The 61,443-nt window shown below is 46.5% G+C and overlaps 1 protein-coding gene across 1 annotated transcript; it reads left to right on the top strand.

Moving 5' to 3' along the window:
- Nucleotides 1–913: 913 nt before the first annotated feature.
- LOC144695993 (amine sulfotransferase-like) lies at nt 914–54,937 on the top strand. The gene is made up of 7 exons (XM_078567148.1): nt 914–972; nt 14,217–14,387; nt 32,495–32,694; nt 39,343–39,469; nt 43,334–43,428; nt 53,891–54,068; nt 54,780–54,937. The coding sequence occupies exons 2-7, from the start codon at nt 14,231–14,233 to the stop codon at nt 54,881–54,883; spliced, it is 861 nt and encodes a 286-aa protein (XP_078423274.1). The 5' UTR covers nt 914–972; nt 14,217–14,230; the 3' UTR covers nt 54,884–54,937.
- The last annotated feature ends 6,506 nt before the right edge of the window (nt 54,938–61,443 follow it).

The raw sequence follows: 61,443 nt of genomic DNA, 5'->3' as shown, positions 1-61,443 counted from the left end.
CCACTCGCCCGACAGGCAGAAAATTCTGCCCCGTGTCTACCATCCAGCTAATAAATGCCATAATCAAAAATCTCCTCCAGTGGAACAATCAAAACCTAAAACAATACAATAAACTACAATAAATCAAAGGTTAAATCCTGACATTCAATTCTATTTAGAGAATGCTGCTGGATAAGACTTCTAATAGATTTCTGTGAATTAATTCATTACTGATATGCTTTCTTTCTCAATGTTGTTGCTTAATGCTATATATATAAGATTACCATCTATGGTCAAAATTCTCCTCCAACTTAATAAATAAACTGCTGGATAGTTTCTCCACATTTTAAAATGCTAATGATCGAACCAATTTGCAGGCTTCTCTTTCTCTTCCTACTAAACTGTTGCAGTAAGATTAGTTATGGCAAAACCCTCAACAATTGCCGTTCCAGCTGCTTTCAAAATCACGTAGGCTATAGCTTGATGCCAGTTTTGGGAACGTTCTTAAATTCAACTCTCAATTACCGATATTCCATCAACTCTCAGGTTGTAAATGCATGTTCCTGCCAATTAAGGCTGTTAATTGCTTTCAATCTGTGCAGATTAAGAATATTGTCAGTGTTGTTCATAAAGTCTATTCAAATTAATCCATCCAGAAATTTGGAAAATAAACCTTGCAGCCCCACCCCACATTTGTCCTTAATGTGACATGAATGAAACTCAGCGCGGCATTCATTTGTTGTTAAAAGGATGAATTGAAAATAATGCGGGAATCAGATTAGAAGAACATACTTGGAGCCCAATCTCTCCCTGCAACTATTTTGATGGGCACAAAGTTCGTATTAAATAAGTCACATGATCTTTCACTTACAGGAAGTGAAACGATACATTTCACGTTCATCGCGAGTTGAAGCAAGGGAAGAGAAACAACGTGTTCCACAGTGATCACGAATTTAAGCAATCAGCAAATGAGAAGTGGAGACACTGTTTAAGGTAATGTTGTATATCATTTTTATAAGTGGCCTGGGTGGATTTTGAACTCATGGTTGTTGATTTACGCTTGCTGGTAAATTAGATGTTAAGAGATCCAAATTTTGCCTGGAGATATCTTGCAACTGACGGCCACTGAAAGTGCTCAAAATCATTTTCAGTCAGGTGTGCTTTGGTCATCTAGTGTGCCTGTGCAAAATTGTGAGCAGCTAATAAATGATTGCAAATGAGAGTACGTGACTACTTAAGGAACTTCCTGCTATTTTCAAATTCCTAGGTAACTCTTTTCGAGTCAAAACAATTAACTAAATTAACAATAACAAGGGAGAAATTAAGCACAGCCCCTAAGTCAGGTCAGCTGTAAAATCAAGGAAAAAAAACTTTAAAGACAGCTTACAAACATCAAACCAAGATGTGATTAAAGGGGTCAACAAAACAGCCCAGTCCCTGCGGTGCCCACCGGGCACGTAAGGCCAAATTCCTAGGTACAGGTACTGGATTCGCCCACTCTAAAACAAGATTACAGCTCCTGGGTGAGAGCAATTGGGAGAGTCCCTGCCCCAGCATTATTTAAATTGCTTCTCAATTGTAGATAGGTATTTTCACTGGTTAGTTGTTTTAGACTGCTAGTGGGCTTTTAAACATTTCTGGTTGTGTTATCTGCTGTAGTTTGGGCTAATTTTGGCATTGGGCAATAGTGTAAAACTGGCAATGTTGGAGCAGCCACCCATTGTTCATCTCTCTTGATTTTTAAATTCATGAAAAGGGACTGTAGTGGTTATGTTACTGGACTAGTGAGTGGAAGGTACCACTTGTGTTGCTGCTGCATAACCGCAGTCTGAAACGGCTAGCTTCACTTGTTGCCCAAATTTTTGAGATACCTTTATTTATTTAGATTGGTGCTGGGACCACTGCTCTTCACTATTTACATAAATATCTAGAAAGATTGAACAGGCTGGGGTCCTTTTCTAAAGAGAAGGCTGAAGGGTGACCTAATAGAGGTATCTTGTGGAGGAGTCCAAAACCAGGGGCTACAAATATAAGAGGATCACGAATAAATTCAAGAAGGAATCCAGGAGGAACTTCTTTACTCAGAGGCAAAGGAGTAGCAGAATATATAGGCTGGGTTAGATGGAGTAAGGTGGGAGGAGACTCAGGTGGAGAATGAACATCAGCATAGACCAGTTGGGCCGAAAGGTTTATTTCTGTGCTGTGAATTCTATGAAAATGATGCATATACACCTTATCCTTCCAGGATAACATGAGGTAGACGGGTACTTTTCAGGTCTGAAAGTGGCGGCATTACGTCCATTTGTGAGTATGGGGATACAGCAAGCAATAATCTGGATGGTTAGCCATTATCCAGCCTTGATGTGCCCCATTTTGGCATGAAGCTCGCATGGTGATTAAATGGCTCAGGCTGTATTTACACGATTTCTGATAAGGCCAATCTCTAGGGCATGGAGCCGCAAGAAACCCAATACATATACTGAACAGTAAAGGTAGGCTTGTGGTAGACAGTAGTAGAAAGGAAAGGGAGTTTGTTAGGCCGCTCCATTTCAAAGATGGATAACTTTTTGGATAACTTGTCCACTGACAGGAAGCTGCTGTCAAGCCAAACAAATGTTCTGCTTTATGAATTTCAGTGCTGGCATGATGCCAGGTATGTAGGCTGTCAAACAGCACATCCCTTCAGCTCTTCGCAATAGGCAAAGTATTGAACTGGTTAAGAGTGTAGTCAACAAGTCTGAATTTGCAAAACTTAGAACTGGAAAGTCAGAAAATACTGGTTGGGCAGAGTCAACATAGATTTATGAAATGGAAATCATGTTTGACAAACATGTTAGGAATTTTCTAAGGATGAAACTACAAGGACAGATAATGTGGAACCAGTGGCTGTTTGGATTTTCAGAAGACTTTTGATGAGGTCCCACACAGGAGGTTAGCAAGCAAAATTAGAGCACGTGCGATGGGCGTAATATACCAGCATGGATTGAGGATTGGTTAACAGACAGAAAACAGAGGGCAGAATTTTCTGGCTGACGTGTGGGTGGCGGAGCCCGCATGTCAGCACTTAAAATGTCGCGCGAGCATCCTGATGTCAGCGCACGGTATCGCGATATTTCGGTCGGCGGGCACGCTATGCAGCGTGTCGCGCACCGGCCATGAATTAAAGGCATCGTTGAGGCTCTTAACTTGCCAATTGTCGATGGTTTTGAGGGGCCCATACGAACTTCGGCTCGGCGCATGAGCCCAACGGGCAGGTGGGTAGGAGATTTTTTATTAAAACTCATGCACTGACGCGATATGTGGACTCAGAGGGGTTGTTCATGTTTTTCATGAAGTATTTAAAGCAGTAAGTTTTGTGAAGTTCCCTGTGTGATTGTTAGCAGTTCAGATCGATTTATAATAGCTTTCTCTGTACTTTTATCGTTACAGTTACCTTTATCGGGCCTGTAGCTTTCCGGAGGCCTTCATTTAACCTGGGTATGGGTTCTGACGTCTCCACTGGAGGCAGCTCCTCTGAGGAGGAAGGGAGGGATAGAATAAGGAGGAGGCCAGGAGTGGACAATCAGCCTCCAGGGGAGCCACCTTTGGGAGGCCAGGCGCAGGCACAAGGGGCGCAGGGCCAAGAGGTTGTCCAAGGGGAAGGGGCCACAGAAGACGCCACTATCCTGCTGCCAGGGTATACAGGCGGCGAAGCAGCTACCACAATATGACTGAGGTCCAGTGCCGAAGGAGGCTTTGTCTCTCAAGGGAAATAGTCAACTAGATCTGTTAAAAACAAAAAGCTAAAAGCTACTGCGGATGCTGGAAATCCAAAACAAAAACAGAATTACCTGGAAAAACTCAGCAGCTCTGGCAGCATCGGTGGAGAAGAAAACAGTTGACGTTTCGAGTCCTCATGACCCTTCGGCAGAACTGAAGTATAGTTAGGAGAGAGGTGAAATATAAGCTGGTCTAAGGTGGGGGGCGGGGGGAGAGAGAAGTTGAGGGTGGGGTGGTTGTAGGGATAAGCAAGCAGTGATAGGAGCAGATAATCAAAAGATGTCACAGACAAAAGGATCAAAGAGGTGTTGAAGGTGGTGATATTATCTAAGAACAGTGCTAATTAAGAATGGATGGCAGGATACTCAAGGTACAGCTCCAGTGGGGGTGGGGTGGAAAGACTAACAAAGTTTTAGTTTTACATTTAAAAATAATGGAAATAGGTGGGAAAAGAAGAATCTTTCTAAATTATTGGAAAAAAAAAGGGGAGGGGGAAGAAACGGGGTGGGGATGGGGGGAGGGGGAGTTTAAGATCTAAAGTTGTTGAATTCAATATTCAGCCCAGAAGGCTGTAAAGTGCCTAGTCGGAAGATGAGGTGCTGTTCCTCCAGTTTGCGTTGGGCTTCACTGGAACAATGCAGCAAGCCAAGGACAGACATGTGGGCAAGAGAACAGGGTGGAGTGTTAAAATGGCAAGCGACAGGGAGGTTTGGGTCTTTCTTGCGAACAGACCGCAGGTGTTCTGCAAAGCGGTCGCCCAGTTTGCGTTTGGTCTCTCCAATGTAGAGGAGACCGCATTGGGAGCAACGAATGCAGTAGACTAAGTTAGGGGAAATGCAAGTGAAATGCTGTTTCACTTGAAAGGAGTGTTTGGGCCCTTGGACGTTGAGGAGAGAGGAAGTGAAGGGGCAGGTGTTGCATCTTCTGTGTGGGCATGGGGAGGTGCCATAGGTGGGGGTTGAGGAGTAGGGGGTGATGGAGGAGTGGACCAGGGTGTCCCGGAGGGAACGATCCCTACGGAATGCCGCCGGGGGGGTGAAGGGAAGATGTGTTTGGTGGTGGCATCATGCTGGAGTTGGCGGAAATGGCGGAGGATGATCCTTTGAATGCGGAGGCTGGTGGGGTAATACGTGAGGACAAGGGGTACCCTATCATGTTTCTGGGAGGGAGGAGAAGGCGTGAGGGCGGATGTGTGGGATATGGGCCGGACACGGTTGAGGGCCCTGTCAACGAACGTGGGTGGAAAACCTCGGTTAAGGAAGAAGGAGGACATGTCAGAGGAGCTGTTTTTGAAGGTAGCGTCATCAGAACAGATGCGACGGAGGCGAAGGAACTGAGAGAATGAGATGGAGTCCTTACAGGAAGCGGGGTGTGAGAGCTGTAGTCGAGGTAGCTGTGGGAGTCGGTAGGCTTGTAATGGATATTGGTGGACAGTCTATCATCAGAAATTGAGACAGAGAGGTCAATGAAGGGAAGAGAAGTGTCAGAGATGGACCATATGAAAATGATGGAGGGGTGGAGATTGGAAGCAAAAGTAATAAATTTTTCCAGGTCCCGACGAGAGCATGAAGCAGCACCGAAGTAATCATCGATGTACCGGAGAAAGAGTTGTGGGAGGGGACCGGAGTAGGACTGGAACAAGGAATGTTCCACATACCCCATAAAGAGACAGGCATAGCTGGGGCCCATGCGGGTACCCATAGCCACACCTTTTATTTGGAGGAAGTGAGAGGAGTTAAAGGAGAAATTGTTCAGTGTGAGAACAAGTTCAGCCAGACGGAGGAGAGTAGTGGTGGATGGGGATTGTTCGGGCCTCTGTTCAAGGAAGAAGCTAAGGGCCCTCAGACCATCCTGGTGGGGGATGAAGGTTTAGAGGGATTGGACATCCATGGTGAAGAAGAAGCGGTTGGGGCCAGGGAACTGGAAATTGTTGATGTGACGTAAGGTGTCAGAGGAATCACGGATGTAGGTGGGAAGGGACTGGACAAGCGGAGAGAGAAGGGAGTCCAGATAATGAGAAATGAGTTCCGTGGGGCAGGAACAGGCTGACACGATCGGTCTGCCAGGACAGTTCTGTTTGTGGATTTTGGGTAGGAGGTAGAAGCGGGCCGTCCGAGGTTGGGCGACTATCAGGTTGGAAGCTGTGGGAGGAAGATCTCCAGAGGAGATGAGGTCAGAGACTGTCCACCAATATCGATTACAAGCCTACCGACTCCCACAGCTACCTCGACTACAGCTCCTCACACCCCGCTTCCTGTAAGGACTCCATCCCATTCTCTCAGTTCCTTCGCCTCCGTCGCATCTGTTCTGATAACGCTACCTTCAAAAACAGCTCCTCTGACATGTCCTCCTTCTTCCTTAACCGAGGTTTTCCACCCACGGTCGTTGACAGGGCCCTCAACCGTGTCCGGCCCATATCCCGCGCATCCGCCCTCACGCCTTCTTCTCCCTCCAAGAAACATGATAGGGTCCCCCTTGTCCTCACTTATCACCCCACCAGCCTCCGGATTCAAAGGATCATCCTCCGCCATTTCCACCAACTCCAGCATGATGCCACCACCAAACACATCTTCTCTTCATCCCCCTGGCGGCATTCCGTAGGGATCGTTCCCTCCGGGACACCCTGGTCCACTCCTCCATCACCCCCTACTCCTCAACCCCCACCTATGGCACCTCCCCATGCCCACACAGAAGATGCAACACCTGCCCCTTCACTTCCTCTCTCCTCACCGTCCAAGGGCCCAAACACTCCTTTCAAGTGAAGCAGCATTTCACTTGCATTTCCCCTAACTTAGTCTACTGCATTCGTTGCTCCTGATGCGGTCTCCTCTACATTGGAGAGACCAAACGCAAACTGGGCGACCGCTTTGCAGAACACCTGCGGTCTGTTCGCAAGAAAGACCCAAACCTCCCTGTCGGTTGCCATTTTAACACTCCACCCTGTTCTCTTGCCATGTCTGTCCTTGGCTTGCTGCATTGTTCCAGTGAAGCCCAACGCAAACTGGAGGAACAGCACCTCATCTTCCAACTAGGCACTTTACAGCCTTCTGGGCTGAATATTGAATTCAACAACTTTAGATCTTAAACTCCCCCTCCCCCCATCCCCACCCCGTTTCTACCCCCTCCCCTTTTTTTTTTCAATAATTTATATAGATTCTTCTTTTCCCACCTATTTCCATTATTTTTAAATGTAAAACTAAAACTTTGTTAGTCTTTCCGCCCCACCCCCACTAGAGCTGTACCTTGAGTATCCTGCCATCCATTCTTAATTAGCACTTTTCTTAGATAATATCACCACCTTCAACACCTCTTTGATCCTTTTGTCTGTGACATCTTTTGATTATCTGCTCCTATCACCGTTTGCTTATCCCTACAACCACCCCACCCTCAACTTCTCTCTCCCCCCGCCCCCCACCTTAGACCAGCTTATATTTCACCTCTCTCCTAACTATACTTCAGTTCTGCCGAAGGGACATGAGGACTCGAAACGCCAACTGTTTTCTTCTCCACCGATGCTGCCAGACCTGCTGAGTTTTTCCAGGTAATTATGTTTTTGTTTTGAACTATATCTGTTAAATGATTGGCCCTGAGATCTCCCCTAACTGTGTGGGTGGACACCCCATGCCAGCAGCTCTGAAGCTCACAGTTGCCCTCCACTTCTATGCCTCTGGCTCCTTCCAGGGCTTGGTGGGTGATCTGTGCGGTGTCTCCCTATCAGCTGTCCACACTTGTGTTAAGGAGGTTACAGATGCTCTGTTCAGACGGGCACTGACCTTCATCCACTTCCGCTGCGACCAGGCAAGTCAGCCACAGCGAGCCAGAGGCTTTGTGGCCATTGCTGGCTTCCCCTGCGTCCAGGGTGCTATAGACTGTACACATGTGGCCATCAAGGTGCCAGCAAGTGAGCCTGGTGCTGCCTTCAACAGGAAGGGCTTCCACTCCATGAATGTGCAGATAGTGTGTGATCACAGGATGCAGATTCTGCAAGTCTGTGCAAGGTATCCAGGTAGCTCCCACGACGCCTACATCTTCAGACACTTTCAGGTGCTGGGTCTTTTCAGTGCTCCAGCTCGGCTGGATGGATGGCTGCTGCGTGACAAGGGCTATCCCCTCAGAAGGTGGCTCATGACGCCACTCCGCCGTCCAAGAACAGAAGCTGAGGAGTGCTACAATAGGAGCCACGCCTCCACAGGGGCTGTGGTGTAGAGAGCCATCTATCTTCTCAAGATGCGCTTCCGTTGCCTGGACCGCTCAGGGGGCGCACTCCAGTACCCCCCAGATCGCGTCTCTGTGATAGTGGTAGCATGCTGCGCTCTGCACAATCTTGCACTGGAAAGGGGGGATGCAGTTGATGATGAAGACCTTGACGCAGTGGATGAGGCTGCACATGATGAATCCAGCAGTGGCTCAGAGGATGAGGAAGCACAGGGCGATGATGAGGGGCAGCATGCCCACCCGCTGCTACACAAAGGAGGCAGGGACACCCGGGACAATTTAATCCAACAAACCTTCAGCTAGCTCCACACACATGGATCAGCAGGACCAGCATTGTCTGACACTTCCGCACGTGACACTTAGGTGCTACATCTTCCACCTCATCAGCTGCAACAAAGGGCTTAGTACAGAAACATCAATGTCCACTCAAACACTCATGAGATGTCTGTGAAAAATACAACTGCAGCACAAATGAAACACCCTCAGCCATGGTCAGAAAAGTGGACTTTATTCTGTCCAACATAAAACAGAAACGTCTCTATGACAAACCTAAGTATTTGTTCCCCAATCTAAGGCCAACACAAAATCACCAGTGACATACCCATGGAGTGCCTAACGTGCCTTATGCTTTCGTTTGCAGGTGCTACATCTAGGTGCCGCCCCATTGCTCGGAGTGAGACAGTCTGCTGATTCTGCTGTCCTGTTGGCGTCGATGACGACCTTGGGCGTCCTCTGGCCCGTGGAGCCTGTGATGGCCCCGCCTAGGAGGGAGTGGCCGGTTCCAGAACTGGCACCTCCCCAGTTGTTGCAGCCTCAATGGATGCAACCTTGACTGGCAGAGGGTCGGAGGAGCTGCTGCCCTCATCCGAAGTGCCCTGAGAGGAGCTCGCAGCGACGACAGGCAGCTGCTGCGCCGACGTGAGGTCACATTGGACCTCCCTGCTCACCGCAGATGCATGGGCACCGATTGCCGACCCTTGGTGCCCAGAACATCTCCCACATTGGGAATGACCACCCATTGCCATTACCGCTGTGAGGGCTTTCAGGTCAGAGCGTAACCTAATCAGAAGAGTCTCTATCTGATCGAAGCCCCTCTCCATGGGAGTCGCCAATCTCTCAGTGGAGGAAGTATGAAGATCTGTCCTGAGGTTCATGCCTTCACTTGCACTCTGCCTGGACTTCCTCCATCGCAGAGACCAACTGAAGCATACCCTCATGCAACCCTGCCAGATGCAAACGCGATTCCTGCCGCTTGTCCTGCAGCATTGGTGACAGCTCCAGAGTCACATCAGTGCCGTACTCAGCATATGCCTGGTTCCCTGCAGTCCTGTGGCTGCTGGCGCCATCGGCACTCTCTATCCCTGCCATCTCCTCCAGCGATTGTGAAGTGCCCTCTCCACGGTGACCGGGGACACTAGCCGATGTTAAATTCCCCACCGGAGTGTTTGTGTCTGTGCTGGTGCCTGGCTGGCTGAACTAATGTGCCGCAAGTTGCTTGTCTTGGCCCTCAGGTGTGGAGGGGGGCTCTGGTGTCGTTGGGCGAGACCATGCGGTGGTGATGCTGAAATTAGCAACAAGGACAGTGCATCAGTTAGCGTACAGTCAGTTAAACTTTTCACCCTCTTCCCCCCCACCCCCCGCCTCCCCATCATCATAAGTCGCTCACCCTAAGGAGACAAATATTGGTGAGGTGGAAAAGAGTCAAGAGGAGGCCCAAACATTAGACGCGCATACAGGCATGTTATATGCCACTGGAGTGGGGAGAGTGCAGAGGTACCTGACCTGGATGCATGCTGGCCTGGATAGTTGCGGTGCTGAGGAAACATTGCAAACACTTGCGACATTTGCCGTGGATCGCAGGAGATTGACAGGTCACATTATTGACCTTCATAACATTTTGAGGGGCATAGAACAGGTGGGCAGAAGGCAACATTTCCCCTTGGTGCACGGATGAGTAACGTGGTGGCATTTATTTAAGTTGAGTGCCATGAGGTTCACAGGTGAGGTGCTGAGGACCTTTTGGACAGAGTAATGTGGGGTGCACTGGCTATAAGGGTGGTGGAGGTTCCAACTCCCCTAAGATGCAAAACCTCTTTGGCTGTGCAGCAGCCATGGCCTAACATGCCATGGCATGGGGATAGTAGTCACAAATGGGATAAGGCGACTTTGGAAGGTGCTGGAGATGCACATCCTCGGGGGGACGATGAACCTTTGTGTATGACCCACATGTCAGAGTGTCTCAGTCTGTAAATGAGCTGTGTTGCAGCATTAATGATTCTAGCAACCATCAGTGGTTTGGATGGTGGGCAGACAGAGTGGATGGGACTGTAGACCTCAAATACCTGGCCGCTGGACCCCAGCCTCACTGTCACCTGCCACCCTGGCTGCCTGCCTCCTCCCCAGCTCCATGGCCTGCTCCTTGAAGGTGATGAGGCACTGGAGCAGGGCGTGCCCACCACCAGTCCTCTGGCATTCCCTTTGTGCTCAGTTTTTGCCTGCAGAAGAGAGAAGAGGATTTATTGGGGCTGATTGTTCATGCACTCTGCACGCGCATGCCACACCCCAACCACAGTGGCCCATCAGAGGCCTCCAGCGGCTCCTGTCCACACTACTGGTGATCAGTCCCCAGAACATAGTACGGCTGGTCCCAACGGACACCTTGGACACATTCGGCGTCCATCACCTTCAATATCACACGGGTCTTAGCGCCCATGGCAAGGAGGTGCAACTAGATGTGGCGCCGAAGCCAGCAGATGATTCTTGGCCATGACACTTTAAGGCTCCCCTTCCACCATCTCATCACCATCAATAAGACATGTGTTGGAGTTCTGAGTATGTGTCTAGTTGCCTCCCCTGCAGGTTGCCCCCAAACTACTCAAATGCAAGTAACACCAACATATGCTGCGGGGAGAACCCATCTTCTCATCAACCACTAAGGCTGATGTAAGCATGGTCACTATCTGTTTACCCACCCAGCGTGCGCCAAATGCCCAATGCAGTAACGACAGTAAGACGTGAGGGGACTCAAAGGCTAAGGCTTCCTGCTGAGTCAAATGACCAAGACCGACATGGTACTCACCCTTCCAGAGCGCAGCAAATCATTGAATCGTTTGCAGCACTGCGTTCCTGTGCGCCGCACATCATCATGGGCGCTTACTGTGTCACCTACCTCCTCCCACGCCTGCCTGGTGACATGGGGGGCCCTCCTCCTCCCATCCTCCAGATACAAAATATCCTGATGGCTGGACACCTCTTGGAGGAGGACAGCAAGGCAGGCATCAGAGAAGCGAGGGGCACACTGGCCCCCCCCACTGGCCTCTCCTGCAGCCTGCCCCCCTCCTCCTGCTCCTGTCCTCTGAGAGCAGCCTCTCTCCCTCTTCGAGTGGCCATGGTGCACTGCCTCAAGGAGGCTGCCTGGCCACTCTTTATACCGACTGCCAGCTCCCCATTGGAACCGGCATCCTGGGCATGCCCGCCTCCGCGACGATTTTCCCGTTCTATATGGGAGTCGCTAACCCGCTGGGTGGGCCTTAACTGGCCCGCCTGCGCAAAATAGCAGCGCTCACCCGTTTCAGCGGCGGCAATCGGGTGCCCGCCCGCTGCCAATTTGGTCGGGCCCGCCCGCCCATCAAGGGCAAAATTCTGCCGAGAGAGAGTAAGAATAAACAGGTAATTCTTGGGTTGGCAGGCTGTGACTAGTAGCGTACCTCAAGGAACTGTGGTTTAAATGTGGGGACCAAATGAAATATTTCCAAGTTTGTTGATGACACAAAACTAGGTGGGAATGTGAGTTTTCAGCAGGATGGAAAAAGATTTCAAGGGGATTTAGACAGGCTAAGTGAGTGGGTAAGGACATGGCAGATGTAATATAATGTGAAGAGTATTTCTTAAATGGTGAGAAGTGTTCTTGTTCATAAGTCACTGAAAGCTAACATGCAGGTGCAACAAACAATTAGGAAGTCAGATGGTATGTTGGCCTTTATTGCAAGAGGATCTGAGTACAGGAGTAACAAAGCCTTGCTGCAATTTTGTAGAGTCTTGGTGAGACCGCGCCTCGAGAATTGTCTAGTTTTGGTCTCACCTAAGGAATGATATACCCCCATAGAGGGGGGTGAAACAAAAGTTTACCAGACTGATCCCTGGGATGGCGGGATTGAGGAAAGATTGAGGAGACTGGGCTGTACTCTCCAGCTAGCAGACCGTGGGACAGATTGTGCCCTGAAGCCACTGTTCACAATGCTGGTAAGACAGGTAAGTGAAGTTGGAGATTCTGCAAGGGGCTGCTCCTCTAACCATAGGCCGTTCTTCTGCCACATTTCCTGCTGATTGTCACCACTAGTGGTGACAAGAGTCCGCTGGTGCCATGCAGAAGGTGAGGGAGTCTTTTGGGGCTATGGGGAAAGGTAAGAGTGTCTGCTGGGGCCAGGCAGGAGGTGAGAGAGTCTGCCAGGGCCATAGGGAGGAGAGACTGGGCAGGTCAGACGGTGAGATGCTGTGGAACCTAGGGTTGAGGGCTGGGGGAAGAGACAAATTGGTGTGCGTGAGAGGAAAAGCGTGGGCATGCCCACATGAGCGGGGGAGAGAGGACGAGTGCCCGTGTATGTGTATGTGAGAGAGTCTGGCTCACTCAGTCTCTGGATGCTCACTCACCCTCATCCCCATACACCAACAGATATTCACATCCACTCACACATTGGGTGAGGCTGTGAGTGGGCAGCCTAGACTGGCAGTGAGTCGGACACACAACTCTGACCCTCATACTCTAAGGGTCATCTTCTTTATAATTATTAGTTTTAAAATATTATTACTCTGTTGCTTTGACACTGCTTTATTTTTGCTCAGCAAGTTTTCTTTTCTACACACTTTTTTAAAATTCATGTATCTTTCCTAAATTTGTTCATTGGCTTCTTGAGTGACAAAACAAATGGAAATGTGGCCACCACACAAAAAGTTTGAACATGTCTGGTTTAGAAGAATGAGAGGTGATGTCATTGAAGCATACAAAATTCTTCCAGGGCTCAACGGGGTAAACCACAGGAAGGATATTTTTCCTGGCTAGTTGGTGGCATGGCTTGGTTGGGGGGTGGATGTGGTGGTGGTGGGGGCGGTTGCCAGCCTACAACCATGGAACAAAGTCTCAGAATAAGAGGTAGGCCATTTGAGACGAGGAAGAATTTCTTCACTCAGTGGGTGGTAAATCTTTGGAATTCTGTACCCCAGAGGGCTGTGGAGGCTTAGTCATCGAGTATCTTCAACACAGAGCCTGAGTCTAGATAGTAAAGATATCAAAAGATATGGGGATAGTGCAGGAAAGCAGTGTTGAGGTAGAAGAACAGCCATGATCCAGTTGAATGGTGGAGCAGGCTTGAGGGGCTGAATGGCCTACTCCTATTTCCTATAATGTCTAATGTTAGATGCGATTCCCTGATGGGATTGTTCAGCAAGTGCTGTCCAAAGTGTGCTAAGAAGTTAAGAATTGCACTAACAGCCAATTTAAGATCATCAGGTGGGCTCACAATATAGCTCACTTACGCTTAAGCTAGATATTTTCAGATCCAGGAACTTGTCCTCTGCAGGCAAAAGAAACATGTCCAGGCATTGCACCTTTTTTGAATTAAACAAAAGCATGGGGGACAATAGTTCCCTGGTCCATCCTCCTTGGCAAAGCCTCGACCAATCAGAGTTCGCTTGCCAATCAATCAGCACCCTTTTCTCAAGCAGTATAATTTGTTGCTCCCTTTGATAATTGGCATTCTTGGGTCTATCCTGATAAGTGTAAACTAATAAGTTTTGGCTGCATGTCTCGTTTTTTAGCAATTCTCAAATTCTGTGCTACCAAGCAACTACATGTGAACTAGCTTTTATCATCTATCTGCCCTCAGAACTCTCAGACCTCAGATCAGCTGTGATTATGGAGCATACACAGCAGAATATTTCCTGTGCTTGTGCAATAGGGTGTCTAGCAACCATTCTCAATGGGAAATTAAGCAAGAGATTGGGAAGGACCCATTTTGGTTTATTTCAACAGCCCCATCAGGCCTTCAGATAAACTATGGAAATTTCCCAGATTATGTTCGAAAGGGCAGAGATCTGGATCTCCAATTTTTTCTTCACCTTTGCAACAAGGGGAGTCTCAGTTTGTTGGGGCAAAGGCCTGGAAAATTGACCCTGTAATATTTTGCGGCACTCTGGATTGATTTTATAATTGCCTGCTAAAAATGTGTGCAAAAAAATAATCCTGGATTAAATCTTTTCTTTTTTAGATAACAAATCCACAATGGATAACAACAAAGAAACCAAGCAATCGTTTGAGTATTTTCAACACAATGGCATCTCATTCATTTCACCGATTCACTCAATTGAACAACTTGAATTGGTGAAAAATTTCGAAATGGATCCAGATCTTCCACTCGTCGTGACTTATCCCAAATCTGGTCAGAATATGTCATAATGGTGTAAGGTTGTGCCCACAGTTGCTGCATCATTAATTTTTGAAAACCATTTTAATATACACTTTCCCCTTTTAATTTTCGATCCTCTATTTGGAACCACAATCCTTTTGCTGTGTGCTTTTATTGATGAGCACGGGGTTCTGTCGAGTATGTGATAAAGATACATATAACACACAGGCTCTCAATATATTGATATCTTAAAACTGAATTATATTTTCCCCTATGATTTGCTTTGTATGCACTTTGCCTAGTTTTAAATGGAGCCGTATAAACCTGCAGAAAACACTGATTTGATCCATGGTCTATGCTAAGTTAGCTGATCGCAATTGGAGTAATTGTAGCACTGCCCAGGTGTTGATTTTTTTATTTGACAGCTTAGACAGCATGTGTCAGTCAGTGATAGCATCACACAAGTGCCACACAATTACCTTTTCTAACAAGAGAAAGAAACTAACAATAGCACTGGCAGCCATTCAACCCATCATGCCTGTTCCAGCTCTCTGCAACAGCAACTCATCTAGTCCCATTCCCCTTTTTTCTGTAGCCCTGCAAATCTTTTCTCTTCAGATAAGGATCCAATTTTCTTTTGAAGCCCTCAGCTGAATCTACTTCCAGTCCACTCTTAGGAAGCACAGTCCAAATCCTAACCACTTGCTGTGTAAAGAGTTCTTTCCATGTCGTCATTGCTTCTTTTGCCAATCATCTTAAATCGGTGTCCGCTGGCGCTTGATCCTTTCGCTGATGTGAAGTTTCTCCCTATCCACTCTTTCCAGACCCATCAGGCTTCTGAACACCTCTATCAAACAGCAGGGATCAATTTTCTTTTCGAGGGCTACTTTTTGATTTTAAGGGCTCCTTTTTCAATATCACTAACTCTTTTATTGGGTGATGCAGTCACATAGTGACATTAATTTTTGTATTTGTGGTGTTTTTTTATGGATTTCCTTCTTCAGATAGATTAATTAGTCATTTGTCTTGCAGCCTTTGGTATTTGTGCTACCGTATCTATTTATGTCATATTGATTGAGGGATAAGTATTATGCTGGACACTGAGAGAAGTTCCTTAGTCTTTCTTGAAAACTGCTGTGGTGTCAGTTAGGTCCACTTGAGCAAATAGCTGAGGTTTCGGTTCAACATCTTATCTGAAAAAAAGTTCCTGGAATGTTAAAATCACTCAGCATGGCACTGAATGCCAGCCAGAATTATGCAAAGTGCTACCAGAAGAGTTGAGTGTGTCTTCCTGAGAACATAGGGTGGAATTTTACGACAGCAGGATTTTACGGTCCCGCCGAAGTCAATGGCTCGCTGCATTTTACGGCCCCATCCCCGCCGCGACAGGCCCGTAAAATTCCAGCTCATGGTTTGTAATGAAAGCAAAAGTAAACACATGACATTTGTTGACAACATTGAAATATGAAATAGTTGTAGAGAAACATTATACAGTAAAGATTTGGAACAGAATCGTTCCAGGTTTGCATAAATTAAGTGGTGGATGGGTAAAATGACGATTTACCTGCTGGCTGTAATGGCGGGTTTTCACGCCGTATTCTCCCAAATCCGCCACATTAGTTATCCATTCCCGGGAAACACTCCGTTTTGATGGCAGGTGGGCTCAGATTCGCCCACCATGCCATCACCTCGCCGGGTGCCATATTTAAAGTCCAGGTGTGCGCACGCATCTCAGTGCTTCCAGTCCAGGACTACTGCAGGTAAGATGTCCACAAAAGGCAAAAAGACTGCAGCCCCCAGGTTTAGTGATGAGCCACTGGAACACCTTTTCGACGCTGTGGAAATCTGCCGTGATGTCCTTTACCCCCTCTTTGGCTGCAGGATGGGCAGCGGTGTGACCAACCAGGATTTTGTAGGTGATGGCAGTGGTGATCAGTGCCAATGTTGCACATTGGCCTCCAATGCAGATAGAGGATGAATGATCTCATCCGTGCAGGGTATGGCAACCATCTCATCACTCTAAACTCATACATTCACTGGCATCTCACTCACTTCCAGCTCAAGGGACATCACCACCCATTCTCACACATATACTCTCACATGTCCGCCTGGCCACATCTTCTCTGGAGACTGCCTCCTCAGCCCTCACCATCTGGAGGCCACTTGCACAAATCAACATGTGCCCCCACACACACCCTAAGTTACCCTCTTTCCCCAGTACAGCCCTCACCCTGCAGCCTCTTCCCTTGCCTGAGGCCATTCTCCCCCTTCAGCAAGCAAGCCCTAGCCCTGCCGTTGTTGAAAAGCTACCCATGTATGGCTGATCTGTTAGAGACCTAGCTGTGAGCCCCCCTAAAAGTGACGTGCTGCTGACAACTGCGAATGCTGACCGACGCAATGTAGGCAAACAAGCTTTGAAGTCCTGAGTGAAGTGCAGCCTGCCAGGTACGCGTCACTTTTGTGCTTTTGTGAAACACGTTGGTGTATTTTCCCGCCGACGTGGGCAGACGATCCAGTGGGAGGGGACGATTCCAGTGGCCTGGCCAAACAATGATATGCAGATGTATTACAATGAGTTTCCTGATGTCCGATGGCAGGAAACATGGCCGGTCATTGGCAGGCTGAGCAGATAATCGCAAACTGGTTTCACACCGTCGTAAAACCGATCACGCCATATTGTCTGCTCACGCCACCGAACACGCCCGACGCTGGCAGGCACGGAAAATCCCGGCCTTAGACGTGCTTGGGCACATTTTGAAAATGGGTGCAGTTAAAGTCAACACTGCAAGTTTAAAGCTCAATATAAAAGAACAATACATTTCACCCTGGTCCACTCCTCCATCACCCCCTACTCCTCAACCCCCACCTATGGCACCTCCCCATGCCCACACAGAAGATGCAACACCTGCCCCTTCACTTCCTCTCTCCTCAACGTCCAAGGGCCCAAACACTCCTTTCAAGTGAAACAGCATTTCACTTGCATTTCCCCTAACTTAGTCTACTGCATTCGTTGCTCCCAATGCGGTCTCCTCTACATTGGAGAGACCAAACGCGAACTGGGCGACCGCTTTGCAGAACACCTGCGGTCTGTCCGCAAGAAAGACCCAAACCTCCCTGTTGCTTGCCGTTTTAACACTCCACCCTGTTCTCTTGCCCACATGTCTGTCCTTGGCTTGCTGCATTGTTCCAGTGAAGCCCAACGCAAACTGGAGGAACAGCACCTCATCTTCCAACTAGGCACTTTACAGCCTTCCGGGCTGAATATTGAATTCAACAACTTTAGATCTTAAACTCCCCCTCCCCCCATCCCCACCCCGTTTCTACCCTCTCCCCTTTTTTTTTCAATAATTTATATAGATTCTTCTTTTCCCACCTATTTCCATTAGTTTTAAATGTAAAACTAAAACTTTGTTAGTCTTTCCGCCCCACCCCCACTAGAGCTGTACCTTGAGTATCCTGCCATCCATTCTTAATTAGCACTTTTCTTAGATAATATCACCACCTTCAACACCTCTTTGATCCTTTTGTCTGTGACATCTTTTGATTATCTGCTCCTATCACTGCTTGCTTATCCCTACAACTACTCCACCCTCAACTTCTCTCTCCCCCACCCCCCACCTTAGACCAGCTTATATTTCACCTCTCTCCTAACTATACTTCAGTTCTGCCGAAGGGTCATGAGGACTCGAAACGTCAACTGTTTTCTTCTCCACCGATGCTGCCAGACCTGCTGAGTTTTTCCAGGTAATTCTGTTTTTGTAATACATTTCATCTCTCCGCCTGGCACCCTGCAACCTTTTAGTCTAATATCAACATCCACTGTCAACATCTTAGGGATTACCATTGACCAGAATCTGAACTTGACTAGCTCTATAAATGCTGTGACTACAAGAGCAGGTCAGAGGCTGGGAATTATGCAGGGGGCAACTTACCTCCTGTCTCACCAAAGCCTGTCCACCATCTACAAGGCACAAATCAGGAGTGTGGTGGAGTATTTTCCACTTGCCTGGATGAGTACTGCTCCAACAACAGAAGAAGCTAGATGCCATCCAAGACAAAACATCTCCCTTGATTGGCACCACTTCCACCACCTTCAACATCCACTCCATCCACTACTGCACAGTGTCAGCAGTGTATACCAAGCATGGCTCCTTTGTCAGCACCTTTTAAATCCACGGGCTCTACCACCTATAAGGACAAGGGCAGTAGATGCCATGGGAACACTACCACCTGCAATTTCCCCTCCAAAAGACACACGCTATCCTGACTTGAAACTATATTACTGCTCCTTCACTGTGGCTGGATCAAAATCCTGGAATTCCCTTAACGACACTGGGTGTACTCCTACGCCACATGGACTGCAGGAGTTCAAGAAGGCAGCTCACCACCACCTTCTCAAGGGCACTTAGGAATGGGCAATAAATGCTGGACTAGCCAGAGATGCCCACATCCCGTGAAAGAATTTTTAAAAAGCTGCACACATTTGCACTTCAACTCACGTCTAATCCCCAGGTTATGAAACTTTAAATATATTAATATTTCTGTTCATTATTTGACTGAGGTTATCTATTACATCATTCCATTCATAATCCCCTCTGATTTTGTCTTTTTTGTACATTGCTTCTTTGCTCATTTGTCTGCATGTTTCTCTCTCCCCTGCCCCCAACTTCCCTTCCGCTCTGATTCTGTTAATATGCTTGTTTGTCACTTATTTCTCTGTTGCTAGGAAGACCCAACCTGAAAAATTAATTTATTCGTTCTCTTCACATATCCTGACTGACCTGTTGTATGCTTCCAGTCTTTTATTGGTTTTGGTTCTGTTCTCCCATGGTGACGTTCATGCTAAGTTGAAGAATTGCTGCTTTAAAGAAATAAGGTTATTATCAAGATAATACAATGGAAGCTCCTTCTTGGACATAGTGGCAGCAGCTTGAGCTTGTTTTTGCAGGCTGCCAGTGCCATGACATCGCCACCAGGAGCTGGACCTCACACTTGTGCTGTCCTTGTTCTGTCTCTCCTACATACTCTCGTTTGTCAGCCCCGTCATTGAATTTTCATTGGCTTTTTGGGGTCTTTCGAGGGCGAATGCACCTGCTGCCCTGTGTATTATGAACTCTAATATCAAATCTTCTCTTAATTTTCTCTTCTCCAAGAAGAATGGCCCGAGCTTCTCCAATATATCATGAAACCAAAAATCCTCATCCCTGGAATCATTCTCGTGAATCTTTTCTGCAAACTCTCTAACGCCTTCGCAGCTTTCCTAAAGTTCGGTGTCCAGCTGAGGCCAAACCAGTTTTCTCTACAGGTTTATCATAACTTCATTAATATATATCAAGGAAAGCAGTGCTCTTAATCCTGATCCCTGGGGAATCCTACTATATATCTCACTTCAGTCCAAAGAACAACCATTCACTATTACTCTGTTTTCTGTCACTTAGCCAACTTCATGTCCATGATTCCTCTCCTTGACATTCAACAGCTTTATCGTCACTGAATTCTCCAGCATCCACAGCCTGGGGGGGGGGGTTACCATTCACCAAAAATTAAACTAAACCGCAGCCACATTGTCACAACTCACTGAGATTAGTGCACTGCAAATTAAGCCCCACTGCTCCCCGGGCCACCACAAATGTGAAAAGTTTGATTGAACCACCTAATTGTTTAATTTAGGCTAATGGAGTACAAGCATCAGGTTTGTACACTTAATAAGTAAATAGCTGTTTATTGAACAAATTGTCTTCAACCAGTGGCAAAGAAATATGAACTGCTAATTTCTACCTGTATAACCTAAACTCTAACCCTTCTTAAATCCCTATTCTCACACATACAAGACACATAAAACACACAAAAACATGGATTTGAAGGATGGGATGAAATGGTTCAATAGCACCAATTCCGGAGTACAGAATTCGATGGGCTGATTTTGATCAATGTCTTCCAAATTCCTTTCAGTTCTTTGTTGATGACACGAGGTGATCTTCTAGCACTTTCAGTCTTTAGTTCACTGGTTGAGCACTTGCTTTTCAATGTCTCTAATGGTGATTTTCCCCTTTTCCTCTTGACAGGGGTTTTCAGAGAGAGAGCAGAGTATAGAGATATGAGGGAAAAAAGCTAGCCAGCTATTATTGTAGAATTACTGGAATCTCACACACAGGAGAGAGAGGTTTTAGGTTTTTTTTCTCTTCTCAGGCTAAGAGCTATTCTGCTGCGCTGCTTTCACACAAATCCTGGTCACCTGGTCAGGAGCCAATTAAAACGTTGTTGCCAGGCAGTTCCCCATTAGACCAGACTCCTCCTCGGTAGTATCTTGTCTTTCATGGCACACTGTTCCAGCACAGCAACATTGTATATATCCCTCACGCTGTTCCAGCAGATGTGTCCTTCACACTGCAGCCATTGTAATTTTCATCCACAGTCCAACAGAAATAAAAAGATATGTTCTTTACAACATAAATACTTTGGCCTTAAGAGCAGATCAGAGGCTGTGTCAAGTAACTCACCTTCGCACTCCCCAAAGCCTGTCCACCATCTACAAAGCACAAGTCATCAGTGTGAGGGAACACTCTCCACTTGACTGGATTAGTGCAGCTCCAACAACACTCAAGAAGCTCATCACTATTCAGGACAAAGCAGCCCATTTTCACTCCCTCTACCATTGGCACACAGTAGCAGCAGTGTGTACCATATAAAAGTTGCACTTCAACTTGCCAAGACTCCTTCAACAGCACATTCCAAACCTGTGCCCTGTAGCACCTAGGAGGATAAGGGCAGCAGACCCATGGAAACACAGTTTCCCTCCATGCCACACACTGTCCTGACTTGGAATGATAGTGCCATTCTTTTACTGACACGAGATCAAAATCCTGACCTACCTCCCTAAATACACTGTCAGTTTGCCGACACAATATAGACGACAGCAATTCAACATGGCAGCACATCCCCACCTTCTCAAGGGCATTTACGAATGGGCGATGAACAAATAGGTAAAAAAAAATCACGTCTAAGCCTCAAACCGTTCTTGCCCAATGTCAATAGAATCTCCTACTCAGTGAATACTGGTTAAGAGCGAAAATTTTTTCAGGAATTTTTCATCCTCTGCCTTGGGATCGTGAAGACAATTATAAAAACACTCCTGTCGCTCCATGCAATTGTGATCAGCTGACTCAGCACAGGCTGTGGATTATAATTGGGTTTATTTCAGGTTTATATAACTCCACTCAAAACTAGGCAGGGCACGTACAGTGCACGTTCCACCCCAGGGGGAAACATGATTCATTTTTTTATGATTAAGTCTGAATTAAAATGTATTTCTATAACATCGTTGATTCTGAAGATATTCAATGCACAAAGAGATTTAAAACGAGTTGTAGGATACACGTAACCTGGAACTTCATGCTATCCTTTAATATCTAAATATGTTGCTATGATGGACATGTAGCTCATGGCTAATAACAGAGGTGGGCATTGTAAGAAACGAAGACACAAGGCACTAAAACTGTCTTCCATTGAATGTCCTTATAATGAATACAATTAGAAAGAAAAACAAAAATACCTGGAAAAACTAAGCAGGTCTGACAGCATCTGCGGAGAGGAATACAGTTAACGTTTAGAGTTCGAATGACTCTTCATCAGAACGAAGGAAAAATAGAAAAGAGGTAAAATATAAGCTGGTTTAAGGGGGCGGTGGGAGAGGTAGAGCTGGATAGAGGGCCAGTGATAGGTGGAGATTGCCAAAAGAGGTCATAGACAAAAGGACAAAGAGGTGTTGACAGTGGTGATATTAGCTACGATATGTGCTAATGGTGACATTAAGGGTAGAAAGCAGGACGAGCAAGGTACAGATAGCCCTAATGGGGGTGGGGGGAAGGGATCGAAATAGGCTAAAAGGTAGAGATAAAACAATGGATGGAAAAACATTTAAAAATAATGGAAATAGGTGGGCAAAGAAAAATATATATAAATTATTGGAAAAAGAAGGATCTGAAAGGGGGTGGGGATGGAGGAGAGAGTTCATGATCTGAAGTTGTTTAACTCATTATTCAGTCTGGAAGGCTGTAAAGTGCCTAGTCGGAAGATGAGGTGCTGTTCCTCCAGTTTGGATTGAGCTTCACTGGAACATTGCAGCAGGCCAAGGATGGACATGTGGGCATGAGAGCAGGGTGGTGTGTTGAAATGGCAAGCGACAGGGAGGTCTGGGTCATGCTTGCGGACAGACCTAAGATGTTCCGCAAAGCGGGCACCCAGTCTGCGTTTGGTCTCTCCAATGTAGAGGAAACCGCATTGGGAGCAGCGAATACAGTAGATTAAATTGAGGAAAGTGCAAGTGAAATGCTGCTTCACTTGAAAGGAGTGTTTGGGCCCTTGGATGGTGAGGAGTGGGGGAAGTAAAGGGGCAGGTGTTGCACTTTCTGCGATTGCATGGGAAGGTGCCGTGGGAGGGGGTTGAGGTATAGAGGGTGTCCCGGAGGGAACGATCCCTGCGGCATGCCGCCATGGGGAGGGGAAGGGAAGATGTGACCTCAACCCCCTCCCACGGCACCTTCCCATGCAACCGTGGAAGGTGTAACACCTGCCCCTTTACTCCACTCCCCCACCTCCTCACCATCCAAGGGCCCAAACACTCCTTTCAAGTGAAGCAGCATTTCACTTGCACTTCCCTCAATTTAGTCTACTGCATTCGCTGCTCGCAATGCGGCTTCCTCTACATTGGAGAGACCAAACGCAGACTGGGTGACTGCTTTGCGGAACATCTTCGGTCCGTCCGCAAGCATGACCCAGGCCTCCCTGTCGCTTGCCATTTGAACGCACCACCCTGCTCTCATGCCCACATGTCCATCCTTGGCCTGCTGCAATGTTCCAGTGAAGCTCAACGCAAACTGGAGGAACAGCACCTCATCTTCCGACTAGGCACTTTACAGACTTCCGGACTGAATATTGAGTTCAACAACTTTAGATCATGAACTCTCTCCTCCATCCCCACCCCCTTTCCGATTCCCCTTTTTCCAATAATTTATATATATTTTTCTTTTCCCACCTATTTCCATTATTTTTAAATGTATTTCCATCCATTGTTTTATCTCCACCTTTTAGCCTATTTCGATCCCTTCCCTCCACCCCACCCCCACTAGGGCTATCTGTACCTTGCTCATCCTGCTTTCTACCCTTAACGTCACCATTAGCGCATATCTTAGCTAATATCACAACAATCAACACCTCTTTGTCCTTTTGTCTATGACATCTTTTGGCAATCTCCACCTATCACTGGCCGTCTATCCAGCTCTACCTGCCCCCCCCCCCCCCCCCCCACTTAAAGCAGCTTATATTTGACCTCTTTTCTATTTTTCCTTCGTTCTGATGAAGAGTCATTCAGACTCGAAATGTTAACTGTATTCCTCTCTGCAGATGCTGTCAGGCCTGCTGAGTTTTTCCAGGTATTTTTGCTTTGGATTTCCAGCATCCGCAGTTTTTTGCTTTTACAATTAGAAAGAATCTGTTTAACGGCAGTATGTTACCGTACAGATCATAAAGTTAATCGTGCAATGATTATGGGCGACTGCAATCTTAGTTTCTCAGTTTGGTACTTTGGAAAGTAAGAGAGTAACATTTTGCATTTTTACTGCACCTTTCCTTCCCTCAGGACATACCAAAGCACTCCAAGGTCACTGAAGTGCCTTTGAAGAGCAATCACGACTTCTTATTTCGGCAATGTGGCACCAGTTTTCACATCAATTGGATAAAACACAAGTTAATCTTTTTTTGGTGATGTTAGTTAAGGGATAAACGTTTGCTTGGAGACTCAGAAGTCCTTCACACTTTTTCAAAAATTGTCATGGTTTTTTTATATCCAACTGAGCCGGCAGATGTAGGTTTGATTTGATGTTTCATCCCAAATGCCCTGACAGTACAGCATGCCTACAGTCCCGCACTGAAGTGTCAGTCTCCAGACTGTGGAGTGCAGCTTGAACCCAAAGCCTTCTGATTCCGAATGGAGGGTGCTACCAAGCTTTCAACAGGTGCCAACTTGTTCACAAAGGTGTAACATTCAACAGGATCACAATTTGACTCTCAAAGAGGTCACATTTCCGACTTGATATTTGTGTTGGGAGGTTTGAATCATTATTGGTTGAGGCTTTATTTAATTGCTGCTAGTGAACTGCAAGCACCAATGGAATTGGCTGGCTCCCACCCTGGGCATTCCCACCCTTGACTGGCCAGCAAGTCAAATCTGGGAGAAAAGTCATCCCAGGGAGGGTCTGGAATGGGCTAGCACTGGGACAGAATTTTTCCATTGGCCCAAGAGGAGCAGCCCTTATATCTTATGATTCCAACAAGAAAATGACATTTTGTGAGCAGTCTTCAGTGGCCCCTTTAAAAAGCTGATGCAATGCCTGATACAAATACCTGATAATTGCAACTCGGAACCTAAAACCAGTGTCAGACCCTGATGAGCAGATCTAAGTAGCCTCTCCCCTAAACTGTTATACCATAATCAGCATTCACTGTGAATTCCTCTTTCCCTCAGAGAGCTTCAGGATAAGCAGAGTAAAATGTGATCTTCTGCTCCAATGATGGTTCGGTTGGAATCTGGACACAGGAGACCAATAAAGGCAAAAGTTCCAGGATCCAAACTCGCCAAATCTTCACTCAGAATCCCATTGGTTATATGTTCTCTTTGAGACCTGGGATTGGTAGCACTCCTGTTGGCCCTGAATCTGACCTCTAACATAAGAGGGGGTAGGGCCAAGTGTGAGAGATTTCCACAGCAATTATTTTCTCAGCCTCTTAGTGCGCGATCCTGAGATAAACACAACAGACAAGTTATAGGACTCAAAGCTGACTGAGTCCGAAATTCCTCCAGTGCCTCATAGCAGATGGCTGATCTGTCCATTTGCCAGCGCTTGTGCAGCAGACACCCCCATGAGTGCCACTGGATTTAGCCTGCTGTCTCTCCTTGCAGCTGCCTAAGATACATCCATGGTATTGTGCCTGCCAGCTCATGTAGGTGCTGTAATTTTGCCCGAACTCCAGAGACCTTGGTGGCTTTATAAGTAGAAGCGTCAAACATTATGCCATGAGAGTGGGCCATAGATTTTCTGCACCAAATCACTTTGAAGACTTACAGAAATCCAAAGACAAGTCTACCAATCTGACAAATTTAAATGGAGAACAGATAATGTTGGCAAAGGAATTATGTGCGAGACTACAACAGATATTGTCTTAAAGATAAACTTTATAGAGAAACTACACCTAAACAGACCTTCATTAATGACATTGCATTTCAGCAGCAACCATTGGAAAAGATAGTAGAAGGAATTTCAAAATTTTAATGAGTCCAACATATAGTAAGTCATCATTATGCCGAAGGGCCATGAAGGCTCGAAACGTTAACTGATTTCTTCTCCGCCGATGCTGCCAGACCTGCTGAGTTTTTCCAGGTAATTCTGTTTTTGTTTTGGATTTCCAGCATCCGCAGTAGCTTTTAGCTTTTTGTTTTTATCATTATAAGTTGCCCGGCTTTAAATCATTTTAATTTAATGTTGTTGACTCTTCAGGACCTTTTTTTTTTATTTACATCACCATTTTCAATTATACGTCATCTGCAGTCTGCCCCCCATCCCCCCCAGCCCCATGCTGAACGCTGGGCTAGCCACCATCATGTTCTGACACAGGAGCCACCAACATGGTCACCAGAGACCCCAGGCTACAGGGAGAGAGCAAGGCCATGAGGTCCAGGAGCAGGAGTGCAGGGCAGGGATGGGAAGCTGCTGGCTGACAATCAGCTGAAGAACTGTGAATAACCTGGGGCGGGAGGAGAAGGAGCGACCCCCGACCCCCCCCACCCCCCCACAACATTGGCGGCTTCTGTGATACTCTCCTCCACACGGCTTCTTGCACAGCCATCCCGGCTCCTTCGCACCCCCCACCCCTGCCAGCCTGGCTTCTTCCACGTCTTCCCGTGGGACAAGGGCTCGGTCCCTGCAAACTATAAGAATTGGATCCAGGCTCTGGAGTCAGAAAGATAGAGAGAGAGTGAGACAGAAGAGAGAGAGAGAGAGAGAGAGCGCGAGCAGGAAAGGAGAGAGAGAGGGTGGGAAAGGAGAGGAGAAACACAGAGACAGTGGGAAAGGGGTGAGAGGGTGGAATCATCCCAGATTTGCACTAAGTGTGGTAGCAGGCAGGGAACTGTTGTTTTACTCACTGGCCACAATGGCCATTATTGTCCTAATCCTGCCGCATTCATTATGCATTTTCGGGAAACATGCCATTTCGATGGTGGGCGGGCTCTCATTTGCCTGCCATGCCATCACCTCACCTTTTCCTCACACCAGGTGCCATATTTAAAGTGTGCAGCCACGCACACACCTTTATGCTTTGAGCGCAGGACTACTGCACACAAGACGTGGCCCCGAAAGGCAGGAAGACTGAAGCCCCCAGTCCCTCGACCACCTGTTGGACGCCACGGAGGCCTGCTGTGATATCCTCTACCCCTGCTCTGACCGCAGGATGGGCAGCAACATCAGCAATTGAGCTAGGAGGCAGTGGCAGCTGTGGTCAGCGCCAACGGCCTACAATTGAAGACAGCCACCCAGTGCTGTAAAAGGATGAATGATCTCCCCCGTTTCGCCAGTGTAAGTCATTCTTCTCATCACTCTCAACTCTCACACTCTCAAACCCATCACACATCCACAAGGCTCTCAATCACTCACTGCCAGTTCAGGGCGCATCACCATTCACTCTCTCATACACACCTTCATTGTCCTCATTCCATCCATGGGAACACTCACCACCCAAACATGCCAGGCATACTTATCATCTGGCCTGGCAGGTGTCCTGCTTACACCCTCCGCATCTCTATTCATGCAGGACAAGCTTGCACACAACAAGAGGGAGAGGTCGCAGACTGATGGAGCAATGCCTGAAACCAGGGTTTTCATGGACTTTGAAAACAGTCATCCAGCAGGCCAGTGATGATCTGGACCGTTCCTGTGCTGACAGTGAGGTCGGCGGTGCTCTACCAAGTGAGGATCAAGCAGTGCAACATCTATCAGTGCAACCAAGCTGTGAGTGATGCGTCCTGTTTCATAGGCCTCTGCCATACTCTAATTATCTTTCCTTGCATTCACAGGCACATCTGGGAAACAGCCGATCGAGTCCACAACCCAGGATGTCTAAACAAGATCCAAAGAAATCTTTGAAGAGGAATCTGAAGGCATCTTCATTGATGACATACCATAACGCTCACGCACACGCTTTACCAGTGCACAGACATACACCTTGGTGGGACCTAGCTTTAGAGTACCCTTGGCATCACAGTCTGGTTAGCACAACGCATTGTCTCCACAGCAGGTGGCAGCAGGGACTTTCTAGGTCTCTGGCACTCGGAGGACTGCCAGAAATCTGCTGAGTCTGAGTTGGATGAGGAGCCTCTGGACTCAGTCATACCTCAGTTGCTGGAGCTGCAAAGGCAAGCTTTGGAATATCAGAAAGGGATGTCTGCTGAACTCAGATTGCAAGGCATGATGGAGGAGTCCCTCCACCTTCAAGCTGAAGCGATAGCGCCGGCATGCCAATGCACCAAGGTCAACACTAGTAGGATGGCGGTCGCCATGGTGATCTTTGTCCAGGACACCGGTCCTGGACTGCTGAGCAGGCTGAACTCAATCGCTGATGCCATCGTTGACCTCCAACAGTGTGTGCACGAGAAGGGAGCGGGGCAGCTCCATCTCTCTCCAGCTACCACTCCTCCTCAAGGAGTCAGCCAGGGGCTCTTGGGCAACCATAGGGAGGAGGATCAGCAGGTGCACACCCCAGGGTCATCCACCAAGGTGACATCAGGGACTGTCTAGCCCATCCGAATCCCCTTTTTCTGTGAACCCTGCAGCTCCAGCTCCACAGGCCTAGGAGGGTGCCACTGCCATACAGCAGGAACCCAAAAGCAGACTGGGGCCCTCCAGGTCTCAGCGCCCCAGAGGACGCCCACCAAGGTTATCACAGATAGTCAGCAGGCTGCCTCCACCTCTGCTGTGGATGTCCAGGGAGCAGCAAAGCATAGCGGCAAGATTAGGAAGGTTAAGCAGATGTAATTGCACAGCCTGGGCAGAGGTGTTAATCACTTGTACATAAAATCCCAAGAATGTTGCCCTGCCTATGGCTCCTTGTTCTGATGAGCCATGTTCATTTCACTCAGATGTGAAACCTTGGTTCCTGCACAAGATAAAGGCAGGTGTTTCAGTTCAGGCCCTCTTGTGCGTTATGCAGCCTTTAGGCTAAAGTGATGCTCCGGCTTCTCACTTCCTGGACAGTTTAGTGATACCTGCACCTTGATGGTGCTAGTCTTTGCTGCCAGAATGATGTGGGCAGGCGTCACAGAGTTCCATCATTCTCTCTGTGTGCTCCCCTGACCGTTAGGGTGGGGCTGGCCCCCATGTTGCCCTCATCTGTGACAAGTGGTGCTGTGCTCCTGAAGAGGTCAGATGCTGAAGGCTGACAAAGGATCAGATGCATTTAAAGTCTCAAAGCTGCTTCTCTATGATATGACCCTGATTACAGACTGCAAGCGAGCCCTCAGCCAGACAGGAGTCAAACTTTCACAGATGTAATGTGAGGATTTATGGTGTCTCCTCACTACATGATGTCACCATTCTCCACAAATTTAGCAGCTATGAGGGCCTCCCAAGCGCACCTGCTTCGTCCGGCCAGTGTGATGGCCTCATTGCCGTCATCACCGCCTGCGAGGTCCTCCTCACCCTCATCCCCAACAACGTTCAACTCATTGGAGCAGAACTCCAGCTCCTCCATCTCCTCCTCAGCCAGCTTCTCTCCCCGTTACAAACTGGTGCTGCAAAGGGCGTAGCAGACAACGACGATGCGTGACACCCTCTGTGGACTAAATTGCAGGACTCTACCAGATTGGTCCAGGCACCGGAACTTCATTTTCAGCAACCCGACAGTTTGCTCCACCAAGGTGCGAGTTGCAGCATGACCCTCATTATACCTTTGCTCTGCTGCAGTCTGAGGCCACTGCACATTCGTTATCAGCCACGCCCTCTGATGGTAGCCGTTGTCCCTGAGTAGCCATCCCTGCAGACTCTGCGGACCCTAGAAGACATCAGGGATCAGTGACCGACTGAGAATGTGGGAGTCGTGGACAATCCCTGGAAACCGAGCGCAGACCTACAGGATGCGTTTGTGGTGGTGGCACACCAGCTGTACATTGAGCGAATGGAATCCCTTGTGGTTGACGTAGTTCATTGCTTGTTATGGTGGAGATTTGAGCGCCACGTGAGTGCAGTCGATGGCACCCTGCACCTGTGGGAAACCAGAGATCTGGGCAAATCCAATCGTTCTTGCATCCTGGCTGTCCTGGTCCCTGGTGAAATGCACAAAGTTGTTTGCCTTCGCGAAGATGGCGTTCGTGACCTCCTGGATGCATTTGTGGGTGGAGGCTTGCGATATCCGACAGAGGTCACCTCTGGAGCCCTGAAAGGAGCCACTGGCGTAAAGATATAGTGCCACAGTCACTTTCACGGCCACTGGCAGTGGGTGCCCTCCATGTCCAGTGGCGCCAAATCTGCAGCAGTTGGCAGATATGACCGACCAGTTCCCTAGACATGTGCGCTCTTCAGTGACACTGGTTGTCAGTTACCTGCAGGATGACAGGTGGTGTCTACAGAGCCTGGGTCTAGCTAGGCACCGACCAGCAACAGCCCCTTGTGTCTCTTCAGCGACATGTGTGGGAGCCCCAGCTGCCCTTTCTTCCTGAGGCTGCTGCTCCTCTCTCTGCGCAACCAGGCACCTCCGTCACTCTCTTCTCTGTCGTATCTGCTTCCCGTACACCATGAGGCATACAGCTAGGTCGCCAGGCTCCATGCTCCTGATGTACTCCTCCTGCAGGGTGAAAGAGAGAGACACGTTGGTTAGCTTGGATGTTCTAAGAACTTGGATGGCCAGAGTTTAGTGCACTGCATAGCTGCCCGAGACCCCACCCTCCTCTACCCCACTCCATCTGACCGACTGGCAACAGCTTTGCTCACTGGAATGCATGCTGTGCTCTCAACTCAGGCATTCTCCTAACCCACACTGCAATGCTGCACTGTTAGCTTGAACGATGGGGGAGGCTGGTCTAAACCAGAATGATGACTTTGCAAGTGGCTGAGAGCACTTCCACCAGTGGTTTCTTCATGGCCAGTTTCGCAAGGAGAATGCACAATGTGTGTAGTCATCAACTGTTCTGCAGTCCACTAAAACATTCCATTAGTTTGCAGTCTGTGTCTGTGGGGTGAAAAGTTCTGGAGTACTTGGTGGCACTTTTTTAAGTCTGCATTGCTTGAGTGGGCAGATAAGCTAGAGGCCCAACTCCAAGCATGTTAATGTGGCTGCATTTGAACTGTCTCGGCTATGGAGGAATGGTCGCGTTATACAAGGTTTCCCTGATATGTGGCTCTCCTCCATCCCGCATGTGCTTGTGCACTACCATCAACTGCAGGGTAGCCCTTGCACCCCACCCCCCCACTCGCCTTAATCGCAGTGTAGCCCTCGCACCCCCCCTCAACTCTCCTCAACTGCAGGGCTGCACTTGCCTCCGACTCCATCTCATGTCAACTACAGGGCAGCCCTTGCCTCCTTCCCAACTCGCCTCACCATTGAAGTACAACAGGCGGCCCTCACGAGTGCTGCACAACCTTACTGTGCTCTCACCTCTGAGTTCCCCTCAAAGTGCAACCTGCCAAGTGCATGCCTTATCTATGCTGTTGTGAAACATGTCGGTGTGCAATCACGCATCATGCTCACGATCCAGCATAGGGGAATGATTCTGGCAGGGTGGCCTTATAATGATAAGCAGATGTATTACAATGAGGTACCCAAAATCCGATGGTGGGGAACATGGCCCGCCAGTGACCGGCAGAGCGGACAATTGCAAACTGGTTTCATGAAGTCGTGAAACCGATTTTTGAACTTCTTGCAATGTAGCACACTTACATCACTGAACATGCCCGACGGCAATGGGCACGGAAAATTCTGCCCAGAGAGACAGAGACGGTGGGAAAGCAGGGAGAGAGAGAGACACGCACAGACAGAATAGGAAAGGAGAGGAAAGAGGCAGAGACAGTGGGAATGGAGAGAGAGCAAGAGAGAGAGAGTGGGAAAGGAAAGCAAGCAAAAAGTTGAGCTGGGTTTCAGGAGCACAGTGGGTGAGACAAGCTGTGCTACTCTGTTTGTTTGGGTGACTTAGTATTATCTAATTTCAACATACATAGTATTTCTGTTATATTCAGTGATGTCTATTTTCCAAGTGATTACAGCTGTGAACGCACTGTGCTGCACACGTATGGTACAGTGTTTCAACTTGTACACTGGTTTTTCTGGGCAAATGTCCGAAGGAACCTAACTTTTGCTTTAACATTGATTCCTATGGGAACCCATGATTCACTTAAAGTTGTTTCACTTAAAGTCATGTTTTTCTGAAAACCAGAAATTTAAGTGAGGACTTATTGCATGACATTTGAACAAGCAATTTGAACACCATTACATTTCAATCACTTAATAGTGGGCAGCCTGCACCCGGCACTTTCAGAGCAATGATACTTCCAAACTCACGATCACTACGATCTAGAAGGGCAAGGGCAGCAGACACATGGGAACACCACCACCTGTAAGTTCCCCTCCAAGCCACTCACCACCCTGACTTGGAAATATATCGCTGTTCCTTCACTATTGCTGGGTCAAAATCCTGGAACTCCCTCCCTCACACCACTGTGGGTGTACCTACACCACATGGACTGCAGCGGTTCAAGAAGGCAGCTCACGACCACCTTCTCAAGGGCAATTAGGGATGGGCAATAAATGCTGGCCTGGCCAGCAAAGCCCCCATCCCTTGAATGAATTTTAAAGTATTCTGACCTTCCTGCTTTGAGTGCATGTGTGCACCACTGCCCCAAAGCATGGGGCAGCCTCCCCTTGTAACCACAGAGTTGCTCTTTTTGTGATGATATTGCTATTAATAATGACGCTCACAGAAATCTTACTTATAAAGTCAAAAAGAAATTACATCATAGACTTGAATAAGAAGCTACCACACCACAAGGCACCACTTTCCAACCTGCTTTTTACTGGTAATTATGTTATATCCCCTGATTCAGGAACTTTTTGGATGCAGCAGATTGCAAGTCAGATTTTAAGCAGTGGCAATGATGCTAACAGAAAAGGCAAAAACCTCTATCATAAAGCCCCATGGATAGAGTATGCTGGATTCAAGCCAGGTTGGACTGACTATCAGCTGTTGACAACACACTTGAACTATCACATGGCTCCAAATTGTGTGAAGAATAAAATGATCAAGGTGTGTTTTAAACAAACTTTAAATAGAATTGCAACATAATAAGAGTTGTTGGATACATTGAAATTACATATTGTTGCCTGTAGCTGTATTGACCAATTTATTTTTCAGAAATAGTTACACCCTTTTAAAATTATTCAAATTATGTTCAAAAATACAGAAAAGAAACTCTGATCATATTGTTCTTATAAGGACAAGCACAGGCTTGTCCAACCTTTTCACTTAGGGGGCTACATTTCCAATTTTGCTCACTCAAGGGGCCCATGAGCAAATTTCAGGAAGATAAGGTTTGGCGCAACTTTAAACATGAATTTCAAAAACAAGTTGAGGCATCAAGAAAAGAAACAATTGCTGAGCAAAAATAAAGCAGTCATTGCAATAAATTGCTAAGTTAAAAAAGAGTAATTAATAAAAATGACCAGAGCATGAGGATGGGAGTGTGTGTGCCAGGCTCACTCCCAGTGTCACGGTGCTCATTCACTCACCCTCACCCACTGCGAGTAGGTGTGTCTATGTGTTGGTGTGTGGCGGTGACAGCAAGTGAGAAACCGAGATTGGGAGTAAAGCAGACACACATTCATTCTCTCACTCCCACATAGACACACTCAATCGCTCACATTCTTATTCCCATATGCACACACAACACACACAAACTCATTCACTCACACATGCCAGTCAGCCTCTTACCCAGGCTCTGTGACTTCTTATTCTGAGGCCTTGTAGCCAGCCTCTCCTCCCTAGGGCCCCCAGCAGCCTCGTCATCCCAGGGCCCCGTCACGCCTATTCCCCACCGGGCCCCCGCACTCTCGTGCCCGACCAGGCCCCAGCACTCTGATCTATCCCTGGGCCCTGGCCCTCTGATGCACCACAGGGCCCCGGCCCTCTGATCTGCCCCCAGCGCCCTGGCCCTCTGATCTGCCCCCTGGGCCCCGGCCCTCTTGTCCACCATCCCAGGGTCCCAGCACCCCCACCTCCCGCTGAAATAAAACCTCTTTCACCCCAGCAAACACACTGCAGCTGGTGTTTGCTGCTTTGCCAATTGCAGGTTGTTTCTCTCCCACATTTGCTGCTGCTATCAGCAGCAAACGTGGGAGAGGAACAGCCTGTGACTGGAGGAGCAGCGCCTTGCAGAATCTTTCGTTCTGTTTACATGTCTGACCGGCAGTTTGAAAACTAGTTCTGGGGGCCACATGGAATGGCTCCAGCGGCCACAATCCGGTTTGACAACCTGTTCTAGCAGTATATTAGTGATGCTTTTCATCAATGTGATATATTTTCTTCAAGAATAACTAAAAACCACAACTATCATACTAATGTGACTACTTCTAGGATGATCAATGTGACTTGTATGACCACAGTGATAAACAGCAGCCTCAACCTTGTCTTTGTGACTGGGCATTCACTCAGTGTGCCTGGTTTAGTTGCCGTGTAGAAATTTACAATGGGGTAGCTTTGGACATAGATTTTCCTTGCATATTTTAAAAGTTGAGGCATCCAACAGAGGGCGGTAGTGAGAAGTGATTGAGAAGCATTCTGGGAGAAGTCAGCGCAGTCACCACAACCCAGAAAGGGATCGAGGAGAACCCACTGTCAAAGAACGGAATATTGCACTGCTGCAGTGTTTCCATCCTTCCCTCCTCCTCAAACCAAAAAGAGAGGGAGAGGCAGTACCTTCAGGAGTGCACCAGTCCTGTGAGGGACACTCTTCCAAAAGCAGATTTTTAAAAAAGCTGCTGATTGGTGAGTAAATCCTGGTGAGTTTTTTTTTCAATCTATTAAAGTAATTAATTGCTTAATACTGAAGTAGGAGCTAAGAAATAAAAAAAATAGAGTAGTACTATACAAGTATAATTAGTTAAGAAACAAGGTTCCTAGCTAACAGAAATAAGGCCCCGAGCTAGCATTTTTTTTTAAGGGAGTAACTAGCTTAATTGAGAGGGACATCATGGCAGGAGAACTCAGATCCGTGATATGCTCCTCCTGCAGGATGTGGCAAATGAGGGACACTTCCAGTGTCCCTGGTGACCATGTATGCGGAAGGTGTGTCCAAATGCAGCTTCTAGCTAACCGGATTTCAGAGCTGGAGCTGCCGGTGGACTCATTGTGGAGCATCCGCGATGCTGAGCAAGTCATGGATAGCACGTTTAGTGAGGTGGTCACACCACAGGTGAAGATTACACAGGCAGAAAGGGAATGGGTGACCATCAGGAACAGTAAAAGACTCAGGAAGGTAGTGCAGGAGTCCCCTGTGGTCATCTCCCTCTCTAACAGATATACCGTTTTGGATATTGTTGCCGGGGGTGGGGGGGGGGGGGGGGGGTGGCCTCTCAGGGGAAAGCAACAACAGCCAAGTTCACGGCACCGTGGGTGGCTCTGCAGCTCAGAGGGGCCAGAGGAAAACAAGCGGTAGGGCTATAGTGATAGGGGATTCAACAGTTAGGGGCACAGGCAGACGCTTCTGTGGCCGCAAAAGTGGATCAAGGATGGTATGTTGCCTCCCTGGTGCCAGGGTCCAAGATGTCATGGAGTGGCTGCAGGACATTCTGGGGAGAGAAGGTAAACAGCCAGTGGTCATGGTACACATTGGTACCAACGACATAGGTAAACTAAAGGATGAGGACCTGCAAGCTCAGTACAGGAAGTTTGGAGATAAATTAAAATGCAGGACCTCAAATGTAGTAATCTCATGATTACTCCCAGTTCCACTTGCTAGCGAGAGCAGGAATAAGAGGATAGACCAAATGAACACGTGGCTAGAGAGATGGTGTAGCCGGGAGGGATTCAGATTCTTGAGGCATTGGGACCGGTTCTGGGGGAGGTGGGACCTGTACAAACCGGACGGGCTGCACCCAGGCAGAGCTGGGACCAGTGTCCTTGTGGGGGCTTTTGCTAGTTCTGTTGGGGAGTATTTAAACTAGTGTGGCAGGGGGATGGGATCCCAGGAGTAGGATCAGATAGGTCAGATTCAGATCAGAAAAATGGAGGTAGAACATTAGCTAGGGACGTCGTGATAGACATGGAGTTACAGGAGAAGCAAAGTTTAAAAAGTGTCCAGCAAGGGAAATTGACGGGGTTAAACTGTTTATACTTCAATGCAAGGAGTATGACAAACAAGATAGATGAGTTAAGGGCACAGGTAGACTCATGGCAGCAGGATGTCATTGCTATAACGGAGACCTTGCTAAAGGAGGGACAAAACTGGCAGCTTAATATCCCTGGTTATAGAGTCTTCAGACACGATGGAGTAGGAGATAAAAAAGGAGGGGGGGGCGGCGGTAGCACTAACGGTTAAAGAATAAATTCTAGTTGTGAGAAGGGATGATATACTAAATGGGTCAACAAACAAGGCTTTATGGATTGAGCTTAGAAATAAAAAAGGGGCAGTCACACTACTGGGAGTATACTATAGACCCCCAAATAGTGAAAGGGAGATAGAAGAACAAATATGTAGGCAATTGTCTGCTTGTAAGAACAAGAGGGCAATAATAGTAGGAGACTTCAACTATCCTAATATCAACTGGGATTCAAACAATATAAGGGGCACTGAGGGAGAAAAATTCATGCAGTGTGTCCAGGAATTTTTTTCAACCAATTAGTGACAAACCCAACGAGAGGAGATGCAATTCTAGACCTAGTCTTGGGGAACGAAGAAAGGCAAGTGGGTGAAGTGACAGTTGGCGACCATGTCGGGGACAGTGATCACAATTCAGTTAGATTTATCATTACCATGGAAAAGGACAGAGATAAAACAGGAGTAAAAGTCTTGAACTAGGGGAAGGCAAATTTTGCATAAATGAGAAGGGACTTGGCTGAGGTAGACTGGACAGCATTGCTGGAGGATAAAACAGTGGAAAACCAGTGGGAAGCATGAAAAAGCGAGATCCTAATTGTACAAAGTAGACATGTCCCCTACAAAAATAAGAGTGGTACTGCCAAATTTAGACCCCCCCGGTTGTCCAGAGGAATACAGGGGAAGATCAAACAGAAAAAGAAAGTGTACGATAGGCACAAAGAACTAAGCACTGCAGATAGCCTAGATGAATATAGGAAGTGCAGGGACAAAGTAAAAAAGGAAATCAAAGAGAGGGCATGAAAAAAGATTAGCAAGTAAAGTTAAAGATAACTCAAAGATGTTTTACCAATACATTAATGCTAAAAGGTTAGTTAAGGAAAAAGTGGAACCTATCAGAGATGAAGATGGAAACTTGTGTAGATGCAGAGGCTGTGGGAAGGGTTTTGAATGAATATTTTGTCTCCGTGTTTACAAAGGAAAGGGAGGATGTAGATACTAGTCCACTGCGAGATATTGGACGGGATAGTCATAAAGAGAGAGGAAGTACTCAAAGGGTTGAAATCCTTGAAAGTTGATAAGTCACCAGGGCCAGATGGATTGTTTCTGAGGCTGCTGAAGGAAGTCAGGGAGGAGATGGCAGATGCTCTTAGGCTGATTTTCCAATCTTCACTAGATACAGGGGAGGTACCGGAGGACTGGAGAAATGCAAATGTAGTTCCATTGTTTAAAAAGGGCTCAAAGGAAATGCCAAACAATTATAGGCCAGTTAGTCTTACATAAGTGGTGAGCAAATTAGTAGAATCAATCCTGAGAGATAGGATTAACTGTCATGTGGAAAGACATGGACTAGTCAGGGATGGTCAGCATGGATTTGTTAAAGGAAGGTCTTGCCGCACAAATTTGATTGAATTCTTTGAGGAAGTGACAAGAAGGGTTGATGAAGGTAGTGCAGTGGATGTTGTGTACGTGGATCTTAGCAAGGCATTTGACAAGGTCCCACGTGGCAGATTGGTCAGGAAAGTAGAAGCCCATGGGATTCAGGGTAATGTGGCAAACTGGATAAAAGGTTGGCTTTGTAATAGGAAACAAAGGGTAATGGTCGATGGATGCCCTTGCGAATGGAAAGTTGTCTCAAATGGTGTTCCACAGGGCTTGATGTTGGGACCCTTGCTGTTTGTATTATATACTAACGATTTGGACGTGAACATGGGAGCACGATTGGGAAATTTGCAGATGACACAAAGATTGGCTGAGTAGTGAATAGTGTAGAGGATAGCCATAATCTCCAAAACGATAGAGATGGGTTGGTGGAGTGGGCGGTAAAGTGGCAGATGGATTTTAACATAGAGAAGTGTGAGGTCATACATTTAGGGAGGTCAAACAGTTACAGGGATTACACAATAAATGGGAATATACTAAGAGGGGTAGATGAAGTGAGGGATCTTGGCGTACAAGTATACAGGTCCCTGAAGGCAGCAGTTCAAGTAGACAAGGTTGTAAAGAAGGCATATAGAATGCTCTCCTTCATTGGCAGAGGTATAGAATATAAAAGTAAGGATATAATGTTGGAATTGCATAAAACACTGGTGAGGCCACAACTGGAGTATTGTGTGCAGTTCTGGTCACCACATTACAGGAAGGACGTAATAGCTCTGGAGAGAGTGCAGAGGAGGTTTACAAGAATGTTGCCAGGGTTAGAAAAGTATAGCTACAAGGAGAGATTGGATAGGTTGGGGTTATTTTCCTTAGAACAAAGAAGGCTGAGAAGTGACTTGATTGAGGTGTACAAAATTATGAGGGGAATAGATAGAGTTGACAGGATAAAATTGTTTCTCTTGGTGGAGAATTCTAGAACCAGGGGACATAGATTCAAGATAAGTGGCAAAAGGTGTAGGGGGACATGAGGAAGAACTTTTTTACGCAGAGGGTAGTGGGTGTCTGGAATTCACTGCCCAAGTTGGTGGTAGAGGCAGAAACTCCAAACTCTTAAAGTACCTGGATCTGCACCTTAAGTGCTGTAAGCTGCAAGGCTATGGGCCGTGTGCAGGAAGGTGGGATTAGAAAGGGCACCTGGGTGTCCTTGGGCTGGCATGGACAAAATGGGCTGAATGGCCTCTTTATGTGCTGTAACTTTTCTATGGTTCTAATTGACGGAACATCTTATAAATCATGAAATAAATTGGGCAACATATGTGAATAGGCAGCAAAAAGCTATGAAGCTGATGATATTTTTGTCAGAGGTCCAAGTTATGAGGAAAGATTGGGGATACTTGTCTTTTTCATCCTGGAAAAGAGTTTTTAAGTGTTTATCTTACAGAGGAATATAACAGTCAAGGAAATGGAGGTGGTAAATCCTGAAAGTTAATTTGAATGAAATTGGGAAATAAAATTAGATAACAGGAAGTTTTTTTCATACAAAGGTAGAAAATCATGAAAAACAAGAATGGAAATCAGTTAGGTGCTTTCAGCAGGGTCAGGAATCAATAAAGTCTTTCTGGCTGGGTGAATTAAAACGCCCTTCCTAGTCCATATATACCTTGTGATATTGGGAATGGATTCAATGTTTTTTCTTACTTTCATAGGCCTGACTGTAATCCCCTATACAAGATGACATTTCTATAAGATAGGAGGTAGTTAGTTATACATTCTGTAAAGTAATAGACAAATCAGTTAAGAGATGAAAAAGGAGAGAGATAGAGAATCAAAATAGCAGGGATGAAACAAGCACGCAGAAAACATTGAGAAAAATAGGTCAGACAACTAAATTGTTTGGGCCGTTATTGCCCAGTATAGGTAGAAATAAATCCACAGCAGCTGGCAACTGACTTTGTTGTTCTTGTATTTATTTCCCAATCCAGATCATTTATGTTGCCAGAAATCCCAAGGATGTGATTGTGTCATCATACCATTATCACAAATACAGTAATTTCTTGAAGAAACCAAAGGATTTTCAGAACTTTCTGGAGCAATTTGTTGAAGGAAACGGTAAGCTTTTTAAAGTTTTACTCAATTTTTATCAAAAACATTGTGTTAGTACTTTGTTTTGAACTGTCAAATTATTTAAGATTCTTTGAGCTAGAAAGCCAGTGGCAGAAGCCAAAAACTCTCAGAATGGCCTGCGCAGAACTTCAGGCTGCTTCAGATGTGGTCCCACTCAGCTCTGCATAAAGGGAAGAGGATGCATGTGTGCGCCAGAAGCCTCCCAACTTGTTAGATCATGATGTCAAACAGTTATTCCAGTTGACCTAAGCCACGTTTTTGAAGCTTGGACCACGCAGGTCCATTGAGTGCATGCACTATTTACACACTGCTTAACGTTTGTTTAAAGGGTCAACCAACAACATGGCTGCAACAGGTATGGGGGCTCTAGATGCAATGGTTGGGATTTTAATGGCTCTAGATGCAATGGTTGGGATTTTAATGGCACTGGATAGGTCCCCATATCTAGACCAAATGCAAATTCCGAGGCAATACAGTTGGACAGTGGGAACATGGCTGCAATGTTCCTGATGGCGGCCATTTAATTGGCCGTCACTTGGGCCCATTGGCTAATTAAGTAAAGTGGGCTGGCTCTTCAGGCTGTCAGCCCAAGGGAGGTAGGTAGGGAGGCCTTGGCGATCAGAGGAGCAAACCTCCAGAGATGTTGGCCGGGCCACGATGGGTGGCCGTTGCCATAAGGCAACCCTCCTTGAGCCATGGAACCTCCGAATGCGATGCACCCGCTGCCCTGATGAGAAGCGGGTGGGAGGTGGTGGTGTAGTGATATTGTCAGTGGACCAGTAATCCAGAGACCCAGGGTAATGCTCTGGGGACCTGGGTTCAAATCCCACCATGGCAGATGGTGGAATTTGAATTCAACGTAAAAAAACTCTGAAATTAAAAGTCTGATGATAACCATGAAACCCATCTGGTTCACTAATGCCTCTTTAGGAAATCTGTCTACATTTGACTCCAGACCCACAGCCTTCTGAAATGGCCTAGTAAACCACTCAGTTATATCAATCCACTAAAGAGTCAATAATAAGGAATAAAACCAGATGGACTACCTGGCATTGGGCATTGGCACTGGAAACAACAATGGCAAGCTCAGTCCTGTTAGCAGTATCAAAGGTAAATAATTGGCCAATTTTGTGGGTGAATTAAACATTTAAACTATTGTTACAGCCTGTGGAGACATGGGGCTAGAATTAACTGCACATTCCTTCTACCTCGGACCGTAATATAAGACCATCCCCAACAAAAGAGTTTCTAACCATCACCCCTTGACATTCAATAGCATTACCATCATTGAACCCCCCCCAATAACAATATCCTGGGGGTTAACATTGACCAGAAACTGAACTGGACTAGCCATATAAATACTGTGGCTACAAGAGCAGGTCAGAGGCTAGGAATCCTGCAGCGAGTAACTCACCTGACTCCCCAAAACGTGTCCACCATCGACAAGGCACAAGTCAGGAATGTGATGAACTCTCAAGAAGCTTAACACCATCCAGGACAAAGCAGCCTGCTTGATTGGCACCCATCCACAAAAATTCACTCCCTCCACCACCGATGCACCGTGGCAGCAGTGTGTACCATCTGCAAGATGCACTGCAAGAACTCACCAAGGCTCCTTAGTAGCACCTTCCAAACCCACGATCACTACCATGTAGAAGGACAAGAGCAGAAGACACATGGGAACACCACCACCTGGAAGTTCCCCTCCAAGCCACTCACCATCATGGCTTGGAAATATATTGCCCTTCCTTCACTGTCACTGGGTCAAAATCCTGGAACTCCCTCCCTAATAGCACTGTGGGTGTACCTACACCAAATGGGCTGCAGCTGTTCTTTATAGCTTTATCAAACTACATATCCAGTTATACAAGCAAAAATGAACTCTTCACCCATATGCATTCTCTTAGTGCTTGGCCTGCAGGTCCCCTTGCCTGGTCTGGTGCTCCTACACAGTACCTTTCCAGTGACTGAATGAAGCATGAATGGTGGGCGACAGCTGACTTTCAGTTGGAAAGACTGCAGACAACTTTGCAGACAGCCTCGAGTAGTTCTGGACCTTGAGGGCACAACTTCGGATTGCAGCACCTTGCATGGGTAACAGCAATCTGGATTGACTGATGACAGACAACACTGAAGTACTGGCAATGGTATTACCATCACTGAATTCCCTAGCATCAACATCGTATCACCACAGACCGTAAATTTAACTAGACCAGCCATATAAATACTGTGGCTACAAAAGCAGGTCAAAGGCTGGGTATTCTGCGGTGAATAACTGATCTCCTGATTCCCAGAACTTGTTCACCATCTACAAGGCACAAGTTAGGGTTGTGATGAAATACTATCCACTAGTCTGGAAGAATGCAGCTCTAATTTCAATAAGCTTGACACCATCCAGGACAAAGCACCCCATCCACGACCATCAACATTCATTCCCTCCACCATTGGCACATAGCAGAAACAGTGTATACCATCTACAAGATGCACAGCTGCAAAAAGCTATGGCTCCTTCCAAACCTACAGTCTACCACGTTAAAGTATAAGGACAACAGATGCAAGGGAACACCACCACATGCAAGTTCCCGTCTATGCCACACACCATCCTGACTTGGAACTATATCTCTATTCCTTCGCTGTTGCTGGGTCAAAATCCTGGAACTCCCCCTCTAATAGCACTGTGGGTGTACCAACATGGAGTGCTGTGGTTCAAGAAGGCAGCTCACCACCACCTTCTCGGGCAATTAGGGATGGGCAATAAATGCTGCCCCTCTCTGTGATGCTCAAATCCCATGAACAAATAAAAAAAGGAACAGTGATAGGAACAATATTACCGTCATCCTGAGAGAGCCTAGCAGGTTCATGCTCCATGCATTACTGTCACTCCCTTGGGTCATTGCCTCAGCAAAGCTAGTAATCTGTTGGAGGATCGATTGCTACAGTGATGTTGGAGCTTGCACACCCCTTTGAACAATGAGATCAACAGCCATGATGGCAGCAATCATAGATCCTATGACCTCCATCAGAGCTTCCACCGATGGCTTCCATTTGTGTTGCAACGAAAGCTGATGTCAGCCACCAGACACTGTGTCACGGGTGGGTCTGCAAGAGCTATCATAGGGTTAGCCTCCATGGTGGAAAGACTGGATACCAAGCTCTGAACGATGACTTGTGTCGCATTGTAGCTGGACTGATCTATGCTCCTTGACAATAACAAGATACTGTCTGGCAAACATGGCAGTGCATCATGCATCACAATGTTCATGTTCATCAGCTTCCTCCTGCATGTCGTCTCATCAAAGTCTCACCTGAGCCCCCTGTAGCAGAAAGCATCTGTGACTTTGCCACCTGGTGAGCTGGCATACAAGCTATTCTTTTGCCTCTGGCCTCATTGCTGCCCACTCTTGCCCTGTGGTTCACCATATGGAGATCCCAATTCTGTGTGACTTTTCAGGCTATGCACAGTGACAGTAGCTGAGCTGAGTGTCATATCAAGGTACGGTACTGCTTCATCAGTGCTGTGGTGTGGCACTCGCCCTTCAGTGCACACATGTATAGCTTGAATCCTAAATTTCAAAAGTCATGGAAATTTGCAGTGTCTTTGTGGTGTGCTGTGGGGCACAATCTAAATCAAATGTACTCTGGGTGCCGCATATTAATATGCGGTTTAGGAAAAGTAACACATGCACAAACAAAGAGCCATTTTGTTTTTTGTACATGTATGCTTACAACTTAAAGGAACAGGTAAATCAACATTTGAAACGGTTATAGATTGGAACAAATGTCGAAACTTGCTTCTTTGCAGCAAAGGCTCTCTATAGCACTGTTTACTCATCATACTTGTCTTTTAAGTGTTTTATGGATCGTGGTTTCACCATATCAGAGACTGGTACAGCCATAAAGATGAACTCAACATCTTGTTTGTGACATTTGAGGATATGAAGAAAGTAAGTGATATTTATCTATAACTAAAGATGCTTGAATAAATCATGAATTATGTGGACCTGAAACTATTACAAATCAGGCAGAATATTAAATCTTCTGTGTCTAGTGGTTTATATGAATTATAATGATGTTTACTTTGGTTCTTCGAACCAAAACTTTGGCCTGAATTTTTCCCTCATTGGGTGCGCGCGATCAACGAGCCCCCGACCGCCAATTAATGGCCAGTCAGCGTGAAACGCATTCTGAAAAGCTCAGTGCTGCCGGTTTGGGGACGGGAAGAGGGCTGGGGACAATATCATCACGGGCGAACGCTACGAGAGAGCTCCCTGAAGGGAGACAGCTACCTCCGGGAGCTGAAGACCTACAAATAATAAAATAAAGCACTAAAAAGCTGCAAAATTTGTCCATGCATCACAATCAAGAGCCTGAAAGCATACTTCATAAAATTGCTGTCCCCAGATATTTCTTTTTATTTTATTTCCTAATGGAGATTTCACCTCGCCTTTGGGCTTTAATGAAAAATGTATAGGCTGCCTGGCTGATATCATGCTGGCTATCCAATTAAGGCCCACCCAGCGTGAAACACATCTTCCCAATGGTCAGGAAGGGCTGGGTGGATCGGGGGCCTGTTGGGCGCCGGGTCTAACAGTGGCCAGGTGGGTGATTTAAAAACGGCACAGGCAGCTCCTTTGAAGGATGCCAGGGAATGCTGAAGACCAAAGCTATAGCTTCAACTACCGCTGGAGACGTCAGGCATGTGGGCAGGTCGGATGGGCACTCAGCCCTGCAGCTTTCAGACGAGTGCCTCGTGGTCCTCCAGGAGGAGGTTGCTACCGGGAGGGACACCCTCGTCCCCAGAAATGGAAGGAGGAGGCCACCACACCTGACAAAAAAAGCTTGGGAGGAGGTCAGTAGCCATGACGTTGTGCGGTGCACATAGGTGCAGTGCCGCAAAAGGTTCATCGACCTGCTGCGCTCGGGAAGGATGAGTACTGTGTTGGCATGGATCAGTGTGGTGAAATGTTAAAGGCTGGCAACACCCTTCGTGGAACTCAGGTGTGTTAGAGCCTTAGTGCCAACTGTTAATGACACCAGAGCAAACCAAGAGGGTGAGCCCTGGATGCTTGGACTGAGTGCCTTGTGGCGCGAGGGCCACAATTCGGATGTGCCTTGCAAGGTGTTCTTCAGGTGGGGTTGGCCAGGCTGCAATGGCACTGCAGGGTAGAGAGTGGACTAATCAACACTCCTCTGTCCTTTCAGGATAATATGAGCCATAACACAGACAGGCAGAGGTTCCCCAAACCTCCTGATCCTTACAAGGTTTGAGCAAGATGCCTTGGAGCTGGAGAGGTGCCACACACCTTTGTCAGCTGGTTGTGGAGTAGCTGGGGTGTCAGACGAAGGTAAGAGTGCAGTGCACAGGGGTGAATGTGCAAACATTCTTGTGTAGTCTCTTAATTAATGGGAGCCTCAAACCTGGAGTTCCTATTGACCATTGAAAGATGATGGGTGATGTAATCTCCATTGTCTCACCAGGGTGCCTGGCATGCACAGTGACAGTGTGATGACTTGAACAAATGACATGTGGTTGTTGTTCTCCCTGAGGCTCACCAGCAGGCACTCGCTCGCAGGACCCTGATGAGCTACCCCTAACGCCAGCGGACCGCTGGGCTTCAGCTGCACCTGCGTCGCACCTGCTCTCTGAACCAGGCACCAGCGCAGATACCAGCACCTCCAGTGGGTGTTAGATCTTTGGCTAGAACATCGGAGAACAACGATGAGGGCACTTCACACTCGCTTGAGGAGTAGGCGGAGGCAGAGAGTGCCCAGGGCACTGGCAATGGGAGGACTGGAGAACAGGACAATGCTGAGTCAAAGGCAGATGATGAGCCTCTGGAGTCGTCCACTATGCAGCAGATGCTGGATGTCCAGCGTGATGTGTGGGAAGATCTAGCAGAGATCCATGAGGGTTTGCGTGCCATGATCTCTGTTGTGGAGGAGTCCATGTGGAGCATAAGCACTGCGTTGACCCTCATGACTGAATGCACTGCCTCCTCCATTGAGAGAGTGGTGACTCTCATGGACAGGCTCCTCCAGGAATTCAATCAGGGGTTCCTGGGGTTGCGCAAGCCCTCCCACAGGCAATGACCTCAGGTGGTCAGTGCCAGTGTGGGAAATGGATGAGGCACTCAGTATCCCAGCTAGGTGCCCGTCCATCAATGGTGAGCAGGGAGGTCCAGAGTGACCTCATGTTGGCGCATGACCTGCTTGTCGTCTCTGCGGGCTCCTCTCGGGGCACTCTGGATGACAGCCACAGCTCCTCCACCTTTCTGCCAGTGAGCGTGGCATCTGATGAGGCTCAGATGACTGGGAAGATGCCAGCCGTGGCACTGGCCGCTCCCTCCCAGGTGGGGCCAGCACAGTCTCCACTGCCAGAGGACGACTGCCAAGGTCATCAAGGCCAACAAGACACTAGAGTCAGCAGGCTACCTCCAGTGCTGCTGCCAGCAAGGTTGGGCAGGGGGCACCAAGATGTGACAGAAGCTGTGTTCAGGTGGGTAATGACATTTATTTATTTCCTTATGGAAGTTTAAGGCACCAGGAGCACAAGACGGATTGGTCACGGGTTATCTTCTGTTCTGTAATGTTTTGTTTCTGTTTATTGGTACGGAAATGAACCCCAGAGAAGGTTATGTTAATTTGTTTTGATTGTGAAAATTACATAAATTTTGTTTTTATCGTAATGGCCTAAGTCTGCTTCACTTTTTTTTGGTGCAGGGTACGCCAGTATGTAATGCTGGACGTGAGTGGCTTTAAACTTTATTGCACAGGCACTGAGTGGACTTTGGGTTCAAATGAAAGGGTAATTTCAGATATCCTGGATGGATGTGGCAGCCCTGGCATGAGGTGGGAATAGTTCTTTGGCATCCTAGCTGAAGGAGCGTTGGATCAAGGTGTCCCTGCCTCCCTGAAGGATACAGAGGTCTGCCTCCACGCCCTCAGTGTTCTCCTCACTGTGCTCCTCTTCTGACTCACTACTGGATTCTTCGTCTGTGATCTGTGGAGCTACCTCAAGATACTCTTCCTCAAGTGGGTTCCCCCTTGCCAGTGCCAGGTTGTGGAGAGCGCAGCATGCAACCACGATCAGTGACACCCGCTCTGGGGAGTATTGTCATGCTCCCCCTGAACGGTCCAGGCATCAGAAGCGCACCTTCAGAAGACCTATGATCCTCTCTATCACTGCCCTTATGGAGGCATGACTCCTATTATAACACTGCTCTGCCTCTGTTCTTGGGTGGCAGAGAGGCGTCACAAGCCACTTTTTCAACGGATAGCCCTTGTCACCCAGCAGCCATCCATCCATTCGGGCTGGAGGACTGAATAGCCTTGGCACCTGGGAATGTCCCAGGATATAAGTGTCAGGGTACCTTGCACAGACTTACAGAATCTGCGTCCTGTGGTCACGCACTATCTGAACGTTTGAGTGGAATCCCTTCCTGTTGATGAAAGCACCCTGCTAACCCACTGGCACCTTGATGGCCATATGTGTGCATTCAATTGCACCCTGGATGTGGGGGAACCCAGCAATCGCTGCAAACCCTCTGGACTGCTCTACTGGTTGGCCTCGTCTGTAAGGAAATAAATAAATGTCATTACCCACCTGAACAGAGCTTCTGTCACCAGCTTGACGCAACTGTGGACAGCTATATGGGACACTCCACAAAGAACCCTACCCACCCCTGAAAAGAGCCAGAGGCATAGAAGTTGAGGGCCACTGCAACTTTCAGAGCCACTAGCATGGGGTTTCCGCCCACACAGTTGGAGGTGATCTCAGGGCCAATCATATGATAAACGGAGGTCACAGTCTGCCTGGAGAGGTGGAGCCTTCTTCGGCATTGCACCTCGGACATATTGAGGTAGCTGCATTGCTGCCTGTAAACCCTGGCAGCAGGATAGTGGCGTCTTCTGCAGCTCCTTCTGCCTTGGACTACCTGCTGGCCCTGCGCCCTTTGTGCCTGTGCCTCTCCTGCCACAGGTTGCTCCCCTGGAAGCTGCATTGGGACACCTGGCTTCCTCTCCCTTCTGCCCCTCTCTTCCTCCTCAGGGGAGGTGCCTCCAGTGGAGCACAATCCCCATTACCAGGCTTACAGAAAGCTTCCTGATATCTGGAAGAGTCTACACATTCAAAAACCTGGGGCCTTGGGGGCACCAATGAGTCCTGAAATAAAACCTAGAAATGCTAAGAATGAAGCTCAGAACTGAGGAGAAGCTGTCAAGTTCAAATAAGCAACCAGAAGCAAACTATCTCCTAAACTCCTCACTACTTACACAGGCAATGCTGCTCACCCTTTTTATCTCACCCCTGGATGAGGTTTTGCAGAACGTGGGCTGCCCACCTGCCCGTTTTGCCCATGCGACGAGAGCAAAGTCGCACGGGCAATGTAAAATTGAGGCCAATTGGGTTTTTAATGGTTTTAATTTATGGCGGGTGCGGCTCCAATACCCACGCGCCTGACGTCTTCTCGCACTATTTTACGCTCGATAGGGTCAGGCGTGCGCCTGCCCACGAGACGTAAAATTCTACTCCATATCATAGAGAGGGAGGTTCGGCAGCTGGCTTTATTGACAGACCTGCTGATTAAACAACAACCAAGAAGGAATTATTCAGCATCAAAGTCCTCCACATGGCTAGAAATATAGAGCAAAGCAACACTGGGTAATAAGGCTAGTTAATGTTAACAAGAGATTCTGAGGCATAGGCTAGATCTTATAGCCGGAAGGTAAACTGCAGGAGATCAGTTTTTGCAGATAAAAGTAGTCAGAAAATACAGTAGAATGGGCCTTTATTCTCTTGAGTGTGGAAGAATGAGAGCTGATCCCACTGAAAGGAATTACATTTTAAAAGAGCTTAACAGGGTAGATCTAAAAGTAGGAGGCATAGGGCTGTATTTAGTGCTGGCGGTAGGGATCCCGTCACCTGGCCCAAAAGCAGGTGGGATGACGAACCCTCTTCAGTAGTCAGCGGGATCCAGGGCTGCATCTTGTCAGCGGCAGCTAATTAATTGGTTGCTGCCAGAATGGCTGTCCTTATTAAGGTTGGTCGCTTGCCAAGCAAAGGGTTGGTAGGTAAGCAGCATCAGCAGTGCCAGCGATAGCAGCAGCCATTTCTGGGGCTGTACCTGGAGGAGCATGCATTGATAGACATGTGTTCTCAGAACCAAGTGGGTCTGGGCATCAGGGCCAGTCAGGCAGACCGAGTGAGAGATTGGTGAGAGCAGATAGCACCATTGCCACAGAGGCAGTCATTGCCACTGGGGGAGCCCTCTGTGGGCAAAAGAGTGCCCAAAAAGTGTTGAGGCCACATCAAGCTGTGCGCAGACCTCGGTATGCAAACATCCTGTGTCACTACATGCTGAAGTTCTATCTGATCCCGGTGTTACGAAGGATGGGTCTGGCCAAGCTGCTGTGGAACGCTCCAAGTAGTTGGACTGTGCCGTACCACCTAACCCTTGTGAAAAAGTTTATGCAGAGAAACCCCTTTGACCACAAGTCCATCAGGTAGTGGTCTGCATGTAACGTCCTGGAGGCCCTGCGGGAAAAGGAGCTGGTGGATCCTGTCGGATGGTTTACTGAACAGACTGTCAAAATCACTTAGCAGAATGTCTCATTGTCAGAACTTTCAAACAAGCACCAAGGTGTAGCTTGGTTGCTGGTGAGAAAGGCCCTCCTAGTCAGATCCTTCCCACATGCTCAGAGTCTCACCCTTTCTGTACCTTGCCCTCGAGGTGACTGGTGGGGAAGGGACTATTGTCTACCTCCTTGTGTAGTATGCCTTTGCAAAGAAGGTCTAGAAAAAGAGAGAGATGCAGTGATTTTTGTCGAGGTTCATCCCGAGCAGCTCAGTGACACAGGACTGCGCTTTACAGGCTGTTCCCAGAGATGGACACCATCAACTGCAACTGGAGGATCATCAACTCGGTGCAAGACACTCTTTGGTCTACCCAAAACTTGTTGGTCTCTCAGTACAAGGAGTTGTCTTCAACTGAGTGTTGCAGATTGGCACATTCCAAAGTCCAGGACTATGTGCTGAGGGATGCACTAAAGCTTGGGGCAGCCACCGCAGAAGTGCAATGAGGAAAATTTGCTGTCTTAGACCTTCCAGCCATTTTGCACTAAGGCGCTGGAAAATGTATAGAACCTCTCAGGCTCTATGACTTACATTGAATGTATGCAGGAAATTGTACATGTACCATAATAGCATTGAAGCACCTCAGACTGCAGCATGATCCCTGTAGATAATTTGAATATCATTGCACTTTTTGTAATGACCATTTTGAAATGCTTGTAATGTTCTTTTAGCCATTTGAGGAATAAAGTACATTTATTAAAAAAAAATGTAGGACTCCTGCTTCCTCCCGGGAGGTTGCCAGGATTTAACTGGTGTTCTCCCCAGGTGGCGGAAGGTAAAAACCAGCAGGGAAGGGAAGAGGCCTTTAATTGGCCATTTAGATTGCTCAATTGGCCTTGGAGCGTCTGCAACCTTCCATGCCACATGTCAAATGGCATACCAGTGGGAAAACAACAGCATTCCACCAGCTGCATTCCTGTGCCATTTTATGGGCCTTCCCACCTCCCAACCTGTTTCCAGAGCTAGGGCTGATAAAATCCAGTCCATAGTCTCAAGATAAGGTTTTGGTTATTTAGGACTGTGATAAGGAGACATTTCTTCACTCAGAAGATAGTGAATCTTTGGAATTTACTACCCCTGAAGGTGGTAGGTGCACAGTAGTTAAGTACACTCAACAGAGATCAATAGATTTTTGGGCACTTAGGGAATCAAGAGATATGGGGATTGGATGGAAAAGTGGGGTTGAAGTAGCAGATCGACCATGAACGACAGAACCGATCTGAGGGGCTGTAAGGCCTATTCCTATTTCTTGTGTTTCTATGAAATATAATAGTCTTTCAAAAACAAAGAATGAAAGAGACCAGGCACATAGTTTATTATTTTTGTCATGTTTTTGAAAAGTGAGATTGAGCTCAGTAAGTGGAATTTGCTATATCTTTAACTCTACAAGTTAATTTGCTCTGGAATGAACAGCTTAATGATTTTCATCCGGACTTGCCTTGACAAGTATTTCCCAATCTACCTTCAAAAAGATTGGAGAAGAGCACATGGGAGGCCATGTGAAAGATATGAAATCCCATTCAGATCACAAGGGCTTCCACTGTTAAACTACTGGGCTGTTGTATTGCATAACTTGAGCTTGGGTTCCCCGCTGAATGGAAGACACTCAGAAGTGGTCAGCATCACTGTAGCTGATACACATGCTGAGACAATTTTTAAAAAAAAATTCATTTACACAATGTGGGCGTCGCTGTCTTAAGCCAGCATTTATTGCCTATCCCTAATTGCCCTTGTGGTGGTGGTGGTGAGCAGCCTTCTTGAACTTCTGCAGTCCCTGTGCTGTAGGTACACCTACAGTGCTGTTAGGGAGGGAGTTCCAGGATTTTGACCCAGCGACAGTGAAGGAACGATGATATATTTCCAAGTCAGGATGGTGAATGGCTTGGAGGGGACCTTCCAGGAGGTGGTGTTCCCATTTATCTGCTGCCCTTGTCCTCCTAGATGATCGCGGTTGTGGGTTTGGAAGGTGCTGCCTTAGGAGCCTTGGTGAGTTTCTGCAGTGCATCTTGTAGATGGTACACACTGCTGCCACTGTGCGTTGGAGGGAGTGAATCTTTGTGGATGGGATGCTAGTCAAGTGGGCTGCTTTGTCTTTGGTGGTGTCAAGCTTCTTGAGTTGCACTTATCCAGACAAGTGGAGAGTATTCCACCACACTCCTGACTTGTGCCCTGTAGATGGTGGACAGGCTTTGGGGAGTCAGGAGATACTTGCCACAGCATTCTTAGCCTCTGGCCTTCTCTTGTAGCCGCAGTATTTATATGGCCAATCCAGTTCAGTTTCTAGTCAATGGTAACCCTCAGGATGTTGTTAGTGGGGGATTCAGCCACGGTGATGTCATTGAATGGTTAGATTCTCTCTTATTGGAGATGGTCATTGCCTGGCACTTGTGTGGCGCGAATGTTACTTGCCGTTTGTTAGCCCAAGCCTGGATATTGTCCAAGTCTTGCTGCATTTGGACATGGACACTTCAGTACCGAGGAAATGTGTATGGTGCTGAACATTGTGTAATCATCAGCGAAGATCCCCACTTCTGACCTTATGATGGAAGGTCATCGATGAAGCAGCTTGGGACTCTACCCTTGAGGAGCTCCTGCAGTGATGTCCTGGAACGGAGATGACTGACCTCCAGCAACCACAACAACCTTCCTTTGTGCTGGTTATGACTCCAATCTGCGATTCCTCGATGATCTTGGACCTCTGGTGAGTGCATTGCTGCCCATAGCCACCTCTCCCTCTGGTGCTGGCGGCACAAGGAGCTGCCATTCTCTGACTGCCCGGCACCTCTCGATGGCACCATCTTTCGTCGGCGACCTCAATTGTAGGGAAGGTCCAACAAAGGCAACTTAATTTGGGCATCATTCAAAGAAATAACAGGAGCTCCATATCGGCGGGTAAGACTCCCGTTGATCAAACACAATCCTGGCCTATGGGGAGAGTGTGGGGCAGTGGTTTTAGCTTTGAATAGCACCAAAGAGCTAGTAAAGACAAGATAGGTCACACCCCTTATTTGCTTTAAGCTTCTATGATTCTACAGTTAAACATGGCCATAACAATAATGAGAAGTCAAGTCAATAAATTCAAAGACCTCAGCCTCGGCTGACTGGAAAACAAGCTTTATCAGCTACTTTTCAGTTAAACTGAGGCCGGTTTCTATCTAACCTGAGTCCCACTTTCAGAGTGGACAGTGGGGGACTATGCAGACTGATGGAGAAACGTCATTTTGTGTTTAACTTGCCAACATGGGGAGAACAGGAGAATTCCCACACTCTTCTTGAAATAGTTAGATGGATCTTTTACGTTACCCTAAGAGAGAAACAAGGTCTCGGTGTAACAGCTCATCCAATGGCAGCACTTCCAAAAGTGCATCTCTCCCTCAGAACTGCACTGAAGTTTCAGCCTAGATTGTGAAAGACTGGAGTGGGGCTTGAACCTACAATTATCCAAACAGTAAAACAGGTAAAACCCACCACCATTATGCCAGACTATACAAGTTCATTTAACCCTTATGTACAAATTATCCACCTTACCCGCCTATCGGGGATCAGGCGTTGGACTTCCCACCCTGGAGACATACAATACCCATCTCGTAAAGTCTCTCCGTCCTTCATCTTGGGTCTTGTGACATCTCTTCGGGTGGTCTCTTTCAAACGCTCCTCTGACTACTGGTCTCCAAAGATTTGTAACAGTTCCAATGTCAGGGAGATCGTCAGTCGTGAAGCAAGCTGGGCGAAGGATTTGTACTTATCGATCTTCAGGAAATGCATGAGGCTGTCATTCTTGGCGAACCACTTCCCTCTCGCACCCATGACGAATCCGAAGTATTTTACTGACTCGCCGCCGGTCAGTTCCAGTATCTCCTTCTCAAGATGTTGGTATTTATGCTCTTTTTCGGCCCAAGCTTTTTCCAGTGACTTATTATTGTCTTCAAAACGTACTGTCACATCCACCACCGCGACTACTCCGTCTTTGACGAGGACTAGATCTGGCTTCCAAAGGGACCCGTCCTTTCCGAAGAGCCTTGGTTCTAGGTGAGATGTCCAGCCGGAACTGCTTACAGCAGTTCATCGCCAAATACGGCTGGACAGGGTGGGAAGTCCAACGCCTGATCCCCGATGGGCGGGTAAGGTGGATAATTTGTACATAAGGGTTAAATGAACTTGTATAGTCTGGCATAATGGTGGTGGGTTTTACCTGTTTTACTGTTTGGATAATTGTTACACGGCGTTAATTATAACTATGTTGACCAAAATGCCTGACTCAGCTGAGAATGCCACTAAGCCACAGCTGACACAATGGCTTTTAATTGCTGCTTAATTGCTAGCAACTATGTTGAAAAAGTTTTGACATAATAAGTGAGGCAAAATGCAGACAATGATCTTCATTCAAAATTGTATTGCTAAGTTTGTTGGTGAATGTGTACACAGTTGTAATATCGCTTTGAGAGCGATGTCCCTTTAAGAAGCTCAACATGCAGATAAGCCAGGTTTCTGGATATCATCATGTGACCAGGAGCCACAGTCTCTCTCTGCACTTCAGTACCCTAGACAACGGCATGTGTCGAGAGATAGCTCGACTTGTGTAGTGTTTAATCCACCAGAGATCTTCAAGTAAATGGAATCCACGTATCTCATTTGTGTTACGTATAGATAGCACAAGGATATCACTACTTACACTTTGCTAGTAGCAAAACGCTAGTAAGGTTAATTTGTGTTTGAAAGGAATTACACCTTGGACTTATAATTGAGTAACAACAATAATTTTTAAATTGTTAAAGGATCTCAGGAGTGTGATAGAAAAAATAGCATCTTTTCTGAATAAAAAGCTGGATGGAGAAACCTTGGAGTCAATTTTGGAACATTGCACTTTTAAGTATATGAAGGAAAACCCTGAAACAAACTACCATGAAGCATCAGGGATATTCGATGCTGACAAAGGCTCTTTTTATAGGAAGGGTGAGTAATGCACTGATCACAGGAAAGGACGAGGTCAGTACAAATCAACTTTAAGTTTGTTTTAAAGATTGGTCTGTTCCCGTCCTTATTTTCACTAACAGGAAACTTAAAATAATAGGAAGTATGGAGAAATAATTTGCTTGAGCATTCTCACCAGTAGTGATCTTCAAAGATGGTTATGTTAGATTTTGTAAATGCTTGTAGCTACTGAGTATGTGAAATTAGTTTCCCATTGGGATGGATTTTGCTTACAATTGAGAAATACTATTGGATTTATTTACATCAAATCTTATTGTTTAAAAGAATAATGTAGGTGTTACTGTAGAATGCTTCAAGTTATGCAGGAATAGTTGCTCAGTAGATCTTATTTTGCACTCTCTAAGGGTGATTCCAGAATCCAATGTTCCCTGCAATGGGGTTGCTCACAAGGATGGCATCTCGGGATATCACTGGTGCACAGTCCATGGTTTTGGGTGCATTCATTTTAATGGCCTGTGCTTTCCCAAGGTGCATTTTCAATGAGCGCCACTCCTCATTAGGAATGTTGTATCACAGAATCACCCAATCTGTATTTGGGCCAGGTTCAATATTGTACTGATATATATTAACAATTTCAACAATATTATGCATGTAGAATAATCTGTTACAATATATATGACAAATTTAGAATTAGTTTTATTTAATGTTTAATCTGGCATTATTTATTTTTAGGGGTTACTGGAGACTGGAAGAATCACTTTCTTGTGTCTCAGAATGAGTGGTTTGATTCCATCTACAAGGAGAGGATGGCAGACTTCCCAGTGATGTTTGACTAAGATATTGTTGATCTGATTTCTTTCCCAAACAAGCATTTAAATGGTGACACCCGCTTAATTCCCCACACCTCCATGGGCAACATTTTCCTCCTGTTGGAGGGGATGTGTGGGAGCAGGCCAATTAAGGCCCGCCCAGCGTGATGTCCGCTCGGAAAAGCTGTGCGCTCCCTGTGCGGGTGGGGGGTGGGGCGGGGCGGGATTCCCTGAGCCGGGAGTGCGCTCTTTTGTGCGCACCTCAGGATGATCGCTGGAAGTTTTAAAAATTTGTGGAAGTGTGGAAAAAGAATTCATGACATGTCCCAGCTCATGTGACACTGTCACATGAGCTGGGACATGTCAATTTCTTTTATTTCAACATTTCATAAACATTTTAAAGCCCTCATGAAACCTCATCCCGCCCATGGATGAGGTTTCATGTTTTCCTAAAGGCCGCCTGGCCTCCTCACCTGCCCACCAACCTTAAGGTTGGACGGACAGGTCCCTTAATGAGTTTCATTACTTTTTTAAAGACCTTAAGTGGCTGTTGACCGTTTGGTGGGCACGCAGCCGACTCGGATCCGCACCCGCCGAATTGAAAATCTAAATGATGCGGGGTGACGTTTGGACACACGCCCGACGTCACCCTGCGTTATTTTACACATTGGCGAGCGCCCCCCCCCCCCCCCCCCGCTCACCGACCGGAAGATGCAGCCCCATGTCTCTACTTCCCACAGAAATACCTTTAGCAGTGTTCACACTGATACTCTACACTTCAAATAGCTCCTGAACTCACTTGCCCTCCACATCATCGTCTAAACCTGGACATCAACCGTTCTAACTTCCGGGGAATACAACCTTATCTTGTGTAATCTCTCTGTGCAATTTAACCCTTGGACTCATGGCCTTGGAACAGGTAGATTTGCCAATATATTACCACTAAAATGTGGTGCCCAGAAATGCTCACACTACTGCAGGTGTGGTCTTATCAGGGATATGCATAGCTAAAGCATGATTTCTACCCTCTTGTTTTCTAATCCTCTAGATATAAGGGCCAGCCTTTCCAGTAATCCTTTTGATTATTTTCTGTGCCTGTTCATGAAATTTTAATGATTTATGTTCCTGAACCCTGAAGTCTCTTTGGATCACCACTATCTTTTCACCATTTAAAAGTACCCTGTTCTATCCTTTTCCTGGTCCAAAGTGCTTGACCTCACATTTGTCAACACTGAAATCTATATTTCAATTTTGCCCATTCACTTAATCTATCAATATCCCTTTGTAATTTAATGCTTCCATCTATGCTGCTTACAATGCTGCCTACCTTTTGTGTCTCAGCAAATTTGAATAAATATCTTTCTGCACCATCATCTAAGTCATTAATAAATTCATTGAACAGTTGAGGCCCCAACACAGGTCCTTGCTGAACATCACTGGTCACATTCTGCCGATTGGCGAACATGCCCATTATCCTGACACTCTGTATTCTGCCACTTGGTCAATTTCCTAACCAGGTTAATAATTTTCTTCAATTTTTTATTTTAAACTTCTGCCAGAAGTTTCTTATGAGAGGCTTTATCAAATACCTTCTGGAAATCCATATAACTAACATCCAAAGACAGCCCGTGTGCTATTTTAGTCACCTCTTCAAAAAATTCAATTAGATTTGTTAGGCATGATTTACCCTTTACAAATTCTTGTTAACTCTGATCAGCTGAAAAATTTCCAAGGTATGTAGTCACCCTATCTTCAATTATAAATTCTAGCAATTTCCCAAAAACTAATGTTAGGCCAGCTGGTCTATAATTCTCCGGTTTCCTGTTCTCACCTGTCTTAAAAAGGAGAGTGACATGCGCAATTTTCTAATCTAAATTAATTGTTCCCGAATCGAGAGAACGTGGAAGATTTTAGTTAGACATTATTGTTTTGTCATCCCTCAACATTTCCCTCCATATAAATTCTTCTGTCCGTGATCACTATTACCCCCTCGACTTTGCCATCTCATGTGGTCTCCCTGTTTCCATCGTCTCAATCACATACGAAGCCATCTCGGATCACTTCCTTGTATACCTAACCACTCACATCAACCTTCACCTTCCTGTGAGCTTGCCTCTGGAAAAAAGTACATTTACAATAGCACTTTCAAACTTCCAACTATTTAGCCTTTGGCCCTCCATTTGTTACAACGCCTCTACAGCTACCCAAACGTTCAATCACACCATTACCTCTGACCTCCCCTCAAGCAACACATGTGAGGAGCCCATGGTCTTCTTTGTTATTAAGCTACCTCTGCTGTATCTCTCCTGTGCCATAACCCACTAAGCTAAGCTTCCAGCAAGGTCATCCCCGCCACAGACCTGAACTCAGACCTCTCTTCATTTCTCTCCGTACACCTTCTCCAAGCTTATCTTTTCCATGAGACCCACCTCCTGCTCTCTTGGACCTATTCTTAATAAATTGCTGATCACCCAACCTGCTAGCTGATACTGCATATAGTTGCTTCTTACCATTCACTGCTTTCTTCCTTTCAAAATGGTCATCATTATCCCGTTATCAAAAAAAAATCTTGACCCGTGTCCTTGCAAACTACAGCTCCATTTCAAAATTCCATTTCCTCCCCAAAATCCTTGAAAATGTTGCTGCATCCCAAATCCCTGCCGAGCTTTCCTGCATCTTCATGTTGGGCCAGTCGAATCTGGTTTTTGCCCCCTGCCACAGCACAAAAATAGCCCTAATCAAAGTCAGAAATTACGTCCTCAGTGCACAATCGCTCCTTATCCTTCTGGACATTTATGCGGTCTATGACTACAAAATCTTCCTCCAAAGCTTCTTCTCTGCTTTCCATCTTTGAGGGACCACCAGCACTTGGTTCCACTCTTACCTATCCAGTTGTACCCAGAGAATCTGCAGCAATGGCTTCTCTTTCCACACTGGTACCGTTATCTCTGGAGTCCCTCAAAGGCTTCTCCCCCTCCCATTTCCACTTTGTGTCTCTCAGTGACATCATCAGAAGATATGTCAGGTTTTACATGTATGCTGATATTATATATACCGTACTTCAACTCACCACCATCTCTCTCAGCCCCTATACGTTGTTAGACTGATTTTCTGACATCCAGTCATACATGAAGTCAACATTTCTTTCAAGTAAACACTGGGAAGACAAAGGCATTGTCATCAGTCCACACCATAAGGTCTGTTCTCTGGCCATTGATTTTGTCCCTTTCCCTGACCATTGTATGAGGGTATCCATACTATTTGTAACTTTGGCATACTATTTGACCTAGAGCTGATCCTCTGGCCCCATATCCTTTCATATACAAAAACTGCTGAATTCCAATTCTGTAATATCGCCCGTCCCTGCCCCTGCCTCAGCCCATCTGCTGCTGAGACACTGATCCAAGCATTTTGTTTACCTCCAGCCACAACTATTCCAATGCTCTCCTGGCTGCCCTTCCATCTTCTCACCTCTATAAACTTCTTATTCAAAACTCTGCCATCTGTATCTCAACTCAAATCATGTTTGATTCACCCGTTATGCCTGTAGTCATTTAAATATATTAGTTTCCAATCCACTCAAATCAAATTCTCATCCTTTTGTTCAAATCCCTCATTGGCCTCATCCATCCTTAAAGATCTGTAATCTCCTTCAGCCCTACAACCCCCCAAGAACTCTGTATTCATCCACTTCTTTCACCCTTCCATTGGTGGCTATTTAGGCCCTCAGCTCTCTGATTCCCTCCCTAAATCTCATTGTCTCTCCATGGGAGCATTACCACTTGCAAGTTCCCCTCAGAGCCACACACGTTCTGACTTGGAACCAAATCGCCATTCTTTCACTGTCACTCGATTAAAATTAATCATAAACTCCCTAACAGCACTGTAGGTGTACATAACCAGATGGAATGCAGAGGTTCAAAAAGGCAACTCACCAGCACCACCATCTTCTCAAGGGCAATGAGGGATGGGCAATAAATGCTGGCCTTCTAAGGATGTGAACATCCCATGAAAGAATAAACAAAACCTTTCTTTCTTTTAAGACACTGCTTAAAACTTCTTTGCCTGAATGGTCACCCATCCAAATGTCTCCTTATTTATTTATACCATTGTTTGCTCCTGTGAACCACATAGGAACATTTTATTATGTTAAAGATGGTTTACAAGTGCAAATTGTTGTTGTTGTCAATGTTGTTCATTAACTCATTTTGTAAAATTTGCTATCAAATTTCAGAGAACAATATTTTGACTTTTCTCTCTCCAGAAATGCAACCCTTTGTGCTCCAGCCATTATGGGGACCTAGAACAGGAGTATGCCACTTAGCTTCTCAAGTCTGTTCTACCATTTAATGAGATCATGGCTGATCCATGACTGAATTCCTTGTACCTGTTTTGCCCATATCCCTGAATACCTTTAGCTAATAAAAATTTATCAATTTCAGATTTAAAATTAATAATTAACCCAACATCAATTGCCATTTCTGGAAGAAGTTTCACTTGTATCTTGTCTAAATGACGTTTTTGATCCCTCTCTGGAGTTCATATTTCTAGGGGATATTATTGGATAGTGATCAGGGACTGTGGCTGATATTCTTCTTTGAAATTAAATAGCTCAGCACAAGAATTTTCTGGTCTGAATTTTGGCGTTTCCATTCTGCTCACTTGAAGATTGTCTGATGATTCCTTGATTACATTTACACAATGCAATCAGAGGGCATTTTGACTCTAATCAAAATTCATAGAAATTTATGGCACAAAAGGAGACCACTGGCCCATTGTGCATGCTTCAGTCAAAAAAGAGCTATCCAGCCTAATCCCACTTTCCAGCTCTTGGCCCATAGCGTTGTAGGTTACAGTGCTTCAAGTACCAATCCAAATATTTTTAAAATACGATGAGGTTTTCTACCTGTATCACCCTCTGGGTGAAAAAATTTCTCCCAACTCCCCTGTTCTTCTGCTAACAAAAAAGGTCCTTCCTATCCACGCTATCTAGACCCCTCTGAATTTTACTCACCTTAATTAAATCTCCCCACCACCTCCTCTGTTCCAAAGAAAACAACTCTAACCAAGTCAATGTTTCCTCATAGTTAGTATTCTCCAGTTCTGTCAACACCCTCGTAAATTTCCTCTGCACTCTCTCCATTACAATCACATCCTTCCTATCACAGGGTGACAGGAACCAAATTAGAGTATTGCGCAGTTGCCTAACTAGTGTTTATATAGTTCTAGCAAACCTCAGCCTCAGCCAATAAAGGCAAGTATTCTGTATGCCGCCCTAACCACCTTATTTGCCTATCCTGCTACCTTCTGGGATCTGTGCACATGCACTTCACTCAGTTCCTCTGCACTGCTCAGTATCCTACTATTTATTGTGTATTTTTTGCCTTCTCCAAGTGCATTACATAACACTTCTCCATACTGAATTCCATTTGCAACTTTTCTGGCCACCTGACTAGTCTATCGCTATCTTCCTGCAGTCTACAGCTTTCTTCCTCATGATCAACTGCACAGCCAACCTTTGTATCATATGCAAATTTCATAATCATGCGCACTACATTTAAGTACGAATCATCAATATATATATACACATTTAAGTCGAAATCATTCATTGATACATTTGCAATTAAATGTAAATAGTTGGCATATACAGTCTAAATCATTGATATGTCTACACACAAAGTCTAAATCACACAAATATACGAACAAGGAGCAGAAGTCGGCCCCTCAAGTCTGCTCTGTCATTTAATAAGATCATGGCTGACCTGATGGTAACCTTAATCTGCATCCCGCCTACTCTTGATAACCTATCATCCCCTTGCTTACCAAGAACAAATCCACCTCTGCCTTAAAAATATTCAAAGGCTGTTTCCACCGCATTTACAGGAAGAGAGTTCCAAAGACTCTCAGCCCTCAGAGAAAAAAAATTGCGTCATCTCTGTTTTAAATGGGCGACCCCTTATTTTTAAAGGGTGACCCCTAGTTCTACATTCCCCCACAACAGGAAACAACCTCTCCACACCCACCCTGTCAAGACCCCTCAGGATCTTATGTTTCAATCAAGTCACCTCTTACTCTTCTAAACTCCAGCTGATACAAGCCCAGCCTGTCCAACCTTTCCTCATAAGACAACCTGTCCTTTCCAGGAATTAGTCTGGTAAACCTTCTCTGAACTGCTTTCAACACTTACATCCTTCCTTGAATAAGGTGACCAATACTGTACACAATACTCCAGGTGTGGTCTCACTCGTGCTCTGTATAACTCAAGCATAACCTCTCTACTTTTGCATTCAATTCCCCTCACAATAAATGATTACATTCTATAAGCTTTTCTAATTACTTGCTGAACCTGCATACTAGCCTTTTGTGATTCATGCACTAAGACACCCAGGTCCCTCTGCAATCTCTCACCATTTAGATAAAACACCTCTCTTTTATTCTTCCTTCTAAATGGACAATTTCACATTTGCCCACATTATATTCCATTTGCCAGATCTCTGCCCACTCACTTAACCTATCTATATCTTTTTGTAGCCTCCTTATGTCCTCTTCAGAAATTACTTTCCTACCTATCTTTGTGTCATCAGCAA

Source organism: Cetorhinus maximus, chromosome 21 (genome assembly GCF_964194155.1).
Source record: "Cetorhinus maximus chromosome 21, sCetMax3.hap1.1, whole genome shotgun sequence".
In the NCBI taxonomy this organism is placed as follows: Eukaryota; Metazoa; Chordata; class Chondrichthyes; order Lamniformes; family Cetorhinidae; genus Cetorhinus; species Cetorhinus maximus.
The sequence above is the reverse complement of the archived record's forward strand: the minus strand, read 5'-3'. Positions and strand labels throughout refer to the sequence as shown.

Coding starts and splice junctions, on each gene's coding strand:
- LOC144695993 (XM_078567148.1), top strand. CDS start 14,231: ATGGATAACAACAAAGAAACCAAGCAATCGTTTGAGTATTTTCAACAC. Junction 32,695..39,342: donor TGAAGAATAAAATGATCAAG/GTGTGTTTTAAA, acceptor TTCCCAATCCAG/ATCATTTATGTTGCCAGAAA. Junction 43,429..53,890: donor CATTTGAGGATATGAAGAAA/GTAAGTGATATT, acceptor AAATTGTTAAAG/GATCTCAGGAGTGTGATAGA.